The 72089-nt window shown below is 37.0% G+C and overlaps 3 protein-coding genes and 1 long non-coding RNA gene across 6 annotated transcripts; 2 read left to right on the forward strand and 2 right to left on the reverse strand.

Moving 5' to 3' along the window:
* Positions 1–3798: 3798 nt before the first annotated feature.
* LOC147491926 (uncharacterized) lies at positions 3799–37252 on the reverse strand. Of its 2 annotated transcripts, none has more exons than XR_015199042.1 (5): positions 37028–37252; positions 36475–36542; positions 35164–35363; positions 34899–34984; positions 3799–3978 (listed from the first exon to the last, which is right to left on the reverse strand). It is a non-coding gene; the product is annotated as an uncharacterized LOC147491926 (long non-coding RNA). The 2 variants fall into 2 exon arrangements; XR_015199043.1 differs by having other exon boundaries at positions 35164–35312; positions 37028–37251.
* A 21979-nt stretch (positions 37253–59231) lies between these two features.
* LOC147491927 (G2/mitotic-specific cyclin C13-1-like) lies at positions 59232–62018 on the forward strand. The gene is made up of 7 exons (XM_086565072.1): positions 59232–59778; positions 60308–60540; positions 60633–60708; positions 60810–60920; positions 61016–61165; positions 61252–61386; positions 61497–62018. Exons 1-7 carry the CDS (start codon positions 59461–59463, stop codon positions 61566–61568), a joined length of 1095 nt encoding a protein of 364 aa, XP_086421198.1. The 5' UTR covers positions 59232–59460; the 3' UTR covers positions 61569–62018.
* Positions 62019–62190: 172 nt separating this feature from the next.
* On the forward strand, positions 62191–67065 carry LOC147491928 (TIP41-like family protein). Of its 2 annotated transcripts, XM_086565074.1 has the most exons (9): positions 62215–62668; positions 62760–62945; positions 63125–63212; positions 63323–63439; positions 63524–63583; positions 63700–63741; positions 63966–64094; positions 65952–66029; positions 66723–67065. In XM_086565074.1, the coding sequence occupies exons 1-8, from the start codon at positions 62499–62501 to the stop codon at positions 65988–65990; spliced, it is 831 nt and encodes a 276-aa protein (XP_086421200.1). In that variant the 5' UTR covers positions 62215–62498; the 3' UTR covers positions 65991–66029; positions 66723–67065. The 2 variants fall into 2 exon arrangements, with proteins under 2 accessions (XP_086421199.1, XP_086421200.1); XM_086565073.1 differs by lacking the exon at positions 65952–66029 and having other exon boundaries at positions 62191–62668.
* A 1694-nt stretch (positions 67066–68759) lies between these two features.
* Positions 68760–69704, reverse strand: LOC147491929 (zinc finger protein 7-like). The gene has a single exon (XM_086565075.1). The coding sequence runs from the start codon at positions 69569–69571 to the stop codon at positions 68993–68995; it is 579 nt and encodes a 192-aa protein (XP_086421201.1). The 5' UTR covers positions 69572–69704; the 3' UTR covers positions 68760–68992.
* Positions 69705–72089: the final 2385 nt, after the last annotated feature.

Consider the following 72089-nt stretch of genomic DNA (forward strand, 5'->3'; position numbering starts at 1 on the left):
CTTAGAGATTAAATTAACGGGAAATCGGAAATTGGATGCAACTGTATTGAACTAACCTAAAAAAATTAACTATAAATTAGAAACATGATGCAAATGCAAGCGTAGAACTAATCTTAAAAAATAATTAACTGGAAATCGAAAACCAGATGCAACTACAGTACTACACTAAACTAATCTTAAAAAATAAATTAGATACAAATGCATTGAACTAACCTCAAGAAATAATTTACGGAAAATCGGAAATTGGATACAAATTCATTGAACTAACCTCAAACAATAATTAACGAGAAATTATAAACTAGATGCAAATGCAACCTTATCGAATAATAAACGAGAAATCATAAACTTGATGCAAATGTATTAAACTAATCTCAAAGAATAATTAATGGGAAATCAGATGCTGGATGCAAATGCATTGAACTGACCTCAAAGAATAATTAACATAAAATTGGAAATTGGAATGCATTGAACTAATTGCAAAGAATAATTAACAAGAAATCCGAAACTGGATGTAATTGCATTGAAGTAACCTCAAAAAATAAATAACATAAAATCAGAAACTGGATGCAAATGCATTGAACTAATATCAAAATATAGTTGTGTTATATGTTGTGAGAATGTCTCGATAAGTATAGTTTTGCATTTAAAACGGTATTTTTCTTATATTTTTTCGTATGATTAGGAACGCCTTGATATTCAAGTAGCTTATTAGACAATCTCACAAAACTTCAATCAAACTTCCATTATTAAACAACAAATGGTTTTTTTTTTTAATAGAGAGTACGTCGTGGGGTTTTCATATTATAAGAAATTTGGATGAGTGATCAATATAATATTTGTATATAATAGTTTTGCATATATAGTTGCATATATAGTTGCATATATTTTTCAGAATAATTAATATAACATGACTTGTTCGTAGATAATCTTTGAAGATCCCACATAGTGAGTCGGGTATAATTTAAAAAATAATTAACGAAAAATCAAGAACTGGATAATCTTTGATGATCCCATATCGTAAATTAAACATAATTTATTTTATGTCATGTTTGCAAGAACACTACAAGTGGATCAGTAGAAAGTTAGTATTACACACTACAGTGGATAATTAAAAAAAAAATCAAAAACTGGATTCAAATACATTGAACTGAGCTCAAAGAGTAATTAATGGAAAATCGGAAACTTTATGCAAATGCAATAAACTAAACTAAAAAAGTAATTAACTAAAAATCGGAAACTAGATGCAACTACATTAAACTAACGTCAATAACTAACGGAAAATTAGAAATTGGATGCAAATCCTTGAAAAATATTTAACGGGAAATTGGAAACAGTATGCAAATACATCAAACAAACCTCAAATAATAATTAACGGGGAATCGAAAACTGGATACAAATGCATTAAACTAACCTAAAAAAAATAGTTAACATGAAATCAAAAACTGAATGCAACTACATTGAACTAACCTCATAAAATAATTTGTGGGAAATCAGAAACTAGATGCAAATGCATTGAAATAACTTCAAATAATAGTTAACAGGAAATTAGAAACCGGATGAAATTGCATCGAACTAATCTCAAAACATAAATAATCATAAATCATAAACTAGATGCAGATATATTGAACTAACCTCAAAGAGTTATTAATGACAAATCGGAAACTGGATACAAATACAATGAACTAATCTCAAAGACTAATTAACAAAATATCGAAAATTGGATGCAACTGCACTGAACTAACCTCAATGAATAATTAATGGGAAACTGAAAACTTGCTGCAAATGCATTGAACTAACTTAAAAGAACAATTAATGAAAAATCAAAAATTGGATACAACTGCATTGAACTAACCTCAAAGAATAATTAACGGAAAATCGTAAACTGGATGCAACTGTATTAAACTAAAATCATAGATTAACTAACATGCTAGGAAATCATAAATTGGATACAATATCCTTGAAGAATATTTAACGGGAAATCGGAAACTTGATGCAAATGCATTGAAAGAACCTAAGAAAATAATTAACTGGAAATCGAAAACCGGATGTAACTACATCGAACTACCCTCAAAGCATAAATAACCGGAAATTGGAAGCTAGACGCAAATGCATTAAACTAACCTTAAAAAACAATTAATGGGAAATCAGAAACTGGATACAGATGTATTGAACTAACCTCAAAGAGTAATTAACGGAAAATTAAAACATGGATGCGAATGCAATTAACTAATCTCAATGAGTAATTAACGAAACATTGAAAATTATATGCAACTACACTAAATTAACTTTAATGAATAACTAACGGGAAATCGTAAACTTGGTGTAACTACACTGAATTAACCTCAAAAAATAATTAACAGAAAATCAGAAACTTGATACAACTACAATGAATTAACCTCAAAGAATAATTAATGGGAAATTGGAAACTAGATGTAACTACATTGAACTAGCCTCAAAGAATAATTAACGTAAAATCGAAAACTTGATGCAAATGCATTAAACTAACCCCGAAACATAGTTTTACATTAAATTGGAAAGTATAGTTTTACATTTTAAGTAGTGTTTATTGTAATTCTTTTATTATGATTGGGAATGTTTTGTTATTCAAGTAACTTCAATATCATCTTCGCCACATTGGGCATTCTCACAAAACTTCAATCAAACTTCTATTATTAAACCTAACAACAAAATTATGTCGATGGATTTTATTAAGGTTTGGTGTTTTCTTTTTATAGAGAGTGGTGATATAAATTTGAATAAGTGATTAATATAATTTCCATATCTCATAGCTATGCATAGTTACTAATATTTTTTAGAATAATTTAATATAACGACACCCATTCGTAGGACGGGTTTGAAAGCTAGTCTTAATATTAAAACTCCTACAAGGGCTATTTTTCGAGCTCTATTAAAATTCTACGTCATCTCCTATTAAAACTAGAATTTCTCTCCTATTTGAAAAACGGGAATTTTTCTTCTATTATAACGAGAATTCTTCTCATATTAAAATAAATTCTAACACTTTTAATTAAAGCGGGAATCCTTCTCCTATTAAAATGAGAAATCCTCCCTTATTGAAAATTAAGCGAAAATCTAGCGTATCTAATTAAAACGGGAATCATTCTCCTATTAAAACATAATCTCTCTCCCAATTGAAAAAATGGGTTTTTAAAACTTAATTTAAAACAATTTGTTAGAAAATTAAAATAGGTTAGCGACTAAAACGGCAGTCCCAAGTTTTAAAAAAAAAATATAAATGTTTTCAAAAGAGCCTGTGCGTATGCACGGCCTACAAGCTAGTCTATATATATTGCTCATATTCTCTCTCCTCACCATATTGTTTGCGCATATTCTCTCTCCTCACCATATTGCTCTACTTTCCAACCCGAGCAATATTAGTGGTTCCTAAAAAAGAGGAGGTCCTAATAATTAGAAACACCTCCCCAGATTTGTTTAAATCTCCCTAATCTATTCTTAATTTTCTATGGCCTCTTCAAAGAAAACTACCCACGACATTTGTTTCTATTCTTTCCGACTCTTTTTCTTTTCCTTTTTCCTACTCACCAAAAAAAACCATACCACGAGTTCTCCTTCCTCCTATTCATTCCAGGTAATCTTCAAAATTTTCCCTTCACTTTTTTCAACTGTCTCATGTATTATTTAAATGTTTTTGTTTTTTCTAATATTCATAAGATCAAATAAGACTGCCATGACTGCCACAACAATCTAAGACCATGAAAAACAAAACTCTAAGCACAGTGAGTTTCCAAAAAAAAAACAAGTTGTTACCCTGCTTATAAAAGTGTTTGTTCTCAAATCAAACCAGAACTAGCTACTTAAACACAAAACAACAACTGTGAATGAAAACTAAAGTAATAAACAAAAGCTAACAGCTAACAACTCCTGCTAACATTCAATCCTTTCCATGTCCTCATCCATTGTCAAGTCACCCACCCCGTTAAACATGTGAATCTATCTCTGAATCACCCAAAAAAAAAGAGATTAAAACATACTGATATAGAAATCTTTAATTTGCTAAATGGGTCTAGGGTAATTTCCCAAGTAGTAACCCATAATGTCAATTTGTTCCCAAGTAGTAACCCACTTCCAATTTTGACTTTTCAACGCGGCTTTTGATATTTTTGCCCTTCAAATAAAAACAAAACAATGTTCTCTCTCCTCTTACAATCTCTCACCTCTTACACTTTTCTCTCTCCTTGTCCCCATGATGTTGACGTATCTGAGTTTTGTTTTTTTGACAAAAGAGTACTCTTTCTCTTCTTACACTTTTCTCTCTCCTCTTACACTTTTCTCTCTCCTCTTACACTCAATCATTGATTTTTTAGTTTTTTTTTCTTAAGTAATTAAAATGACTAAAAATATAATTGATAAAAATAATTAATAAATAATAAAACAATAAATTTAACACAATCCATCTTCATTCATATAACAAAATTCATATTCCTTGCAAAATAATAAAAGATACCTTATAATAAAATTAACAAAAGATATATTCCATTAAAATAATAAAATTCATATTCTTTTCAAATTTATTACATCAATCCAACAAAACCAAAATTCTAAATCATGAAGTAGTTTCATCAGTAAATGGAATAATTATTAGTCAATGTACAATAGTAAAATTGCTGATATATAATGCACATGAGTTTGTCAGTCCTTCACTTATAAGATGAAAATAGACAGATGAATTTGGTGGGAAAACTGTTAGGCGGGAATAATTGAGCGGGAAAACTGTTAGCGAGAAAACAATTAACAGTAGTAAAGTTGCTGATATATAGTGCATGTGAGTTTATCAGTCTCTCACTTGTAAGGTGGACGGACAATGATGCCATCATAAACCCAAACCCACTGTTCTTTTCCTCTTAATGGCATCCACTTCTCCCTATATGTATCCATCATCGTTTCTTTTGTGTACCAATGAATGCAAAAGGCATATGCACATAGCTTACCGTCATCGATTGCCTTCACAGCATGGCTACAAGGAAGACCAACCTACTGAAAGAAACCGTAAGTGCAAGTCTTCTCCAAAAAGTCTACGGTGTCGAAGACGATCCAATCGATTGCCTGAGTAAACGCGCTGCTCACTTGCCCTACCAATCGCGGAAAGGTCTACTCGTATATTGATAAGTGCTCAAAAAGTGCAATTTAACCCTCGATTATGCCTCTTGTTTAGCCATCTTAGTGGACTAATAGTGTTTATAAGTTATGTTTATGATTTTACAGGTGAAAGAGAGAGTTTTGTGGAATATTAGAGAAAAAGGGGTAAATGGAGCAATTTAGAGCATTAAGGATCACATGGGAAGCCCGTGGACAATCATGGAGAAGGCCAAGGAATTGAAGCTATTAAAAATGCGACTTGGACCTATTTTAAAGCCTATTTGAAAGCCCAAGGCCAAAGGATTCGTTGCTTGGACCAAATCCCACAAAAAAGGATAGAAGGATAGAGCAAAAGAGGGAAAATAGACTTTCGCGTCTGGGACACATGGATCGTGCGTCCAGACGCATGAAACGACACTATAGCCACTTCCTTCTCAGATTTGGAGACGAAGTTGGACTCTGAAAGAAGTTGATTTGTATTAGGAAACAAATGGCGGTTTGGAATGCTTCTAGAACTCATTGTAACCCCTATAAATAGAGGACCTAAGTACCTCATGTAATTTGCCAATTCACTTATACTCTTGTCTCCAGAACTTGAGGCAGAAAGAGATTAATAATAAAATATTCGGTTTTAACTAGTCGAGTCTTAATAAATTAGTCTTTCTAGTCTTATGTTCTTCGACTCTTCTTCTTCTCGTTCTTCGTGTTCTTTCTTCTTTATGAAAGACTAATATTCTCCTTCAAGAGAGGAAATAAAGTCGGTGCTTAGGGTTTGATGATTTTTTTGGTTCATGGTGTTCTTCAATCAGGTTAGTTATTTATGTTTTTAGTTATTAGTTCCATTACCCAGACCAGGGGATGGAAGTATAGATTAAGGTTTTTATTTATTGCAATCGAATATCATGTTAGTTTAGGGTTTTATTTATTGCAATTGAATATTTGCTAGTGACATGTTTTTATTTATTGCAATTGAATATAATGCTAGAATAGAGTTTTATTTATTGTAATTGAATATTATACTATTATTCTTTACTTTTCTTCTAGTTGTGTAGTATTTTAGAGTAAGGGAAGTATTCCTTGTGTTTGCCTTAGATGGTGATTCATTGAATAGTTGCTCAAGCTCACATAAAAGGAAAGAAGATACTAGTAACATGAACATAGGAACAACTTTAAGTAGAGTTAATTGTTAACGATGTTTCGTCCAAAAGGGCATCGGCACTCGCTCGATTGCCTAATTGTAATCTACTTGTGAGAACAACCATAAAGCAGAAGGTCACAGATCAAAAATATTGGTGGATTCTAATCTCTTGAATTCTCTCTCTTGTAAATTCTCAATAGTTTATTTAGTTTAGTTTAGTTTAGCATTAGAATCTACAATATCTATAATAATATTTTTTAATCCCTCAAACCCCCTTTCCAGTCCTGTCCTTCAGATAAACATACACTTAAAAGTGGAACGATACCCTATTCATCTTTTACTTATTAAGGGATAATTAAGTTTTGATACGCTTCTATTTTGTTCAACGACCATCATCTATCTACATCATCCATATACCATCTACACACACAAAAGGAGTGAGTGTCATATATCTCAACGAGATGAGCACATCCTTGGCTGATTTGGTCAGTTTTGTCTTCAACTTTGACTCCATCACCCGGTAGTCATAGAAATGTTTCATTATGTTTAATCAGGTACCATTGACAAAATGAGATGTCACTTGCATAGCTCTCTCTAGAAGTATCATCTTATTCCAGCTCTATGTGATTTGTGTAACAAATGTCATACCTTCTCTTTTTAGCAAAAGCACAGCACCACGACTCTTTTAGAATCTTAACAATCTTTGCGTAACATTTGTTGTCGCAACAATAAATTTGGCTCATTAGTCTTACAAATTATGCCTGTTCGTAAGCTTCAGGTGCTTTCTTCACCTTCCCTTTTGTCTATTGCTTAGTCACACAGTTTGAAATGTGTTGTGCACAAAAGCAATGAACCACATTAGGAAGTATTTTAGGCACGACCTGAAGAATGCTTGCATGCCTATCAGAGAGAAGAACAAAGTTTTGCTCAGTCCCAATAACAAGGTCTCTCAACTTTTCCAAAAACCAATCCTAGTGGTCATTGTTTTCTTTCGGGACTATAGCAAATGCAATTGGAAGCACGTGGCTATCATCATCCGCCGCGATAGCAGTTAGTATGACTGACTTGTACCTACCTGTCATGAAAGTGCCATCAATCATAATCAATGGACAAAGATATCTTTTGTAAGCTCGAACAGTGACGCCGTAGCTAACAAACAAACGTTCAAACTTGTGGTCATGGGCGGACGACGTTAGTAGCTCGGTGAAACAATCTGAATGCACTCTTTTAAGTTCTTTACAATAATTTGACAACATTTGGTATGACTGACTGAAGCATCCCCTTATTTGCAAGAAAAAAAGCCAAACGAACATAGGTTAGTAGTTGCTACTGTTGCGTTCATCACTTGATGATATAGCTAAGGTTGTTATCTTCTGTATTGCAATTTCTTTCACTTTCCAAGCAACATTATACGACACATTTGTCTGGTGTGCGCTCTTCACCTCCAACTGCAAATTTTTTGGAGCCATATCAATATTGTCCCTAAGTTTCGATTTCACAACTTCTAAAACCCATTTTGCAATTGCTTGATGTTGTGAACATATTCCTCAATATGTAGCTCGCTCACAGTTTAACAAATTACAACGTAGAAAAACTTAAAAATAATATAATATAAGAATAAGAATAATAAAATTAACTGAGTTCAGTTCCAAAAACCATAAAAGTTACTGACATATGTTTTAAAAGTAACTACCATATACATATAATAGATCCAAGAGATACTTGACCCAAATTGTACTTAAGAACCACGAGTTCAACATTCAACCAATATCACTTATTATAGGTAAATAAATTACAACTTAGAGAAACTTAATAAAAAGAATAATAACAAAATAATCATCGATATCACTATTTCAGTACCTAAAATATTAAAAGTTCTTGTGGATGATTTGAAAGTAACTACCTAAATATGTGCATTAGATCCAAGAGATACTTAGCACAAAATATACTAAAAAAAACATGAGTTCTGCCTTCAACCAATATCATCGATCACTGGTCAATAAATTACAACTTAGAGAAACTTACTTGAAAAATATAAAAATAAATAACTTACATCATTTGAGTATCCAAAATCATAAAAATTGCTGACAGATGTTTCAAAAGTATAACTACTAAATATGTGCATTATATCCAAGAGATACTTAGCTCAAAATGTACTAAAAAAACACGAGATCAGCATTCAACCAATATCATCAATCACAAATCAATAAATTAAAATTTATAGAAACTTAATTGAAAAAAAATAAAAAATAAATAATCACCACCATTTCAGTATCCAAAATCATAAAAGTTGCTGAAAGATGTTTCGAAAGTAACTACTAAATATGTACACTAAATCCAAAAGATACATACCCAGCCCCAGCCTAAAATGTACTAAAAAAACACGAGTTTAACATTCAACTATTATCATTTAGAGAAACTTAATAAAGAAAAAATAATATAAAATAAAATAATAATTACCATTTCAGTACCCAAAATCATAAAAGTTGTTGAGATATGTTTCAAAAGTAACTATCAGATATATACATAAGGTCCAAAATGTACTTAAATAACACGAGTTAAACATTCAACTATTATTTTCTATATGTGACAAATATATTTATCAGTTTATAACTCGATCACAAATCAATAAATTAAAACTCAGAGATATTTATGCTAAAAAAAACAAGCATTTTAATATATATATATATATATATATATATATATATTATATTTGGTATGTAAGAAGTAATATTTATAAGTGGCAAACAGATTCGTCATTATGTAGCTGATATATTGTTTGAAAGTAACTACCAAATTCGTACATTATAAGCAAGAAAATTTTTACACAAAATGTATTGAAAAAAAACACAAGTTCGTTTTTCAGGTTCTTCTAAAACACCTGCTCCACAATCAAATATCCAACACTCATTGTCAATTCAACTTATCACATTGGAATTTTTTCTCCATTGGATAATTTACCCTTCAATTTTGAACGTCTTCAAACTACTAAATGAAAAAAGAGAGATTGGGAATACCTTTTGACAAAGTTGTTACTTGACAACTTATCTTTCTTACGTCTTGGAACTATGATAAGGTTTTAGCATATCAAAACACACAAAGGTAAAGCCTTTTTCATTTGTTATATAACTTTTAAGTGTAGCTAAACTAAATGATGAGTTTTACATCTTGTTGAACTGATTTTTTCAAATCGCTAACAAAAATGGATTTTTGTAGATTAATGATGAAGATACAAGCAACCAAACTAAAATATGAAGTTGATATTTGTTTATTCCATGTGAATTATATATGAACAAAAACTTTAAAATAGATAATATAATTGGTTGTGAGAGAATAGTTATTCAAATGAAGAAGATAAATGTAGGGATAATGAAAATGGTAAAGGGGAAAAGTGAATAACAAGAGAATTGAAGGATTAAGTTGGAGAAAAGTTGAAGAGTGCATGAATACAACAATGGGGACCATTCTTGTGGCGACCGGCTGTAACATAACTTAAGTTGTGTTTAGATCATGTGTCCCCCCTTCTTACCAAGATTAGGAAAAAAACCCTTCGTCAAGTTTTTCTTATCCTAGTTTAGCGCCTTTTGTTTCTACTTTTGATAAAATCCTTCACTGCCAACAATGAGAGTTCAACAGTGGAAGCAAATCTCTTTCTTTAACCTCTTTCTTTCTTCTGTTGGTAAAATCATCCACTGGCTACAGTGTGAGTTCACAGACGGAAAACAAGGTTCTCGTGTTCTCAGGTCCCTCTGAGATCAATGGCTTCTGTTCCATTTGGACTCAGTAGTGACAGACATCAAGTAAGGTTTACAAGGCCATCAGATGTTGTTGGAGTGGAAACATCAAGACAAGGAGAGCTTAGAAATAGTGCGACGACTAACAAGGACTCGTACGCTGCTATAGCTCGAGGAAGGATGAAACAAACTGTGGACATCACAGCTCTTCCACCTCCTACACACAAAGGAGATAAACCGGCTATTAAACTTCCCCGAGCTGCGGTGGAAAAAGGCATTGAAGCCTGTAGGTTTGCTTTAATCTCTAGGCTGGATGCTAAAACTCTGAACCTAGACACCATCAGATTGGCAGTCAACACTGATTGGGGATTGTCTGCAACTATCAAGCTCTCACCTTTGGGGAAAGGATATGTCTTGTTCAGATTCTCTAATGAGGAAAACTATAATAGGATTTTCTTTGGTGGTCTTTGGTATTTGCAGAGCCAACTGGTTAGATTGACTAAATGGACACCGAATTTTAATATCGAAACTCATCAACAAACATCTGTGTTTGTTTGGATTAAATTCCCAGGGTTACCTTTTGAGTACTGGGAAGTGGAAACACTCATGAATATGGGAAGAGGACTTGGTAGTCCAATTCGTGTTGATCTGAACTCACTGGAAAGGAATAATGGATACTATGCTAGTGTATTGGTTGATATCGACTTAGCCAATCCAATTCCAGACCAGATATTTGTGGAAGTGCCTGAACTAGGGATTGAATTCTGGCAAAAAATTCAATTTGGATCAATTCCTAAGTTCTGTAATCACTGCAAGGTTGTAGGGCATTTAGTTTCTGAGTGTAGGAATGCAGCAAAAGGAAATGTATCAACGGCACAAGCTACTACAGAGAATGTAAACCAAGCAAATGAAAGAGGTAAAGGACCAGTAGAGCAGGAAAATCAGGAGGAAAGGGCAAGAATGTCGAAGAGCCAAAAAAGGAGGTTAAAGAGAAATAAGAGAGCACAGGAGTGGAAACCAAGGTCTACACTAGCCACTAATAGCGATGCACCAGAAATAAGCAATAAGCAGCAACAGGACGTGGAGACTCAGGATGGGCAAGTGGAGGCCACTCAGAATGCACCTGAAGTGAGTGGTGCAGCACTAGGGAATGACACCATGGAGTCCTCCATGACTGAGTATGACGTCCAATGTGAAAGTAGAAGGGATGGGGTGGATCAAGACATAATTAGCCACGAAGCAACTCATATTGAACCACTCTGTTCATTCATGGAAATATAAGATAGAGCTTTATACAATATGGAATCAGGAAGATTCCATCTCTTGACAGATGGGCTAGACTCTGAGGACTCGGAAACTTCTAAAGTCGAGACTAAGCATTTCCTTGATCGTGTTCAGCTTGAGGATGTGGTAGTGGCTGAACCTGTTACACCGAATGTAGAAATACCAACTGGTGTTACAACAAGATCGGGGAAACAATGTGGAAGAAGAGGCCCTGATGTCAATAAACAAAAGGACTCGAATCCAAGGAGTAACAACAGTGGCAAGAAGAATAGGGGCAGACCTCGAGGCTCCAAAAATAGGAATCATCGATGAGGACATCTATGTGCTTCTCGAATGTGAGAGGTGCCAATGAGGTTGCGAAAGCGAGAGAAATAAACAAGGTCAGAGTAGAGAAGAAGCTTAGTGTTTTTTGTTTGCTTGAAACCAAAGTCAGGCAAGATAAGTATGATCTCATTAGGAACACTTGTTGTCCGCTATGGGAGCATATGAATAACTACAATAAGGATCCTTCTGGGCGTATTTGGATATGCTGGGACTCTTTCCTAATGGAAATTAATAAGATATCGGAATCTGACCAGTACATTTATTGCAAGGGGAGATTCAAACCTACTAATGAAGAGTTCCTTTTAACTGCAGTGTATGCTAGAAATTCCAAATATCTCAGACTGAATTTATGGAGAGACTTAATTACCATCAAAAGCTCAGTGAACTTGCCTTGGTGTACAGCAGGAGACTTTAATAACATTACCAAAGCGGAAGAAAGAACGGGTGGTAGTTGATAAAACGCTCTTTACACACATTTTTATTGGCTTTCAGTTACTTATTTTCTTAAGTCCGAGGTCCACAGTCCAAAGTCCGAGGTCCACAGTCCAAGTCCAAAGTCCAAAGTCCAACGTCGGTATAGTCGTACGTTTTAGTCAAGTTACCTTACTCACATGGGATTGGTAGGATAGGTCGAGTAAGGGATCGTCCAAACCTTAGGGCTCGGATAGGTTCACAACTGGAGTTACAACTTTAAGTGAGTAGGATTTTTAGGTTTCTTTTTAGTTGGTTTTTAATTAAAATAACGGTAATGCAAATAAAATAAATTACTACGGCGATTATATGTAGGTAAACAAAATGTAGAGAAACAGGGAGAAAGTTAATCATGCTCATGCAAGAATCATTTATTAACAGTTTTTATTACCAAATCACTACATCTCTAATTGCCTCGTTTAGGAGACGACGACGTCGAGTATTGATCCCTAGTGCATGCCCACATCTCAAGGTCGCATTTCACTAGCATAAGGAGTTTTAATAATACCGCATCTTTGGTATATTATTTCCGCTCCTGGCTCGATTTCACATCAGCTGGACGAATTGGAGAGTCTATCGACACCGCAGAGTCACGTATGAAAACATTTTGGTCGCGACGCCAGACCGTATCTGCAAAGATCGTGATCCAACTTTTGCAGTAGCCTCGATCATTTTGGGACCGGATGTTAATTCTATGCCTAATTCCCCGAAAGTAGTGATTCTAGAATATTAATGAGTCAATCCGATTTTTACACGAAGCAAAGATAACCCTCCCCCGAGGGGGATTAGCTCATCATCATAGAAGGAATAATAAAACTTGCTGTATACATTAAGTAAATAAATGCAGGACAGAAATTAAACTAGAAAAGAAATGATTGTTATTAAGGGTAAAATAACTTACAGTATTAAGCTGCTGAAATGGAAATGGTGGAATGTAAGTACTGAAGAAGAAGAAAAAAAACTAATTGTAGCTAAAGCATTAATATGCTGAAGGAGGATATATGAAGACCCCCCTCACATATATATAGGTTGGGGACCCTTCACGTGGAATCTTAATATCAAATCAGGTTTGGTTTTTAGCTAATTGAAAAGTTCAAAACTTTGAGAATCAAAGTTTTGTTTTAACAAATATTAAATTTTTGTCTTTTGTCGATTTTATGTTTTGTTTGTTAGTTTTCATTTCAATTCAAACTATCTGGTTTGAATTGGTACGTGTCTTCTTTCTTGCCAGGTGGTATCAATTTGAAACCATTCTTTGCCACCTGCCTATGCTGACTCATTATGCCTTCTGGGCCCGCAGAGTGGGTCCACTTAGTGTGTCAATCGATGGCGGGCCGATTTTGGCTTTTTACGACTTTTGTCCTTGCGCAGAGAGTTCGTCGCCTGGTCGCTATGGCGCTTCACTAGCCAACGTCGGCACCTAGATTTATCCGATTTGAGCCGGAAGTTTCCTACTTCTTTATATGTGGGCCGATTACGACCGGTTTCGTTTCTTTTGGAAACTTCGGCTCTAGTGGGGCTTTGTTGGGCTTCACGGGATTGAGTGGGAATTCCAAATATTCAGTATTCCTATACTTGGCACCTTCACTAGCCAATGTCGGCACCTAGATTTATCCGATTTGAGCCGGAAGTTTCCTCGCTTTTTATATGTGGGCCCGTTCCGCGACCGGTTACGTTCTTTTGGAAACTTCGGCTTCGCGGGGTCGAGTGGGAGACTCCAAATATTCCGTATTCTCGTGACTTCGATGCATGTTTTATCACTATATTCATTTTAATTGCGGAAACCCGCAAAAGTACGAAAATATATAATTATTACATGATTATTAAACACATAATCGACCAAAATGCTATGTCTCTCGGGGTTTAATATTACAGTTTTTGGTGCTTATCACACCACCCCAAACAAAGACTTTGCTTGTCCTCAAGCAAAGAAGAGACATTAAAACGATAAGTGGTCAAAAATGTGTTGTCCTAAGCTAAATCTCATTTCGCAGAGCGGTTGCATTGATCAGCAATGCAACAAGGCCTTGAACCACTAGGAATTCCCTAGTAGACGAAGTTATAGCATCGTGAGAGTTTTTTGAGAAGATACTCACAAACTTCATTTTTATACTACAACGACTTCAAGAACAAAGGCTTGTTTCCTTAATTAATCTCAGGTATCTAGACATCCCACTAGCAAGGGAAACAAGGATTTTATTCTTTCGAAATTCAAGTTAATATACATACAATAATTGAAACATCTACGTATGAGCATGCATGCAGTAATCTAATAATGAAATGTACGAGCAGGGCCGTTTCTGGATCCCTTGGATAGCGTCCTTAATTAGGTTCTCACAGGTATGTGTTGAAACACAATTTCTCTCTTATTTTTCCACTCAAGCTTTGCTATCTCCGATTAATACCGATGAGCACACGCGTTTCCTCACATACTCAATGACAGTCAGAGGAGCCGAGGTCGAGAAGTCACAACTACTACTTATTATCACACTATCCTATTCTTAATTGAGCTAGAGGTCTTTATTAGGTGTTATGGGGCTTAGGTGGTAGTGTAGAAGAAAATGGAATGGAAAGTTCAAAAAAAAAAATGATAAGTATGAGAGAATAAGGTCTTCGAGATATTTATACTAGAGAATCCTTATTTTCTTTCCTGCTTCTAATCATGGGTTTCCATACTTGGATTTTTCAAGCTTTTGTATTCCCTTTTGATTTGATTTTTGGCCTTTTGATTTTTGGAAACATATTTCTATTTTTTTCTTTTCTTTTCTTCTAAAACAGGTAACTGATTTTGATTTGTGCACAAGGTTTTTCTCTTCATTTTTCTGCAAGACTTCATCCTATTTCTCATACTCATCATCTAGGTAGGCTTATTTATTTTGTGGTTACTAGATGGGTAATGATTTTTTGGTGAAGTAGAAAGGATTAATGAAAGGTTCATTAGAGGCGACTAGCGTAAAAAAATTTTACAGTCGCGAATTTTTGGCTATATCGATCCAAAGAAGGCCTAAATTCTCGCCTAGGATTTGGGTAGTGATCAAGTAAGTAGGCGTGTGAACTTCTCTATTCGGAAGAACTACTCCTCTCGCGGTCATTACTCATATATCATACATTTGAGGCTTTTGGTTAGATTCTTACGGGATATGGAAACTAAGTTGTCTAACCGTGGGTCTCTTAAACTTATCGGCCGTGTACATTTAATGATAGTCGGTGCATGAATGCTCATGAAAAGATGTAAAAACTATTGCATATGTATTAAATTAAGTTTCTAAGGACAAGTCCCGATTCGATGCTAGGGGAGATTTCTAAATATTTTTCATCATAGAAAGGGAAACGAGAATTTGTCACTAACACGTTTATTTAGACATTAAGTAAACTATATACAACTATGCATGCCTAATTTTTGTAAAAGGTTCTCACCACCCCCAAACAAATGTCGGACAACTTTGTGGTCCTCAAAGTGTTAAGAGGAAGAAAAAGTATACCCGAGAGGCTTTGAGCAAAAAATAAAGTCGACATCTTCCACGAAATTTATTGTAACACACTATATATTATACATCATAAAAGTAGAAGCAATAATTGTTAGAGTAGCACACTGTTAGGTCATTTATTTATTTCACATCAAAACATAAAATAAATATGTACATGCATCAACTCACATTGCCCCAACCTTGAACTGGGGGATAGTCCCTCCTTGCCTCGTCCCTGTAGAAATGTCATTCCTTCGCATCCCGCCAATCTATCATAGCTTTCCAGACTTCACTCCATTTCCTCTTCTTTGCATTGTCTAGATGAGCTATCATTTTTTCATCATTAGGGAAAGAACGAACTTTCTTAAGATACCTTGTAGGGCGTGTCCATGTCCGAAATCGCAAGGAACGAATTATCTTGTTTGTTGGACACATAGAGTCGACCTTTACCCAGTCCTGAAAGGTGGCTGCAAACTCAGGGAAGTATGTCCTCACTATCATGCATCTCAGAATCTGGGCGGGGTGATATAGTGTTGCCGAAAAGACCGAAGCCTTCTTAAGATTCTCAATTACTAGTTACAGAATGTCGAAGGTGGTACGTTCTTTGGGCCAATGCATGGAATGTCTTACACGCCTTTGATGCCGTGGAAAAATGTCAATCTCCCATGATGTTCAGAAGAATAAATAACATGGCAGTTCCAACATTCATGGTCATACTGGCTAGTGGAATAGTGAATTTTGGCCATCGGCCAGCTTCGGCACGTTCTTTGACGTGGGCAAGGCCATCGCCATAGCGGGCAGCAAAATCTTCCCTAGAGTAGTCATTAAGGTCATTCTCTATCATGTATTGGATGGGGAGATCTGGCTGAAGAGGAGGAAGGTCTAGAGCCATAGCCACTGTTGGCTCATAAAAGGCGTGTCGGGTGTTACCAATACGTAGTGTAAACCCATTCAAAGGGAAACCCTGGACAGCTGGTAGATCTTCCATGTTATTATAAAAATAAGTTGTCAAACCTGGGGAGTATGTCTGCTCCGGGTGTAGAATGAGAGAGTTCCATCCAACTTGAGTGATGTAGTCTCTGAAAAGATGTCCATATGCCGGAGAATTTAGCAAAGAATGGAAAGATTGTTCTGGAATCATCTTTGGAGCTTCCATTATGTGAAAAAAAATTGTGACCTGTTTAGACAAGGATAAACAAATATTAGAGCATGATGAGAATAATTAAGTAAAAACAAATTACCATACAAAAATTAAAAACTAAAAAGAAACTGATAAATAATATAAAATTGCAAAATATAAATGGTTTCATTGGCCCAAGTAACGGCGAGGATCCTTTTGTGGGAGGAATCCGTTTATAAGATTCTCTATGTCGTCAATCCGTGCAACAGCCTGTTGCAACATTTTGTTTTCTGTCTGGTAAATCTCGGCGTGGTTCTCCATTATGAGAGTGTGATTTGCCAAGAATTGGTTGTGGTTGTGCAAGAATTGTGCTTGTTCCTCTTCGTTTATTGTCCGCAGGTCCTGAAATTCAAGAAGGCTGGTGATAATAATGTTCTGACGTTTGAATAATGTCATCAGTCCTTGTTGAATTAAGCGAAGCCCTTCCATGGGATTAAATACGTTACATAATGCATTTTCAGTAAAGATGTTGTCGGTGGAACAATCTTCGTTTGGTCCTGTACCGACATGGTTCTTTGCAACGTCGGGGTTCCAGAATCCGTTCCTACATACTGAGTGAATGGTAAGAATGTTGGCTGTTCGAAGAGGTGTATGAGGAGAAGTGCTAGAAAAACCCCAATGTATCATGATAAGTGTCACAATGGTTGGTAAAGGGGCTGCCTTTTTCCTGGCACGTGCGATTGCATTCCAGAGAAATTTAATAATGCAAAAATCATTGCAGTTACTCTGCAAGACCCAGAGTAAATGGAGGAGGGGTTTGGTTATTTTGGAAATCTTAGATGTGCCTAGGACATTATGAGCTACCCATTGGATCACAGATAATTGGTTCTTTTGTAAAGATCTCTGATAAACAATACGGTTTTTCCGGTTGTATTCGCCGTGAAGGATAGTTGCAAACATCAGATGCCGGATATTATCGAAAGGTGAATCCTGAAGGTGAACTCCTTGGTTTGTAATAGGAATTTGAAGTACCTCAGAGATGATTTCCATAGTCAATTCATTTTCGCATCCGTTAGCACGGACAAAGAATTGTCCGTTTTGGAAATAACCGCTTTTATAAAATAACAAGACCAATTCTCTGGAATAAAATGCTTGCTTATGGTGTAAAAGAGGGTACCATCCTCGACGTAATATTTTAGTGTCAAAAAAGGATGAAAAGACCATTTTGGAAATTTTCCATAAAATTTTGCTCGGGCACGAAACTTCGAGTGAGGGCCATTAAAGATGGAGTGGTGAAAGTTATTTTTGAAAGGAAGTTAAATTTTTGAGGTGTCTATCCTTGTTATAAATAGGCACCCATCCGAAATGTAAAAGATACGTTTCGAGGTGTCACAGGTAGTTAGACCACGTGTATCTTCTAGGATATGCGCAAAAGTGGATGTAGTGTGGATGAGAAGAATGGGGCATGTGACAAGGAGTGCCTTCTTTTCTTTTTTTTTTTTTTTTTTAATTAAAACGTAAGTAGAAGGACAAGGAAAATGTAGGTATACGATTACACTAAGATGTAAGAACGTACAATGGTATGAAAACACAACACAATGATACGATGACTTAAATACAAACCTAAATGTTAGATAGAACTATATGCCACATTAACAACATGACTATAATAAAACAACCGAGCATGAAGACTTGAGTAGCATATTCAATCTGCTGCTGCTCAAACTTTTCTAGTGCATCCATTAATCTTGAGCTTGCAGTGGTCCAAAAACGGTTTTTAGAATAAGAAGTGTAGAGGGAAGAATATGAAATGAGTGAATATGGAGGAAGAGTTGAACTTATTTATAGAAAGAAAATTGCCGTTTTCTAGATGTGGTCATGACCGTTTTCTGACCGTTTTTTAGTTGTGGTTCATGACCGTTTTTTAGATGTGGTTCATGACCGTTTTCTGACCGTTTTTTGATGCGTTTTCATTATCGGTTTCTGAACGTGTTAGTTACGTTAAAATTTGTTGTTTAAGTATGACATGTGAAATATATTTATATATATATATATATATGTATATAATTTATTATTACCAATATATGTTCCTACCTATATACTATAATATTATATATAGCTAATATATCAAGATAAAAATATTTAGGAACCATATACTATTAAGCTAGAAAATGCAAACACGTAAATAAAATATCTGATATAAATATTATACAAGACCGGAAAAAAAAAATCTAGCTACTGATGATCCTCTCGTGCCGTGAAAGCGTAATCCTCTGGGCGCAGAAGAAGAACCGGGGAGTCCCCGCGACGTCGCGGCAAGACGAGCTCCCCGTGGAGGCTAACCGCTCCCTGGATATCACCAAGAGTATCCATCACCGATTCAAATCGATCTTTGGCTCGCCATGAACATTCGCTGAAACGGTTCGGGCGAAGTAAGCATCCGTCTGAAATGCGATCATGGAGGCTCTCATTTCCTCTTTGGAATTCACCCATGCCGTCTCGTCATCGACTTCGTGGCAAGTGGTCATATTCGTCCTTAACTCGCCCAAAGTACGCCTCATCGATACCGGCGAAAGTGTATATGTCTCTCCACCAATCGCTCACCGCACGTAGGGCCTCTATGGGTTGGGTGATCTTACTCATGGCAGTCTCATCAAAGTATGGTGGGTGAGAGGATCCTACGCTAGCGTGCTTTCGGCAGCCCTAGGTGCCGTGGGTTCCCAAAGGGTCTTGTATGCATTTCTTAAACACCAAAGATATTCTCATATTGTGGTATAGGGGAGTAGTGGGGTGGCGCATGTAAATCCCAGATTAATCATGACTTGCGTTACTAGAACGGCAAGGGGGCTGACCTAAGAGTGGCATGTGTGATAATATCAAAAAGAAAGGTAACGATCGCAGAAGTTACCCCTTTCGCCCGGAGGATCCGAGAAGGTGGAGGAAGGTCTTGTTGATGTCGGAAGGCTTCGAGGTGCCAATGACGTTGCCCCCAGCCATTGAGTCATCCGCTAGCTAGTTCCGTCACGACCGAGCGCCGATACGCCGCGATTTTCCATCGATGTTGTACTCTCCCTCGATAAGCGTGTCGGTCGAGCATTAGGTCGTAAGTCCGTGGGTACACGGACTGCTGCTGAAGTCGAGATGTGGTCGACCGCTGGAATGCCCGCGGATCCGGAGAGAGCAACACCGGTGTGACTTCGCGGGCGACACCCTCGACGGTGACCCAAAAAAATGGTCGCCATTAAAGCTTCCATTGTCGTAGAATTTCATCACCAAATCCTTGGAATAAAGCCCTCCATTGGCATATAACAAACTCTCCCATCCTCTAGAGTGAATTTCGTGATCAAAGAATGGTGCAAACATCCCGCTTTCAACAAATTCCCAAAATTTTTCAACACAAATCCGCTGTTTCCGGCCATTTCTGGTTGTATAGAGAGGATGGATATTGATTACTGATGAGGGGGAGAATTGGGATGATTTGACGGAAGGGATTCTTGTTCGGAGCTGTGAGGGTCTCGCGCGAGACCTGGTTTTAGTGTTTTGTCGCCTCGCATGCGAGACTGATTCGAGAGGGGGCAAGATCCGGTTTTTTAGGAAGACGAATCGTGGATTTGTGACGCGTGTTATCGGGTTGTTTGGGTTTAAATGGACCGAGAAATCGATATTTTGGTTGGGCCTAAAATTTTCTCGAAGCCCAAATCAAGCTTAAAGCCTGATTTAAACCTAAAAATCTAAATGCATACCCACGACTCGTTTGGACTCCGAATTGGACGAATGAGATATCGAAACGATCGGCACGAAAAATTATATCCAATTGTGTGAGTTATTCTTGAAAGTCACATTTTTTTTTTTTTTTTAAGAGAAGGAAAGTGTAAAGGTTTTATTTACATACAAGGGAGATATACGTGAAAAACACTGGATGTCCAGGGGAGTCACCATCTTAAATCATAGACAATTGTCATGTCGGCTCGAGCTTAACCCAATCCAGCCGACCGTGGCTTCACCTCTATGTATTATGGGGTTAGGGGGCAGGACGGTACCATCCTGGACCGTGCGCGCTACGGTCTAATAAAATTGCCCTTTTTACATACGGCTATCCTCAAACCGCCCCAAGGGACTCAAAGTAACCAATTCTAGGGTTGGTCCGGTGGAATCCATTGCCCGTTTGTGTTCCAAGTATGCAACATCTGAGGTTTGATTACCTAATCCCTTTGTGCAAAACTTAATGCAAAGGGAAAAGGTAACAAAATAATCATATTTACAAGGTGAGTCTTTTAACGCCGATCCTCAAGACAAATCCCAACCTGGGGAGAAACGGCGCGGGCTTAACGAAGATTATCCCGCGGTACCTGGTGTTAGACAAAAGTATACCTTAAACTAGCTAGTATTGGATAGGAAGTCCGAGCCTAGACGAAGGGTGTTTGGCAATGCATACACCAGCCCATCCTTTCAAGACGCCGTTTACGAGCAAAAGAACTACGACCATTTCCTATTCGCGGATGAGTGAGACTTACACCAAATGATTAGCTGAAGAAGCGAGGTAGAGAGTAGAAAAGGGAAGAGAAGGAAGGAGGTGAAATTTTAGGTACCCATCGTTTACCGAAAAGCACGTTTGTTCGTGTTACAGAAGACATTTATACTCAGTTCTGTAAAAGAGTTTTTGTGGACTAAGGTTCCGGCGCTTGCAACCACACACTTCAAAGAACTTTGGAGATCATAAGATAGAAGATGGACCGGCTACCAAAATGGCGTACCCTCTATAGAAACAAGATTGAGTACGCCAAAATGAAACATCTAGTCAGTGTAAACTGGATTCTGAATAAGAGTCTGTTCAACATCTGGTGAGCGTAATTCGTGGTAATGTTTTAGGCATTGTCCATTGACTTGAAATTCGCTGTTATCTTTTGGATTAAGCAAAGAGATTGCCCCATAATGTTTCACGGTGACACAATGAAAGGACCGCACCATCGTGTTTTCAATTTACCGGGAAAGATGTGTAACTGGGTTGTACAAGAAAACTTTTTGGCCAATTTTGAAATCCTTACGCAAAATGTGCTTGTCGTGCACTCTTTTCATATTAGCTTTGTAGGATTTCGAGAGATCATAAGCATCACTCCGAATCTCCCCCAGCTCATTTAATTGCAGTTTTCGCTTCTCGCCTGCCTCGATGATATTGTAATTTGGGCTTTTGATGGCCCAAAAGGCACGGTGCTCAAGTTCAACTGGCAGATGACAAGATTTTCCAAAAACAATGCGGTAAGGAGACATCCCTATAGGTGTCTTAAATGCTGTTCGGTATGCCCACAAGGCATCCGATAAGCGGAGAGACCAGTCCTTTCTTGATGGGTTGACAGTTTTCTCCAGAATAGACTTTATCTCTCTGTTGGAGACTTCCACTTGGCCACTCGTTTGTGGGTGGTATGGAGTAGCAACCTTGTGAGTAACTCCATATTTCTTCATTAAAAACCCAAAAATTTTGTTACAAAAATGCGTACCCCCATCACTGATTATAGCTTTGGGAACACCAAAACGAGAGAAAATGTTTTCTTTTACAAATCTCACGACAGTCTTATGGTCATTTGAGCGGCATGCAAGTGCCTCAATCCATTTGGACACATAGTCTACAGCGACTAAAATGTATAGAAAACCTTGAGAAATAGGGAAGGGTCCCATAAAATCAATGCCCCAAACATCAAAAATTTCCACAATCAAGATAGGATTTAGGGGCATCATATTTCATTTGGTAATTCGACCTAGGTGCTGACAACGAATGCAAGCTATGCAATGTTCGTGTGCATCGCGAAAAAGGGTAGGCCAGTAAAAACCACATTGTAACACCTTGGCCGCAGTTTTATTTCCACTGAAATGACCTCCGCAAGATTGTTCATGGCAAAAGGATAATACGTCGGTGTGTTCCCAGTCTGGAATGCAGCGACGAATGAGTTGGTCGGAACAATACTTAAAGAGGTAGGGTTCATCCTAGAAATAATATTTTACAGTGGATAAGAACTTTTTATGATCAGGACGTGACCAAAAGGAGGGGACTTCCTCAGTAACTAGGTAGTTAACGATATCCGCGTACTATGGAGATGAGAAAATAGAGTACAAGTATTCGTCTGGGAAGGAATCACCGATAGCTTCAGAATCACTATCGATGTCACCAACCAACCTTGATAAATGGTCGGCTACGACATTTTCGGTTCCTTTCTTATCTTTGATTTCCAGGGTGAATTCTTGTAAGAGAAGGATCCAAATGGAACAATCGTTGTTTTTCGCCCTTTTCGCGAAAGTAAGTACCAATCATGCGGCATGGTCAGTATATACGATGGTCGATGTTCCAACTAGGTAGGGGCGAAACTTATCCAAGGCATAGACAACAGCTAGGAACTCTTTCTCAGTTGTGGTATAATTACGTTGAGCGTCGTTAAGAGTTTTACTAGCGTAGTAAATGACAACGGGTTTGTTGTCACGTCGTTGGCCTAGCACGACACCAATAGCAAAGTCGCTAGCATCACACATCAGTTCGAATGGTTGAGACCAATCAGGGGGTTGAATGATAGGAGCGGTAGTTAGAGCGGTTTTTAGAGTATCAAAAGCTTGTTTGCAATTGAAATTGAAGTCGAATACTACATCCTTAAGCAGGAGATTGGTTAAGGGTCGAGCAACTTTAGAAAAATCCTGAATGAATCTCCTGTAAAACCCAGCGTGACCTAAAAAGGCACGGATATCCCGAATGCGACGGGAAGGGTAAATAAGAAATTTTAACAATTTTAGCTTTATCAACCTCTATCTCGTCTTTTGAAACAATATGACCTAGAACAAGTCCTTTGGTAACCATGAAATGACACTTCTCCCAATTGAGTACCAGATTTTTCTCTTCGCAACGCGTTAAAACTTTGGAAAGGTTGGATAAACAGTCGTTAAAGGAATTTCCGTAAATGGAAAAGTCATCCATGAAGACTTCCATATAACGTTCCACCATATCACTAAAAATGTGAAGCATGCAGCGTTGGAAAGTGCTTGGAGCATTACAAAGACCAAAAGGCATTCGATGCGTATGCAAAGGTTCCAAAGGGACATGTGAAAGTTGTCTTTTCTTGATCGGCGGGATCGATGACAATTTGGAAGTATCCGGAATAGCCATCAAGAAAACAGTAGTAAGCATGACCGGCTAAACGTTCTAGCATCTGGTCAATGAATGGGAGAGGGAAGTGATCTTTACGGGTTCCGCATTAAGTTTGCGATAGTCAATGCAAATTCTCCATTTTAAAGGAATGCGAGTGTGGAGATGCACTCACCCTTTTCATTTTGCACAACTTGAATGCCGGACTTTTGGGAACAACGTGGGGGGGACTAACCTGGCCACTATCCGAGATAGGGTATATGATACCCGATCAAGTAAACGTAGAACTTCCTCTCGCACTACTTCCTTCATTCGCGGGATTAAAGGCGGCGTTTGTGGTTCTCGTGATGTCTTTGTGCCGCCATCAAGATGTATAACGACGCGTGCATATGCTAGGTATATTCCCTTGATATCATCTAAAGACCATCCGATAGCGAGCGGTGTTCACGAATGACATGAATCAAACGTGCCTCCTCGTCGTAGTCAAGGAGCAGAAATTATTATAGGGTGACTACCATCGAGATCGAGATGCACGCATTTCAAATCAGGGGGTAGAGGTTTTAAACCGAGTTGGAGAATTGGGGATCAAGGATTCGTGAGGATCATCTCTTCAATGGAAAAGAGCTTAATCCGGTTCTTCAATTAGTTTGCACCGAAGCATTAGGGTCAAATAGTGGTACTGACTCTAATAATGCATGGACATCCCTTACGTACGAGTCATCATCAAACTCCGGATTATCAAAAGAAAGAAATTGGTGTATCTCGTCTGGGGGAAAAGAGTTTGTGAAATAATCATGTTCCAGACTATCAACCAAGCTAATCTCGCCCTCCATTATAGGATCGGGAAACTGTTTCATTAATTTGAACACGTTGAGTTCGACAGAAAGGTTCCCAAAAGACAATGTCATTGAACCGTCCCGACAATTTATGAGAGCGTTGGCAGTTGCAAGGAAAGGACATCCCAAGATGATAGGGATGGAGTCACAGGCTACTTCAGTATCTAGAATGACAAAATCAACTGGATAGTAAAAATCTTGGACCTTTACTATAACGTTCTCTACTATGCCTTTTGGGTACTTAATGGAGCGATCCGCGAGTTGCAGAGTCATATTGGTAGGTTTCAATTCATGAAAACCTAACTGCTTAAATAAGTAGTAGGGAAGTAGGTTAACACTGGCACCTAGGTCTAAAAGCCGCGAAGAAGCGGTATACTTGTCGCCCAACGCATGGCATGCTGGGTTAATTCGGTCCACAGACTTTACCACACCATTGGTAGTGGTAATCGAGGGAAACCGCAAATGAGGAACGCTTGTTGAGGTACATTCAGACGCCGTTTGGTGATGCACATGTCCTTCAAAAATTGGCATGTTTGGGCAAATGCTTTAGCATCTAGGAAAGGTAAGTTTATGGTCAAATTTTTGAAGGTTTCACGGATCTCATCAAAATGTTCGTCATGTTTGTTCTTTACCAAACGGGGTGGGAACGGAGCTTTTGGACGAATCGCACAAGGATCAATGGTATCTTTTCCTAGGGGACGTAGGTGTAGATTTTGATGGCACAACCGGTCCGTTATAGGTTGCGAGGTAGAGTTGGAAGGACGTTAGTCGTGGCTTCCGTCGATTCCTCGTCTGGCATACGTATATTATTGTCGATGGTTCTGCCAGAACGAAGAGTGGTAATGGCATTTACCTCACCCTGGCTTGGATTACTAGGTCCTAGTGCATTGTTGAGTTCAAAGGCAGTGTTTGTAGGCTTAGGGTTTGGAACTGCTTGGCTAGAGAACACGCCCTTTTGACTTTTATCCTGAGCTAACAGCTGAAGAGACTATTGGATAGAAGCTAGGATTTGATTCTGTTGATTCATGTATGTCAGGAAAGTTTCAGCCGTTTTATCGGCTGTGGATTGTACCAAGGGAGCAGCAGGAACTAGTTCACGGTTATTATTCACGGGTTGATTTTGGTAGCCATATCCTTGGTTAGCGGGAACAAGGTTGCGGTTGTTTTGGTATCCCATATTTGTGTTATTGGGAAAATTACTTTGCCCTTGCTGAAATTGTGGAGGATTTCCTTGACGATAGGAATTGTAGTTCGGGTGGTCGACAGAACGCGTTGTTGCCACCGAAGGAGCTTGTTGTTGGGGGTGCCCAAGCTAAATTCGGATGTTGTTGCCAAGGTGCATTAGGGATGTTGAAAGCACAAGCCTCTTCAGAAGGTTGGGGAGGACACTCGTATACCAAAGGACAATAAGAATTGGCGTGCTCGGGACTTAAGCAGAGAGGGCATGGGGAAGCGTTGGCAGCCATGACCTGTTTGGGTTTTTGTTCATTTACTTGTACCGAAAGAGCATCAACCTTTTTATTTAGGGACTCGATTAGAGTTTTTAATTCCGGATCGGGTTTGACCTCAAACATAGACGTAACTTTGGTAGGAGTGTCTTTAGAAGATTTAGAAGAATAAGTGTTTCCCCAATGGGTGCTTCGTGAGGCCTGTTTCTCCATAAAAGTGTATGCTTCAGTAGCGCCCTTGTCCATGAAACAACCGCCGTTCATGATATCTAATGTTTCCTTTTGATGGTCAGAGAGACCATTAAAGAATGAACGGACTAATACAGTGGTGTCGAGTTGATGATGGGGACATTCGAGAAGTATATCAGTAAATATGCTCCACGCTTCCGAGAAGGATTCCTGGGGGTGCTGACGAAAGAATTGAATCTTTTGAAGCATTTCGTAGTTTTTTCTTCGAAAGTATAGAACTTTATCATGAATGCTTGAACAAGTTTGGCCCATGTGTCAATGGATTGCGGGCGCTTTGTCCGGCGAGCCAAACCGAAGCTTTATCGCCTAAGGTGAAGCGGAAACAACCTAAGCAAGACTTGTTCGTTGGTAACGCTCGGATGGCGGAAAGTGGTAACTACTTGTTGCATCCGACGAAGATGATTGTAACGGTTTTTCATGGTCTAACCCATGGTAAACAGGTAACAAACCGAAAATGTTTGGGAATACTTAAAAATCACCTACAATCACATCGAGTTTAATGCGGAAGCGTGTCCTTCCGTAAAGCAAGATAGAACCGAAAAGGGGTTTCTCGACCGCGTGAGATTTTCTTCAGCCATAATTAAAGGAGATAATGGAAACGGAGATGTTTGACGAGGTTGATTTACGGAGGAGGAACTATGCCTAGGAGATAACATAAACAGTTGTTTCTTGTATTTTCGACGGTGATATGTAAGTTCTAATTCCTTATGTTTACCAGACCGTAGTCTCATACAAATATAAATTTTAATTTAGTGCTCATAAGGAACGAATAATGACAGGAGTTTTTTAGAAGTTAGGAAGGAGGGAGTTGAAACACATCTTCCTGAGCTGTTGCTAACTCGAGCAAGGAAGCTAGGATAACGTGTGAATATTCCAGCAGCCAGGTCACCTGAGAGAATTGAGGGAGGTTGTTCGTGCTAGCACGTTCCTTAATTAGGCAACCCCAATTTTTTTTCAAGTTTCCTAGGCACTGATGGAATAGGATGATTTATGATGGTGTATTATGCAGGGTGTTATTAAGATGATTTAGATGAAATTTTTAATTACTATGATTTTTTTTTTATTTTTTTTATTTTAATTTACGTAATTAGTGTATTATGGAGACGTGATTACGAAATATGCAATTAAAAACGATAGATGCCAAAATAAAAACTAACTAACATATACTAGTTTACGCAGAAAGTCTACCCATGCAAATCTATATTACCTATACGTGCAACTATGTGTAAGTTATACGTGAGCTAGGGGAATGTCGAGAACGAACTCATGCAATTGAATACCGCAGACGACGGAATTGATGTAACATACACATACAAAAATATTCTAAGCAGGTGGTTTGGCGCTACGCATATATCAAAATATATTCGAATCATATTAATTGTGTTACGTGAATATGTGATGACGAACCACCTTTACATGCACAGAGTTCTTATGCCAACATACAAATATACGAGGTAAAACAGGTTATAGCAAATAATATCCTCGACAAAGTTTGAGGAGTTTAAGAGTTTGAAACATGGCGTCCCGCAATTCCTCGTATAGCGATCGACTACTCCCGAGCTTATGCTTACTAGTAAAACAGGACCAAAGAGCCCAAAAGAGTACTGAAAAGTAAAGTGGCCTGTACCTGAAAACCGGAGTGTTGATACTCCAGGTTAGTCTCGCGATGCTACTAATTCAGTCTTGTCCGAGACTCTTTTGTCTGTTCAGTACTTCAAATGCCTACGAAGTACTTAGATGTGCTAATGAAAATAAACAAACTTGGTTCACGATATTTGTTAGTAGAAAAGTTAAGGTAAACTATTTCAGAACTTGATAGTATTGTAACAGAAATGGAAATTAAAAAGATGAGGAGGTAAGGGAGGGGTTTTTATGGATGTATTCCAGTTATTACGTTAAGTCCAGAGTCCTTCAGCGTGCAGCGGCGCCATTTGATAAAACGCTCTTTACACACGTTTTTATTGGCTTTCAGTTACTTATTTTCTTAAGTCCGAGGTCCACAGTCCAAAGTCCGAGGTCCACAGTCCAAGTCCAAAGTCCAAAGTCCAACGTCCAACGTCCGTATAGTCGTATATTTTAGTCAAGTTACCTTACTCACGTGGGATTGGTATGATAGGTCGAGTAAGGGATCGTCCAAACCTTAGGGCTCGGATAGGTTCACAACTGGAGTTACAACTTTAAGTGAGTAGGATTTTTAGGTTTCTTTTTAGTTGGTTTTTAATTAAAATAACGGTAATGCAAATAAAATAAATTACTACGGGGATTATATGTAGGTAAACAAAATGTAGAGAAACAGGGAGAGAGTTAATCATGCTCATGCAAGAATCATTTATTAACAGTTTTTATTACCAAATCACTACATCTCTAATTCGCCTCGCTTCGAGACGACGCCGAGTATTGATCCCTAGTGCATGCCCACATCTCTAGGTCGATTTCACTAGCATAAGGAGTTTTAATAATACCGCATCTCGGTATATTATTTCCGCTCTGGCTCGATTTCACATCACCGACAAATTGGAGAGTCGCCGACACTGCAGAGTCGTAGCGAGACGCATTTTGGGTCGCTACAGATCGTCCCGCAAAGCAATCCAACTTTGTACAGTCTCAGTCATTTTGGGACCGGATGTTAATTATATGCCTAATTCCTGAGTAGTGATTCTAGAATATTAACGAGTCAATCCGGATTTTTACACGAGCAGCATAACCCTCCCCCTGAGGGGGGGGATTAGCTCATCATCATAGAAGGAATAATAAAACTTGTTGTATACATTAAGTAAATAAATGCAGGACAAAAATTAAACTAAAAAAGAAATGACTGTTATTAAGGGTAAAATAACTTACAGTATTAAGCTGCTGAAATGGAAATGGCGGAATGTAAGTACTGAAGAAGAAGAAAAAAAATTAATCGTAGCTAAAACATTAATATGTTGAAGGAGGATATATGAAGACCCCCCTCACATATATATAGGCTGGGGACCCTTCACGTGAAATCTTAATATCGAATCAGGTTTGGTTTTTAGCTAATTGAAAAGTTCAAAACTTTGAGAATCAAAGTTTTGTTTTAACCGTATTAAATTTTTGTCTTTTTACTGATTTTATGTTTTGTTTGTTAGCTCATTTCAATTCAAAGCACCTGGTTTGAATTGGTACGTGTCTTCTTTCTTGCCAGGTGGTATCAATTTGAAACCATCCTTTGCCACCTGCCTATGCTGACTCATCATGCCTTCTGGGCCCGCAGAGTGGGTCCACTTAGTGTGTCCAGTGGTGGCTCCGATTTTGGCGTTTTTACGACTTTTTGTCCTTGCGCAGAGTTCGTCGCCCGGGTCGCTATGGCAGCTTCACTAGCCAACGTCGGCACCAAGATTTATCCGATTTGAGCTTCGGAAGTTTCCTCGCTTTATATATGGGCCCGCTCGACCGGTTTCGTTTCTTTGGAAACTTCGGCTCTAGTCAGGCTTTGTTGGGCTTCACGGGGATTGAGTGGGAATTCCAAATATTCCCGTATTCCTGTACTTGGCAGCTTCACTAGCCAACGTCGGCACCTAGATTTATCCGATTTGAGCTTCGAAAGTTTCCTGCTTCTTTATATGTGGGCCCGTTCCGCACTAGTTCTGTTCTTTTGGAAACTTCGGCTTCACGGGGGTCGAGTGGGAGACTCCAAATATTCCCGTATTCCTGTACTTCGATGCATGTTTTATCACTATATTCATTTTAATTGCGGAAACCTGCAAAAGTACGAAAATATAATTATTACATGATTATTAAACACATAATCGACCAAAATGTTATGTCTCTCGGGGTTTAATATTACAGTTTTGGGTGCTTATCAGTAGTCCAATGCACCTAAGAGAAGTAGAGGATTTTGTGGAATGTCTGCACAAAACTGAATTATCCGATCTGAGATTCAATGGGTTTTTTTACACATGGAACAACAAGGTGGAGAGAAAAGGCAGAATCATGACCAAAATTGACCGTTGTATGGTTAATAGTCTCTGGGAAGATGATTTTGCAAATTCCATGGCAGAATTTCTACCCCATGGTGTTTCTGACCACTCGCCGATTTTACTCTTTTGGAATGATTTTGAGAGGAAGGCGGCCCCTTTTAGGTTCAAGAATTTTGGCTTGAACAGCCGCAGTTTCACACCATCCTTCAAGAAGTGTGGACGAGTAATATTTTCTCCAATCCTATGTATGTGCTAATGCAAAAACTAAATCTTCTGAAGAAAAGGTTGAAGCCATGGGCAAGGCATAATTTTTCAAACATCCATGGAAGAGTTCAGCAGGCCAGAGAGAATCTATATGACATCCAAAGGCAGATCCAATCAAAGCCATTGGACCCTTACTTGGGACAGAAGGAACATGAAGCTCTACAGAGGTATAGTGAACTGGCAGGTATTGAAATCTCTAAGATCAAATGCAAGCAAGACAGTGAATGGATGTTAGAAGGAGATAAATGTATAGCTTTCTTTTTTAAATCCTTAGAAGAAAAGAAGGCCAGAACAGGGATATGGGCTCTCCAGAATTCTCAAGGGACTGCTATTACAGGACAAGCAGAGGTGACCAAGACCATCATTAAGTATTACACTGCTCTTCTGGGAACTGAAGCCGAGGAGATAAGCGAAGAGAATTTCTTCAATCAGCTGCAAGTCCGAAATACAATCTCTGACCATATGAAGGCTATTCTGGAAGCGGACGTGACAGTAGATGAAGTTAAAAATGCTCTCTTTGAGATGAAAGAAAATACAGCCCCAGGGCCAGACGGGTTCACCCCTATTTTCTTTAAGAAATGCTGGGAAGTAGTTGGTCATGATTTCTCTCTTGCTATTCTTAATGCATTCAAATACAGCAAATTCCCTAGAGGAGTTAATGCTACTTTCTTATGTCTTATCCCTAAAGTCAACAATCCCACAAAAGTTGAAGACTTTAGACCTACAGCCTTGTGTAATACCATATATAAATATATTTCTAAGGTTATTGCAAATAGGATTAAGATAGTTATTGATGATTTGGTGCAGACTAATCAATCTGCTTTTATCCCTGGCAGATTTCAGGACAATATTCTTCTGTCTCATGAGCTTCTTCGAGGATATGACAGGAAGCACGGCACACCTAGATGTACCATTAAGTTGGACATCCGGAAGGCATATGATATGGTCAGTTGGGAGTCTATCAAGGCAATGATCAGGACCTTCGGATTTCCTGAAAACATGTATCAGTGGATTGACATGTGCATTTCATCTCCTTTTTATTCTGTCATGATAAATGGTGCGCCGGAAGGATATTTTAATGGTGGCAGAGTAGTCAGACAAGGAGACCCCCTATCTCCATATCTCTTTGTACTTGTAATGGAGATTCTCAGTTGTGTGATTCAGGAAAAGCTCAACAATAGATCTATTCAGTATCAGTCCAAATGTAAGAAGGTGAAGCTCTCTCATCTTGCTTTTGTTGATGACGTTCTTATGTTCTGCAAGGGAGAGACTTCATCCATACAAGCCATGAAAGAATGTCTGGATATCTTCGGAAGTGCAACTGGGCTACAGATCAACAAGCACAAGACATCAATCCTAGTGGGAGGACTAAATGATAAAGAAGCAAGTGCTTTGGCTACCATTTTAGAGGTTGACTTGATTAAACCTCCGGTGAAATACCTAGGACTTCCTCTTATCTCTGCTCGACTGGGAATCAAGGAATGTCAACCTTTGGTAGAGAAGATCACTCAGAAGATTACCCACTAGAAAACAAGGGTATTATCGCATGCGGGTAGATTACAGTTAATAAAGTCCATTCTGTTGTCCTTCCACACATATTGGGCAAGAACCTTCATTCTTCCTAAGACAGTGCTCGAGCAAGTGGAAAGTATTTGTGCAAAATTCCTATGGACTGGTACAAATAATAGGAGAGGGCTGCACCAGCAGAAGAGGGTACGCTTTGCCAACCAAAGGAAGAAGGGTGGGAGTTATGAATGTCCATAGATGGAATGTGGGTGCACATTGTGGGCTGATTTTCAAATTAGTCACGAAAGAAGATACCATCTGGGTAGATTGGATTTGGAAGCAACACATCAAATCCAACTACTTTTGGACTATGAAAGTACCAAGAGACTGTTCTGGAACGTGGCGAAGTATTTTGAACAATAGAACCACAGCCAAGAAATTCGTCAAATACTCCATTGCAAAAGGGGAAGAAACGCTATTTTGGCACGACATTTGGTGCTCAAGATCACCTCGATCTGATTGAAGACGTTGAAGCAAAGGCAGAATGGGATTTTCCTTTGAACGCAAAGGTGAGTGTAATCATTTCCAATGGGGAATGGAATGATGCAGTCAACCTGATGCAATCACAAACCTTCAAGGAGGTTATTAGAGCAGTGGATATCAATACCCATCTCGCACAAGATCAGCTAGTGTGGACGCCTCATTCGAGTTTACCTCACACAGTGCATATCAGGCTCTTTCACCAGTGAAGGATAAGAAAAAATGGCATAAGCTCGTCTGGGGAAGTGGGTGTTACCTAGACACTCCTTCACTACATGGTAGTTGTTCTCGCAAAGTCTCCCGACCCAGGACAGACTTATGCAAAGGAGAATCCTACAATCTTCAGCTTGTTGCTTATGTAATAACAGCCGGGAATTCTCAGGGCACCTGTTTTTTGAATGCTCGTACTCCAAGGAAGTCATCTCTAGAGTCAAGCAGATACTTGGTTTTATCACAGATAACAGAACATCAAATAGAGAGTGGTCGTCGATTTTGCGTATATGCAAAGAGGCTGATGTGGGAAAGGTATACAAGGTATTTTTCTGTGTTGTTGTTGCCTATATCTGGAGGGAACAGAACGATCGCAGATTTCAGCATATTGCCAAGTCAGCAAGGAGGATATATGAGAAAATGGTAAGAGATATAAGGAACTATTTGCATGTCCTCAGACCTAAAATCATTGATTCAGATAGAGCTAGAAACCTTTTTCAGAGACTTAATCTTGAACCCAGATACAAGACGCAAAGGCAAATCGAATGTGTTTGGAGAACTCCAAGTGGCAATCGAGTGAAAGCCAATACCGATGGAGCCTTGAGTAGTAATGGAGCTGGACAAGGAGGGGTAATACGAGACAAAGAGGGACAAGTGTTAGCTGGATTCAGTGGCAGTAGAGGCATGGCGTCTGTGCTGTTTCAAGAAATCAAAGCTATCGACATATGCTTGCAAAGATGTCTTGATGAAGGTTACAAGGAAGTGGAGGTTGAGTCTGACTCATTGAGAGCCGTGAACGCAATCAACAAGGTAAAGAAACCTCCTTGGTTTTGTCTTGACATGCTTAAAGCTATAGATACGGAAAGAGATAGGTTCACTTTTATATCCTTCTCTCATGCCTATAGAGAAGTGAACCGAGCTGCGGATTATCTAGCTTCTCTTCATAACGCATCTAGTTTTGTTGTACATTTTGTCCCTCCATTAGATCATAGATTACAATGTATTGTAAATGATGATGTAAGTGGACACACTTATGTACGTAACAGTTGAATCAATACAGGTGGGGGTCTGCCTAATCCTAGCTTAACTTTTTTTTTAAAAAGGATTAAGAAAAAAAGTTGAAAAATAAAATAAAAGAAATTATGTAGAAATGAGCTGAGTAATAAGAAATATAAGAAGAAAATGAGATATCTTGTTGTTTTCCCGCCTAACTATTTTCCCACCCAACCATTTTCCCGCCCAATTCATTATGTCTTTTGTCACTTTAAAAGTGAGAGACTGACAAACTCAAATGCATTGTATATCAGCAACTTTACTACTGTTAATTGTTTTCTCGCTAACAGTTTTCCCGCTCAATTATTCCCGCCTAACAGTTTTCCCACCAAATTTATTTGTCTATTTTCATCTTATAAGGGAGGGACTGACAAACTCAAGTGCATTGTATATCAGCAATTTTACTGTTATACATTGACTAGTAATTATCCCATCTACTGATGAAACTACTTCATGATTTAGAATTTCGGTTTTGTTGGATTGATGTAATAAATTTGAAAAGAATATGAATTTTATCATTTTAATGGAATATATCTTTTGTTAATTTTATTATGAGGTATCTTTTATTATTTTGCAAAGAATATGAATTTTGTTATTTGAATGAAGATGGATTATGTTAAATTTATTGTTTTATTATTTATTAATTATTTGTATCTATTATATTTTTAGTCATTTTAATTACTTAAGAATTTTTTTTTTAAAAAAAAAAACTCAAAAATCAATGATTGAGTGTAAGAGGAGAGAAAGTACTGTTTTGTTAAAAACAAAACTAAAATACGTCAACATCATTGGGACAAAGAGAGAGAAAAGTGTAAGAGGAGAGAGATTGTAGGAGGAGAGAGAAATATTGTTTAGTTTTTATTTGAAGGGCAAAAATGTCAAAAGTCGCGTTGAAAAGTCAAAATTGGAAGTGGGTTACTATTTGGGAACAAATTAACATTATGGGTTACTATTTGGGAAATTACCCTTGCTAAATAGGTGAAGTACACTATCTTAACTTCCCATTGCTAAATGCAACAATAGTACAACATTCAAATCCTAAAAAAATTATTCAAAATCATAAACTTACACAAACTCCAAAGCAGGTAGCAAAACCTAATGAAAAGCAATTGAACCAAGACTAAACCCATTTGCAAAAACTTTCAGAGATTGATCCTACCAAATGATATGCACTCAAATATCAAATGCGTACAAAAAAATAATAATTAGAAATGAAATGGGTAAATCATTGAGTGCTAAATAACAATCAACGTAGGCATCTAAGCTCATTAAAGTAACATTTAACTGCTTCACATTATCACAGACAAATTACATAAATAGTACAATTCACATACCAATAAAACCAATAAGAGCTCTCTACTTCTCAAATATCCCAAATAAATTATAGATGATTATTGCTACACCTAGCAGGCTTCCTTTAGAAGAACATATTGCCTCCATGAATTTTGACATACCTCGATAATCTGCTTCGGTTGATTCCTAACTGATATAACAAAAAAAAAACAAGCAGCTTATTCTTGCAGACCTAATGTCACTGCAGTTTCAAATACAACATCTTCAGCAACAAAATTAGTAAAAACACAAACAAAGAGTCAAGTTAGTGTAAATGCATAAAGTGGCAGATATCAATGCAAAATGATGTGTGTACAGCGTAAAAAATTAAGGGGCATATAGGTGTGAAAGGTGCAATTAGTTGCATAGCGTGCAAGCCAAACAATTAAAAGCATACAATTTCTAGAGCACTTCCATATTAGATCAAGACAACTATATCCAACACCCATTAAGACATCTTACAAGACACAATATATAGACCAAGTTCCTCTCAAAATATCTAGTGTGTAAACACAAAAATATAAGTATATTCTCTCCATGTGTGTCTTGCACGTATAAACATCACAATATGGACGTCAACAGCCACTGTGCTCAAAAGTTCACAGGACTCCCAACAACACCCTAAGGGCATAGAAGGTGCCCCTCCAACCTCCACCACCAACCACACACACGTCACAATCAATTTATTAAACAACCAATTCAAAATATAGAACATTTGTTTAAATTTCAGCTTCAACGTCGACAATTCTAGCTTCAGTATTGTCGTATTACAAAATCTTTTGTTATTAGATGTGGTAACTATGTTAAGATCTTTCTCAGCATCTAGGCATGGTATCTACACATCAGTTTTAGTTTCTTCTACACATAAGAAAATACTAATATAATTAACCGCCAACAATGTTTCTTAAGAATTTTATTGAAATAGTCATCTCTGGATATATTACTCCGTGGAATTGTTCAATCAGTTTTGCGCAAACATTTTGGGAAGGTTTGGGTGGGTCAGACTTTATATGCATTTTCTTTTCTCTATTTAATTATATCCAAAAAATAAAGGGTACTTTTATTGTTTAGAGCAATATACACAATATTGATTAAAAAAATTAGGTTTACATCATGCCCATATATAAAGTTTAAACTAATCAAAACGAAACAACCATATTGATTATGTGACAGTGAATAGTTAATGCAGTTTTAGAGGGTTACATATGTGTGTCAAACTACAAATAGATCTTATAATAAGGTCTCTCAATGACACAATTGATAATTTATAAACAATAGTCAAATAGAGGCTTTAGCGTTGGAATGTAATTTACCTAACAAGAATACAATTGAAGAAGCTTCGGAGGCCACTGAATTCCGAAAGTACCTTTACATTTGCAACCTGCAGTTAAGTTGTAAAGAAACAAATTAATGACTATATGAACATAATAGAACAATGTAAATAATTGGGCAGATGAGACTTCTTCTTCTTCTTTTTTAAAAACAAAACAATAATAATAATAAATTATATGATTGTGTTGGTGAGTCAGAAAAGAAATCATTTGTCTGTTCACCGAATCATTTTTCATTTGTAAAATACTACATATAAGACCATGTTTTATATGTATAACCATACTCCAAAACGTATATATTCAATTTCAAAAATAATTTTAAAACACATCCCTACAACATTTCTTGACAAGTAGTTTCCAGAATATGAAGCTAAACACTCCTGAAAAGACAAAGTTCTTCATTAAGTCCTAAAATTTTAGAATCCTCATTGATCATGGTCTTGTTATTAGTGTTTGTACTCAGATCTTCACTATATCTTAGCTATTGGAAAGGGGTTACAAAGTTTGGAGTATACATTTTCTTTAAGATTCTTACCTCTTTACACAGTTGATCTAACACATACACAAAAGTATCTCACAATCACGAAAATTCTTAGTGGGTTTGCTTCATCTTCCCTGACATGTCCATGAAATACTCTGTAATTTCTCTGACATGTGATAGAACCCGGTCTTCATCTTTCTAGAACTCCTTTATAATATACTCTGCATATTTTAAGAAAGAACTCATGGATTTAACAAAATGACAATTGTGTTCTCTGGACACAAACCCTGACAACCCCCAATATAAAATTTCAAAATCAAGTTTTGCACACAACCATAAGCATGAATGTCTTTTCATTTGTTTTTCTCTTTGTTCACTCAGAGTTCAAGTACAAGATGTTCCATACATCCATATATTTACTAATACTTAGTTGAGCTTAGCAAGGACCACAATCACCACATATACTATATTATCTACTAAAAAAACACCTTCTTATATTGCAATTATCTACTAATAGAAGCCTTCTTATATTGCAAATGGACCATGAGAATTGATTACCTAGTGGAACATGAATCATTTCACTGCAAAACAAATATCAAGTGATTCTTATGATGACGTAGATTCTTAACTTATACGTTGTAGCTTAAACATTCCATCTGATAAATTTTAAATCGAGCTTGCAATGACATCCAAGTCTATAGTTGTTGTCTTATTTACATTGCAGAGCTCTGCACTCAGATCTAAAACAAGATCAAGTCCCAATCTTCTATATACCATTCTTTTGTGTTGTGAGGTCTTAGTTTTAGTTCTTTGAAAAAAAATTAATGGTGATCTCTGATTCTCTAATGTTCTCGAATTGAATAATTTCTTGAACCACAAAATGGAGCAACGGGGTTTTCCCATCTGTTCCTAATGATCTAAAGATGAGTATATTGACATAATAGAACATATACATAGAAGTTATTGTTTCGGCAGTAAACTGCTTCAACACAACGAGAGCAATGGTAAAGAACACACTAAGAAACAAAGGAATTTGATGTTGGGGGAGATGAAACTGAACCAAATAATGGTTGCCTACGTACCCAAGATCTATTCTCTAGGGATCAAGTTTCCACGTAGTTCCTTATGAAAAATAGTTTGGTATTTATAGAGGTAGAGTAGAGAGTCCTTGTAACTCAAGTAATTTTGTAGCTTGAGTAATTGTGATAGACTATAACTCTCAACTGATAATTATCTCTTTGATAAGAAATGAATCTGGACATAAATCAATGTACATTAGTGGCAAACCATGTGGCTAAGGTTCAGCCTTAGACACATGAATTAATAGGCCTATACATCCATGGTATTGCAAATTGGGCTTTAGCCCTGTCGATTAAATGAATAAAATAGAGCCCCCTACTAATGGACGTTTGCCACGTAGGTGGGGGTTGAAACAGTTACTATTTTACAAATTTAGAAAATCATCATAATATATTAATATATACATGTAGTCTCCCCCTGTCTACGCTTAAGCAAGTAAGATATATATATACTCTCTTGCTTATAATAAAATTGAATATGAGTTTAAGGTAAGCTTTGGTCCATGAAGATTATTCAAACCAACATAATCATAAACATATGAAAAAAAATAAAAAATACACCCAATAGAGTTTTAGAAATGGTGGACTCCAATACATACAATAGAGTTTCAACAAAAATAGAGAGTGGACTCCAAGAAAGGGCGGTAGTAAAAGAAAGATTGGCCATGTTTACTATACTCAGCCTACATCAGGAGAGATTTCACTGATGTTGCTTAACATTGTCAAAGGTGCTAGAAGTTTCGAAGAAATCAGAACAGTAAATGGGGCTCTTATCCTACGTTTAAAACAGCGTGTTAGGTAACTTATAAAATGTTATAATATTACTTTTTTTAATTTTTTCATTTTTTAATATATCATTATCATTTCTGCAATAGTGTTTAATTCATTAATATACTTCGAATTAATGCCTTCCAGGGCATGGTAGTGTCACTATAAGTATTTTTTTCTATGACTTAAACTGACGATCATCATGAGTAAGACACAACTTCTTTAACTTCATCTACCAAATATTGTATGTAAGGCTCTCACCAACTTTTTTTTTAGATAAAGAGAATGCTGGAATTTCGTGTACTCTTTTGTGAATTATTATTTTAGACCTGAATGTTGTATACTTCTCTAACTCTCCAAAAATAATGATGAAGATTTCAAAAGAACTTTTTATTTTATCCATAGTAACTGAAAATTCACTTCTTCACTGTTGAATTAAATTATTAGACATTGCATCATCCTAAGTCGTACTATACTAATACGCTTGCTTTAAACCTACTTTTTGACCACCCACCATGTGAACTTTCAACCATGTTGGTATTTATTTACCACGACCAATTTTCACACATGAACAACTATATGAGGCAGTTTCAAGAACAACATCTAGACATGGATTAAAATTTCAAATTAAAATGGAAGACGATGAGCCAAAAGAACATACACATAACATCGTGTATAAAGCGGTTTTTCAGGCAATTTGAGTAAGGTATTGGATTGTACACTCAAATGAGATAGACATTTATAAGTTTACAACAAATTAAAGTTTAATTTATCCTAAAGTTACTTATGCTTATCATTCATGCAGTAAAGGACTTACCCACAAAAAACGTGTGCAAGTTTACAAAGATACTCTGGACGTATGCTGGAATGAGGAACTTATAATACTGCCTGAGACCATGCAAAGTGAAGATAGTGTCTTCATTTCCTGTGATACAGTTAAGAGAGACAATTAGTACTCACACGGTTCTGCAAGTGCCGTAAAGAATGATCTAATTCATTAACTCATCTCATCAATCTCTTCTTGCATGTGTTACCGCTTAAAAAAAATTAGGACTCCAAAAATCAGGGTCATATAATAGTGTTTATTTTGTTATTCCTGCTACGTACAACATTTCTCTCTTCATTTCTCTTAAACAAAACTTCTACAGGACAAACAAAAATATATCTCACATCACGATTGTTTTATTTTATAATGTAAAAGCAAAAACACAACAAATAATTCAATCAATGCTTAAGCAATATTTATTCTCCAAAAACATAAAACATTAACAAATTAAAGCACAAATAAACCATGTCAATAACAAAATATAAAGCAAGGGATACCTGCAATTGAATTCTTCTGAAAACCAAAATGAGATATCACAACCAATTTGACGGTGACTGGGGCTTGACAGGGATACTCGAGTCAATTTTGTTTGGTGACTCAAGTCAATTATAAGAAAATGGGAAGACAGAGATAAATATTTTTACTCAATTCAACAAGTGTCAACATCATCAAACGCGTGCTATTCAAGGATAATATATGGGCTTTTTAATAATAAACAATGGGGCCCAAACATACAAAAGCTCGGGCTTTTCAATAATAAACAATGAGGCCCATTGCATATTTCACTAAATTTTTGGTTTAATAAATAACTTGCTCTCTTAATTTAATTCAATTCAATTCTGAGTTTGTATATATTTTTTAGCCCCAGTCGGCAAAAAAGAATCGGAATACATACAAGATCCCTTTGTATTGCAATTTAATTAACCAAGCAATGGCTAAAAATTTAAATGGCAGTTAATCAATTTTATTATAATACATTAAACAAATTTAAAAGAAAAAACATATAAAAACTACACCCGTTCTTTGAATGCACATCATACACAATAGTTCTACAAACAAAAAAACAGTCTTTTAGTCGATATAGCCCAAAATTTGGACATCATAAGGCCCATTGATACAAAATAATAATAATAATAATAAGCTATCAAAAAACTATATTAAAAAAAAATACAAAAAAAAAACTTTTAGTCTAACAAATTATTGGGCACTGAAAATTTTGGTAAATTAATTTATTGTATGAGTTTCAATATAGTTTGAAAGTAAGATTTTTTATATATAATAAAAAAAAAACTTAAAAAAAATTATATAAAAATGGTCCCCATTCGTTGAACGGGTACAAAAATCTAGTATATATGTGTGTGTGTGTGTGTGTGAGAGGGATCTAGGGACATATCTTATGTTAACACGTAAACAAACTCAAAATCGTTAGGGTATTTATAAGTTTTAGATTAGGCTAATTTTTTGTAGATATGATCCCCACTGATTACGCGTTGTTTGCTCAGCCAACATTCGACTGGGATACATATCAAATACGATGACAGCACAAAACGCTAGTCAATCGTTTGCCACTTTGAAACTGTAATGTAGCACTACCTGTCTACCTCTTTAATTTGTTCAGTTTCTTTGTTTATAAATTTTGGTCATGCTTCTTTTAAGATACTTGTACAGTAGATGCGTATATGCAAGGGAAGTGTGCCTTTTTCTACGACTTTGTTGTGAAACATCATTTCCCAAAACTTAGAAGGACCATTTTTACTTACATGCCTACTAAATTAGAAGGCTTTTCTTTGCACTCATCGCCTCTGATCATCACATCTGATTTTACCACAATAGTTGTAGAGGTAGAATTTGTTCGACTGAACTCGGTTATGTCGAGCTGCCTACGTATCGAGTTCTTTAGTGAACTCGAATTAAGTTGGACGTAGTTCAAGCTTTTGATTGGTTGATTGGATAGTGTTGAATTATACTATGAGATACATATAGTGGTTAGCTGGTTAGGTTAAAGAGATGGAGTAGAGAAGAAGAAGAATGAATGATGGAGGCACAAGAAGAAGGTAGGGTTTAGAGTATGTTTACTCTAACCTACAATTCATATATTTATACTGGATGATAGACTTCACCGAAATAGCAACTACTAAAATAATATACGGTCTCACATTTATAGAATGTGTGAGACTCTACATACTTCAACACCCCCCTCCAAGCTGGAGCATAGATATCGCTCATGCCCAGCTTGTTACCAATATAATTCAAAAGTGGATGAATCACTGGTTTGGTGAATATATCACCTAACTGATCTCGATATGCCACATAAGGAGTACTTATCTCATTTGTTTCAACTTTATATCTGACATAATGACAATCTACCTCTATGTGCTTAGTTCGCTCATGAAATACTGGATTAGAAGTAATATAAATGGCTGTCTGATTGTCACAATAAAGAGGGATCGGTAGCTGTACCTCGAAACCTAACTCATGTAGCAGATTACGAATCCACATTAACTCACCAATCCATTAAGCATAGCTTTATACTCAGTCTCTGCACTAGACTTTGACACAACTGTTTGCTTTTTACTTTTCCATGTCATCAAATTTCCACAAAGGAAGGTACAATACCCAGTGGTTGATCATCTATCTGAAACTGATCCTGCATAATCAGCATCTGAATATCCAACAACATCAAAATTTTCATTAGAACGATATACCAATCCACGACCAGAAGAACCTTTCAAATACCACGCAATACGAATAACTGCCTGGTAGTGAGGAATCTGTGGTGCATGCATATACTGAGAAACTACACTGACTGCAAACGATATATCTGGGCGAGTGATAGTAGCATAGATCAGCTTTCCCACCAGCCTACGATATCCCTCAATGTCGGCATACAACTCTCCAACATCTGACTTGAGTTTTTCATTCGAATCCATAGGAGTCTCTACTAGGCGAGCTCCTAAATTACCTGTCTCACTAAGCAGGTCTAATACATACTTTCTCTGTGAGAGATGAATTTCACCAGGGAACCTTGTAACTTCAATGCCTAAGAAATACTTCAGTTCTCCTAGATCTTTAGTCTGGAACTGTCTTGAGAGATTGACTTTAAGTTGATCAATACCCTGTTTGTCAGACCCTGTGACAATGATATCATCAACATACACAACTAAGACAATAATCTCTTGTTGGGTCTTTCAGTAAAATATGAAATGATCATATTGACCTCACCTCTTTTTGTGTGTAGATGAGATGTGGGATATGGATAGATGATGGTCGTTGAACAAAATAGAAGCATATCAAAACCTAATTATCCCTCAATAAGTAAAGGATGAGTAGGGTATTGTTCCACTTTTAAGTGTATGTTTATATGAAGGATAGGACTAGAAAAGGGGTTTGAGGGATTAAAAACTATTATTATAGATATTGTAAATTCTAATGCTAAATTAAACTAAACTAAACTAAACTAAACTATTAAGAATTTATAAGAAAGGGAATTCAAGAGATTAGAATCCACCAATACTTTTGATTCAATGATCTTTTGCTTCATGGTTGTTCTCACAAGTAGACTACAATTAGGCAATCGAGCGAGTGTCGATGCCCTCTTGAACGAAACATCGTTAACAAATAACTCTATTTAAGGTTGTTCCTATGTTCATGTTACTAGTGTCTTCTTTCCTTTTATGTGAGCTTGGGTAGCTATTCAATGAATCATCATCTAAGGCAAACACAAGAAATACTTCCCTTACTCTAAAACAATACACAACCAGAAGAAAAGTAGAGAATAATAGTATAATATTCAATTACAATAAATAAAACCCTATTCTAGCATTATATTCAATTGCAATAAATAAAAACATGTCACTAGCAAATATTCAATTGCAATAAATAAAACCCTAAACTAACATGATATTCGATTGTAATAAATAAAAACCTTAATCTATACTTCCATCCCCTGGTCTGGGCAATGGAACTAATAACTAAAAACATAAAGAACTAACCTGATTGGAGAATATCATGAACCAAAATAATCAACGAACCCTAAGCACCAACTTCATCTCCTCCCTTGAAGGAGAAGATTAACCTTCCATAAAGAAGAAAGAACACGAAGAACGAAAAAAAGAAGAGTCGAAGAACATAAGACTAGAAAGACTAATTTATTAAGACTCAGCTAGTTAAAACCGATCTTTTATTATTAATCTCTCTCTGCCTCAAGTTATGGAGACAAGAATATAATTGAATTGGCCAAATACATGAGGCACTTAGGTCCTCTATTTATAGAGGTTACAATGAGCTTTAGAAGCATTCCAAACTGTCATTTGTTTCCTAATACAAATAGACTTCTTTCAGAGTCCAACTTCGTCTCCAAAACTGAGAAGAAACCGGGCTACTGATAATGATCGATCCATGCCTCGACGCACTATTTATCGTCTGCCTCGACGAGCGATTAACACGCGTCTGGGCCTTTCGATCCATCGTCCCCAAACGCGTAAGCCTATTTTGTCTCTTCTACTCTATCCTTTTATCCTCTTTTGCGGGCTTTGGTCCAAGCAACGAATCCTTTAGCCTTAGGCTTCCAAATAGGCTTTAAAATAGGTCCAAGTCGCATCTTTAATAGCTCTAATTCCTTGGCCTTCTCCATGATTGTCCACGGGCTTCCCATGTGATCCTTAATGCTCCGAATTGCTCTGTTTCACCCCTTTTTCTCTAATATTCCACAAAACTCTCTCTTTGACTTGTAGAATCATAAAACATAACTTACAAACACTATTAGTCCACTAAGATGGCTAAACAAGAGGCATAATCGAGGGTTAAATAGCACTTTTTGAGCACTTATAACAACTCCCAACTAGCCTTTTGCTAGTCTCTTAACAAATAAGATAAAAAAAATAGATAAGTGATTAAAATCACATCCTAATAACAAAAATAAAATCCTAACTCATTTTTGCAGGCATCGCGATTGCATTTACCATATGCAACAAGGCTTTAAACCTTTAAGTTCCCCAAAAAGGACGAGTTATAGTTTCATGAGGGTTTTCAGGTGAAATACCCACAAAATCAATCAATAGCATGTTCAAGAATGATAGTATTTTTTTGAGAGAGAAATTCCTTACCCACTTAGTGCTTACTCCAACAGATAGTCTCCATTACTAACTACATTGCTGCAAAGACTCATAAATTATGATGGAAGATAGTAAAAATTGACAAAATTCTTAATCAAGGCTTATGTGTGTACTTAGTCAATCTCCTATACTCTCCTATCCAAGAAATGGAATCCTTAGTTTACCATAGGTAGATAATCTTGACTTTCAATCCTCACCGGTCATACTCTCAGAAAAAAATCTCTCAGAAGATGGTCTACTATTTTACCTCATGTTGTGGGGAAAAGAATAATGCATACGAACACCCCACATACTACCTTGAAAAACAAACTTCTGAATAAAAGCAGTCTCATGGAAAGAATGTCAATCACATATGAAGTGTCGGGTCCTTCACTTTAGCATCCTCTCACCTATTTTAAACTTTGTACCATAATGTAGTGATAAGTCATGGGTTGTAACTTGGCTTGGGTATTGGTTTATGAAGGAAAGGTAAAAAGGATTCTAAGGTTGTTTCTGAAAACACTAAGGGTTTTCCTTCATTCTTTGGAAGATTTCTTCAAATTCTATGTTGCAGAGAAAGTTCTTCCTTTGTCTTAGCTTTTCCATCCATTCTGTTCAACTTTTTTTTTTTTTTTTTTTTTAAACTCAGTGGTATATCCTTGATTAGTACTGGATATGCTTGTTTTCCACTAGCTTCTTTCACTTAGAACATAATGATGGTCTTCATTGTATCTCTCTGGTATTTCCTTGTAATCTTCCTTTTGTGCTATTTCTTCCGCTTTGTGCCCCTCGTATTCTTAGAAACATATGGGTATGGCTGATAAAGGTTTTTGGCTATACTCCTTGTCTGGAGTTGGGTAAAGGGTAAAGGGTTTTATAAAAGAAAATGGCTTATTATAAGGCTCAAAAGGGTTTAACATGATGGTCCTACTAGGTGGGATAAAGGCTAAATGGGTTCACTACTTGACTTATCAAGATGATGATACTGCTTTTGAATAGACTACAAGACCTAATGGCTTTCTCCCCAGTTGATGTCATTTCGTGATTAACCAAATCAACGAATAATGAGACTATATTACAACGACATAAAGAACAAAAAGATGTTGAGTCACTAAGACTCGGATTTTTCGTAAGAACTCTCCAAAGAATGGGTATAAAGCTCAAGTCTCATGAGCTAAGTCTAAAAATTCTACTTCCAGTTTACTAGGGGTTTAAATCTCTCTTCTAGCAAAAGTACACAAAACTAACCAAGTATTATGGTGGTGGTGCCTTGATAAAGAATTTTATCAACAAGAACTATGTCTGAGCACAATAAATAGTCTAAGCGATAATGAAATCAACAATATCAACTATCTATCAAACTCAACACTAAGCAGTATAGAATATATATCCCAGACTCATCATTAAAATTCATTTTTCTCATGCTGCTGATATAGAAACAAAAATATTTTTGTTTTTGAAAACTAATTTTCGAAATTCATTTCTCAAGTACTTCTCAAGTACACCCTCCCCCAGCTTGACATATGCATTGTCCTCAATGTATAGAAATTAAGTAAATGAAATGAATGAGAAAAAGAGAAGATGTTACCATTGATGCTGAATATCAAAATTAATTCCAAAAATAAGAACATTTCCTTTTACCAAGATTTTTTCTTTTTAGGTCTTTTTAAGTCAGATCCCTAAGACTATATATCATGCATTATCAATTTGGAGTGTGGAGATCAGATTTTCTTACCCAAATCTGACGAATGTTTGGAGAACGAGGAGGTTTCACCTTGTGGGTTGTCAAAAATACTCCTTGATATGCCGGAAAGATTGCTGGTGAAGTTGCTTCTCTATCTTGAACTATTTCAGGTCCGATGATTGTGTGACCTGAAATAGTTCAAAAATCTTGTGTGCCTTGTGGTTCCTCTGTGTAGAAGATTGACAAAAATCTTTCTTTTTAACAGGACAATAGTATCTGATATGCCCTTTACCACCACAGTGATGATAATGGATGTCTGGCTGACTGCGCTCAAGGTGGGCGGTAGACTGGTTCACATACTTCTCTCGTTTAGACAATGATGGTGTAGAAGAGGCTTCAACAGTGCAATGCTTCTTATCAATATTGTCCACTTTCTGCTTCAGAAGACTCATTTCAGTTTCTAGATTCTGTTGTTTTTCCAAAACTTCTTTAAGCTGATTCTCTAGCAACCATTTTTTTTCGGGGCGTAAGTCTGTTGTTCATTCTGAAATGTAGAGTTCATCTTCTCAAGGTATGATACTCTCTCTGCCAATTTTCCATTCTGATCACTTAAATCTTGAATTTTCTGCAGAGATTGCAAGAACATGGCTAGCAACGGCTCTGTGGTGGGGTTCTCAGGTTCATCACAGTTTTCTGTAGATTGAGCACTCTCAATTGTATCTTCGAATGGGAAGGATTCTTATATCATGCAATCAAGAAAGTACACCTCTCCACCTTCAGTGTCATCACAATCCTTATGTAATAGGTGAAAGATATTTATGTCCATGGACATCTTACCAAAGTTGATCTTCATTTCACCATTGTGACAATTTATCAAAGCTTTTGCGGTAGCAAGGAAAGGTCGCCCTAGAATAATTGGTATTTTTTCAAAGGCTTCCTGGGTGTCTATCACAATGAAATCCACTAGATAGTAGAAATCGGCTACTTGAACAAGAACATCCTCAACTATGCCTCTGGGAATCTTGGTAGAACGGTCAGCTAACTTCAATTTGACTTTTGTAGGCTTTAGGTTCTCCAGGCCCAATGCTTGGTACACATGATATGGCAAGAGATTAACACTAGCACCAAAGTCTAAAAGAGCATTACCCGTGAATTTTTCTCCTATCTTGCATGATATTGTAGGACTTCCTGGATCTTTCAGCTTGACTCGAGCTTGCTGATGGATAACAGATGTTGTTTGTCCAGCTAGAAACGCTCGCTTTGAAATATGAGTCTTCTCTTTATGTTGCATACATCCTTCAAGAATTTGGCATATGATGGCAACTGCTTAATTGCTTTGAGAAAGGGGATATTGATGTTATCTTTCTCAAATGCCTCCTTCATCTCTAAAAATTGCTTGTCCTTTTTGCTTTGAGCAAAAAACATAGGAAAAGGTGCATTTGGTACAAACACATCAGCATGTGTCTGCTCTTCTTCCTCTTCGGCATTCTTGCATATCTTGTCTTGGTCATCTTGACAAATGGGAGTGGAAAGGATTTCCCCCACTTTCTTTTGAACTTCATTTGAAATCTTGACCGATTGCTCTGTAGCAATGTCATCATGAGAAGGTAAGTCAACCTTGTTGTCTATTTTCAATCCTGATCTGATAGTAGTAACTGAGCTGACGTGATCATGGAGGTGATCAGTACTAGCACTTGTCCCAATGTGGCATACATCTTCACTCTTCGATATTAGTTCCAATAAGCTAGGTTTAGTGGCTTGTGTCTTTACAGACAAAACAGTAGTGAGTTGGTCGACCTTAGCCTCTAGAGACTCCATCCTAGAACATTGACTTGCCTGAGATTGCTGGAGATTGAAAGGAGATCAGGCAAGAAGCTCTAGAACACTTTCAAACTTCTGATTTTTCTGTGATAGCAAAGTAATTGCATTCTCCAGGTTGGCAGGTGTGGCATAATTTCTCCTAGGATCTAGCACTAACTCTTCACTTGTATTGGAATTCTGTTGAGAGTAAAATTGTTGTTGAGGAACCAACTGTGAAACTTGACTTGTCTGTGGAATATAACTTTGATCTTGAGAACTTGGGGGTCCAGCATTCTGTCTCCAATAATTACCTTGAAAGTTATTACCACCTTGGTTGGGCCTCTGAAATGAGTTCACATTGTACTCTCCAATTGATGCATGTTGATAGTAACCAGGACATTCTAGAGTTGCATGAGAAGTGTCCGAACAGACTTTGCAGTATTGGCTAGCTTGCATGACTGAGAGAGATTTAGCTTGAGACTTGTTGATCTTGGAGGGATTCATAGAGAACTGGTTGAATTTCTTACTTAGAGTTTCAATGCTGGTGGCCAGGCTGGCCAATGTAGACTTTAGTTCTTGATCTGATTGTTCATGTGCTTGGTAACCAAATTACTTTGGCTCCCCCTCCATGCTAGCGACATCCTCGTTGCTAGTAGTCCATTATTGTGTTTCTTCAGCTAAATTTTCGAGAAAGTTGTAAGCTTCCTCTCCATCCATTGATGTAAACTTGCCTTTGTGCATTGACTGTATCATCTGCTTGTTCATCATTGAGAGTCCTCGATAGAAAAAATGAGCCGAAACAGGTGTGCTTTGTCATATCCATGATGTGGACATGAGACTAGCAGATTATTGAATTTCTCCGGCTTTGATGATATTCTTGATCCACATTTCCTTTGAAATTACCGATAGCTTGTCAGATGACATCGATCTTCTGGGGTGGGTAGAACTTGTTCATAAACTTTGTTCTTAACTTCTCCCAGGAATCAATGGAATTGATCGGTTGTGCAGTTAACCATTCAGATGTTTTACCTTCGAGTGAGAGTGGGAATAGAATTAACTTGATACTCTCATCCCTCGATATTCGGTTCTTGAAAGTTCGAGGATCGATAGAAATTTGTTCATGGACATAATGTCAACATTATTCGAACCATTGAACTTCGAAAGCATAGAGATTACTGATGCTCTAAGTTCAAACTGGTTAGATTCTGTCTCTGGAAAAACAATATTGCTGGGTGGGTCTCCAATGATTGACGAATAGAAATCGCTCAGCTTCTTCCTCTGTTGTGCTTGCATGGGTGGGATAGCTTTAGGATTATTGGTGTCTACAACACCTCCATCATTGCGTGTGGCCATTGTTTCAATCTCGTCTAGTATTCTTGTGAGTCAGTTGTTGAACCTTGTCCACTGTTGTGTTCTTACCAGACGATGATATGGACGACAGGGCATACACTAGAAAATGCTATGCGAAAAACTATCCTACTATGCTTGAATGCAATTAAACTAATATGCAACTATTCTAAATTATACTAAAATGCAAAACTATTTTCCTTCAATTGGGTTAGGCTTTGCAGCTAGTATCTCGCCCGTTGCCTAAAGCTGTCTCTTCTAGGGTTATGGTGAATCACTTAGATTGCTTAAGTACCACGGCCCACAGACGATAGTCTGTTTGTCAAGATTCAGACAAGAAACACTAGAGTTTGATGTTTCACTGTGTTGGCTTACAACTTCAATTGTTGAAAAGGTCTTAAATGCAATTATACTAGAAAGCAATAAAACTAGATGCAACTATACTAAGAAAGCAATAAAAATAAACTATGATGCAACTATACTAAGAATGAAATAAACAGAATGAAGATTCGACTAACTTGGATGGTCGATCTTGTCTTCGAGATGTCCTTCAAGCTTCTCTCTTTCTCAAAAGGATGGATGATGTGGCTAAAATTATCTCAAGATCCAAAATTATAATCTTGAAAGAAAAAGTTAAACATAAACAACTTAAACCGGTAGCGACGCCATTTGACCTACGCTCCTAGGGCTACAATTAATTATATCCCCGGCAGCAGCGCCATTTGACCTCGCCTCTTTTTGTGTGTATATGAGATGTGGGATATTGATAGATGATGGTCGTTGAACAAAATAGAAGCATATTAAAACCTAATTATCCCTCAATACGTAAAAGATGAGTAGGGTATCGTTCCACTTTTAAGTGTATGTTTATATGAAGGACAGGACTGGAAAGGGGGGTTTGAGGGATTAAAAACTATTATTATAGATATTGTAGATTCTAATGCTAAATTAAACTAAACTAAACTAAACTAAACTATTAAGAATTTATAAGAAAGGGAATTCAAGATATTAGAATCCACCAATACTTTTAATTCAATGACCTTTAGTTTCATGGTTGTTCTCACAAGTAAACTACAATTAGGCAATCGAGCGAATGACGATGTCCTCTTGGATGAAACATTGATAACAAATAACTATACTTAAGGTTGTTTCTATGTTCATGTTACTAGTGTCTTATTTCTTTTTATGTGAGCTTGGGTAGCTATTCAATGAATCACCATCTAAGACAAACACAAGGAATACTTCCCTTACTCTAAAACAATACACAACTAGAAGAAAAATAGAGAATAATAGTATAATATTCAATTACAATAAATAAAACCCTATTCTAGCATTATATTCAATTGCAATAAATAAAAGCATGTCACTAGCAAATATTCAATTGCAATAAATAAAACCCTAAACTAGCATGATATTCGATTGTAATAAATAAAAACTTTAATCTATACTTCCATCCCCTGGTCTGGGCAATGGAACTAATAACTAAAAACATAAAGAACTAACCTGATTGGAGAATATCATGAACCAAAAGAATCAATGAACCCTAAGCACCAGCTTCATCTCCTCCCTTGAAAGAGAAGATTAGCCTTCCATAAAGAAGGAAGAACACGAAGAACGAGAAGAGAAGAGTCAAAGAACATAAGACTATAAAGACTAATTTATTAAGACTCGGCTAGTTAAAACCGATCTTTTATTATTAATCTCTCTCTGCCTCAAGTTCTGGAGACAAGAATATAAGTGAATTGGCCAAATACATGACGCACTTAGGTCCTCTATTTATAGAGGTTACAATGAGCTCTAGAAGCATTCCAAACCGTCATTTGTTTTCTAATACAAATAGACTTCTTTCAGAGTCCAACTTCGTCTCCAAAACTGAGAAGAAATTGGCTACAGTGTCGATCCATGCGTCTGGACGCACTATTTATGCGTCTCAAACGCAATCAATGCGTCGACGCTTTCGATCCATCGCCCCGTGACGCCGTAAGCCTATTTTGTCTCTTCTGCTCTATCTTTCTATCCTCTTTTGCAGGCTTTGGTCCAAGCAACGAATTCTTTGGCCTTGGGCTTCCAAATAGGCTTTAAAATAGGTCCAAGTCGCATATTTAATAGCTCCAATTCCTTGGCCTTCTCCATGATTGTCCAAGGGCTTCCCATGTGATCCTTAATGCTCCGAATTGCTCTGTTTCACCCTTTTTTCTCTAATATTCCACAAAACTCTCTTTTTGACATGTAGAATCATAAAACATAACTTACAAACACTATTAGTCCACTAAGATGGCTAAACAAGAGGCATAATCGAGGGTTAAATAGCACTTTTTGAGTATTTATCACATATTCACACCTAGTCATTCCATTAGCCATCAAAACCTAGCTAAACTTCACAAACCAAGCTCTAGGAGACTGCTTGAGCCCATAAAGAGACTTCTTTAATCGACATACTTTCCCCCCCTTGAGCAACAAAACTAGGAGGTTGTACCATATAGATTTCCTCCAAGAGATCTCCATATAAAAAGGCATTCTTCACATCTAACTGAAACAGAGGCCAGTGATGATGAACAACAAGAGAAATAACAATACGCACAGAGGCTAACTTTGCAACAGGAGAAAACGTCTCAGAGTAATCAATACCATAAGTCTGGGTAAAACCTTTTGCAACCACGCGAGCCTTTAATCGAGAAATAGTACCATCCGGATTATGCTTAATAGTGAAAACCCACTTACAAGCAACCGCTTTCTTCCTAGAAGGAATATATGTAAGGACCAAAGTGTCATTATAATACAAGGCACTCAACTCCTTGTCCATTGCTTGCTTCCAGCCAAAATGGGACAGAGCGTCCTTGTAGTCAGAAGGGACAGAGACAGACAACAAGGACGTAGCAAAAGGCTTGACAAATGGTGGTAAATAATGATCAGTGGAAACATACAGAGAAATAGAATACTGGGCATACTTACTAGGAAGACGCATACTGACAGGTGGACGTTCAAGTTTCCGTAGGGCAATAGGAACATCGAGGTCAGACGGAATGGCAATAGGATCCACAGACACAGTGGGAAGAGGTGAGGGCAGCGGAGCAGTTGGACTTTCGACCTCAAACTCTCGAATAGCAGCTGTAGGTAAGAGGCGTGTGCGCGCTTCTGTAAGGCCATTTGTGGGGCGCGCACGCACTCCATCTACTAGATTGCGAACATCAACTATAGGCAAAGGGCACTCGTGCTTCTGTAAAGCCATCTGTAGGGCGCGCACGCGCTCCGTCTGCTTGAGCTCCGACATCATTAGCGGTAACCTGATTATTAGCTCCCTCATTAACACCAATAGTCGTAGGAAGATCAACAACATCGACCAGATGGCAGAACACAATCCTCAAATGGTTCAGAGGACACCTTCCCTTCTGAAAAGTAAAATGAGACATCTTCAAAAAAAATAACATCAGCACAGACAAATGATTTGCGCAGATGAGGACTATAACACTTGTACAATTTCTGTGTACGTGAATACCCAAGGAAAACACACTTAATAGCACAAGAGTCCAACTTATCACGACTCAGGGGTTGAAGATTATGAACAAAGCAGACACAACCAAAAATACAAGGGGGGAGATGGAAAGAAGGTTGACCAGGAAAAAAAATAGAGTGTGGTGTTTTTCCGCCTAACACTGAAGAGGGCATACAATTAATCAAGTATGTGGCAGTAAGGATTGCCTCTGCCCAATAAAATGGGTCTGTTCTTTCTCTCAGCAACCCCATTTTGTTGAAGTGTATCCACATAGGAGGTTTGATGTGTAATGCCATGGTCATCTAAAAAATACTTGAATATTACATAGGTATAATCTTTGGCATTATCAGTTCGAAAAACATGCATGTGTGCAGAATACCGATTAGTAATCTCAGCATAGAATTTTTGGAAAACAGAGAATACTTGAGAATGATTCTCCATAATATATACCCAACAAACACGAGATAAATCATCTATAAATATAATAAAATACTTGGCTCCAAAAAGGCCAGTGGTTTTATAAGGACCCCAGACATCTGAATGAACTAACTGAAAAGGAGCACTAGAACACTTATTTAACCTATTTTTGTAAGTAGCACGACAATGTTTAGCTAACTCACAAATCTCACAACTTAAAGACTGAATACTAAAAGAAATACTGGGAACTAAACTTCGCAAACTAACCAGAGGAAGATGACCAAGACGTCTATGCCACTAAACAGGAGAGACTGAGAATGTGAGAGCCTGCTTGTGGTGAGAGTGCCCATAACCATCTTGAAAGTAATAGATGCCCCCGTGCTCATACCCCCCACCAACTAGTGTCTTTGTCTGTAGATCCTGAAACACAACATGAGTGGAAGAAAACATGACATTACAGTGAAGAGATTGGATGAGATGATGAATAGACAATAGATTAAAGGGGAAATTTTGAATAAGTAAGACAGAGACAAGTGATATATTACGAGTTAACTTAATAGTATCCTGACCAAGAATACTAGCATTAGCCCCATTTGCTAATGTGACATATGATGGTGTGTGAGTATACTAAATATTATAAAACAACTGGGGGTTACCTGTCATATGATCAGAAGCTCCTGAGTCAATGACCCAAGAGTTGTTACCACTTGTATGAAGACATATTTTACCTGAATCGGCTAGGGTTGCAGTGGGTTGGTTGGATGAACTCGATGAACTGACTGGAATAGCTTGTATCCGCTTCATCAGGGCTGCAAGGTCTTCTTGAACTTGTTGAAAATCGGTCACTTTCTGATCAACTACTGTGGCATTATTGGCTTTGTGCAAAGGTGGGCGTCCTGTTATATCCAAACAAAAATCAGAACTATGATTTGTGCGCCCACAATGCTCACAAGGATCAAACCCGCCAATACCACGACCACGGCTCCCTTAATTACGACCACCTCCACGTCTATGACCGGCTCTACCCTTTCTACCTCCATTACCATGACCAGAGGAGGGGTTGTTATTGCTGCTTGGAGGGATCAATAAACCCGCACTGTCATTGTGCCTTGGAGGAGGTGTAGTAATATGAGAAAGACGAAAATAGGCTTCAGACAGAGTAGGGAGCTTAGATTCAGCTTGAACTTGGGCTTTCACATTAGCAAACTCGGGATGTAGCCCAGATAGGAATTTTGAGACTCGAAATTCCTCTCTTTGTTTCTTCAACTAATTTATGTCTATAGTAAGTCGGTGATAAATATTCAATTCTTCCCACTTGCTACTAAGAGAATTATAATACTCATAGATAGACATATTGCCTTGAGTGAGTTCAAAGATGTTCTCATACAACTGAAAGATGCGAGAAGTATTCTGAGATTGAGAGTATGATTCTTGTAGATACTCCCAAATCTTCTTAGATGTTTTGAAAAACCACACAGTATTACAAACATCCTTCTCCATAGTATTCCACATAAAATTCTTAACCAAGGCGTCCTCTTTCATCCAGGTTGTCTTTCTTTTATCATCTGGGGAATCTGTCAGATAATTTTCCTTACCTTTTCCAGTAAGATAAACAGTAATTGCCTCTGCCTATTGAAGATAATTGGCAACACCCTCCAATTTGACAAAGGTCATACCAACAGAGATAACATACGTATTACCGAATTCATCGGATTTTGGAACAACATCAGTCATTGTAAAGAGAAGAAAAACTCACTTGATGGAAAGGAAAAAACTGTGAGATACAGTACTCTGAGCGCGTGCGCGCTTCAAAGACTCTTTAACTGAGCGCGGGCACGCTTGTTCGTAGAAATATAATTGAGATATACAACGAGACGGCGATACCACGCCTTCCCCCTTTCAAAACCTGACGTACTCCTCTTTATCAATACCGAGAGATTGCGGAAGCAAAACAATACTAAGACAGCAACTAATACTAAAACTGGAGCCTTGAAATTGTGGATCTCTTTCCTAGTATTCTCTAAATAGAGTCAGCTCCTGATACCATGTTTAATAGATAGGAGATGGAGATAGATGATCGAGAAGATGGAGAAGATGCCTCCTTTTATAGGCGTAGATCCCATTTTGCGCTGTCTTGATGATTGCTTTTACTCCTTCTGTTACGAAGTAATGATCTCTCATTAATGATGCTGTTGACTAGCTTGCAGCGGTTAAGTTTCCTAGGTCGTTTAGACAACCTGACATTAGGTCGTATGCATGACATGCTTATAGTCTGGACACGTGGTTTGCCACGAGTGTTTGAGAGTGGAGGGTACTGACAGTAGTTATATAACATACTTACTTCTTGTAATTCTGCATCATAATTGGTTTATGCAGTTTGGTGTTGTTTTTGCAAAACAAAACAAAGAAAATGATGTGGGAAGCTGGTGTTATTCCTCCTCCTATGTGTCTTTTATTTTCGCTACAAGCACGGTCGGCCCTAGGCCTATGTTGTCTAAGGCTTTGCATAAGGCCCCAAATATATATATATATATATATATATATATATATATATATATATATATATATATATATATATATATATATATATATATATATATATATATATATATATATATAAAGGGCCCGTGAAGCTCTTAAAAACTCACTATAATGTTACAAACCTAGACAAAAACCCAAATTTTTAGACTTTGCATTGGGCCCTTTGAAACACAGGGCCGACCATGGCTACAAATAGACTATATACCAACTATCAAGTTGCAAATGTGTATTTTGCGTTAGCTTGCTACTAATTTAAAATCTATTACGTTTTAAAAGCAACCAAATTCAGTCAATCTTTGTTGATAGTATAGTTTATTTGTTTTTTTTTTATAAGGCTTATAAGTTTGACAACCTTCTGATTATGATTTACGAGGTATTAACTCAAAGTACATTAGAATTGATAGTGAATATTCGTTCTTCAATAATTTTGCACTATATAAGGTTTAATAATACTTTTGTAACAAAAGTTACAAGGGCACACACACATTGTTTGGCAGGGAGTAAAAACATAACAACATAGTCAAACACACCTCAGATGCCTGTAGCAAGCTTACAATTTGGGCAGTTTTGTGGTCAAATCAGGTTTTTGATAACGAGTATAATATAGACATTCAGCTCTGATGACCAAAAAGATGGTTCAAATCAAGGCCCAAAATATCGAATTCGGTAAATATTTCGATGTACCCAAAAATTGATATATATCAGATATATCAGAGATATTTTTTTTGTTGACCAGTCAAAATTTTGTTTTGTATGTCGATATATCATAAATATCATCAATTATATCGGAAATATCGTCAATATATTTGTCAAAGTCAACAATATTTGGTCAAAGTCAACAATATCGGTCAAAGTCAACAATTTATATCGGATATATCGGTCGATATATATCGTTATATCGGAAATTGCGATATATATTGAAAAAAAATATTCAATATTCGGTTGATATATATCGAATATATTTATGTCGGTATATAAAAAAACGATATATATAAGCAATATATCAGATATATCAACGATATTTTGGGCCTTGGTTCAAATTAATTGAACCTCGTTTCATGGACGTTTTGGTTGATGATTACTTCTTTTAGTGATGAGATTGATTGTGGTACCCTCTTTGAATATTGCTCCCTCCCATTGTTACCACTTACTATACCCTCTTTGACTGACATAATAAACTCGTTAGTTGCATTTACAATCTAAATGAATATCTTGATGTTTTTTCTTCATATGTAATCACCTGGTATACGAAGCAATTTTAATGGTTAACGAGTATTACCCCCACTAGATGAGCCAATTAGGACTTCCCCCTTAGGGTCCCCCATAAATACACAAAAAAAACACGGTCAACCCAAGTTGATTTTTTTTTTTTTTTTTTTTTTTTTTTTTTGTACTTTGGGGAGAGGAGACCCTAATTTCCTCATCTAGCAGGGTGGATCCTAATTGACTCATCTAGTGGGGGTAATACTAGTTGGTTGAGACATTGAGTCCACAATTTTCTTCGGTCATTGTTGGGATTGTGTTTAGTACCAAAATGCCACTCAAACTAGCGTACCGCTTTAGAGCATCTCTAGGTGGTGGAGGCATAAAGTGACAAGTTTAAGGCTATATTTGATGGGGCTGTCAATGGGCCGAGCCAAGCCCGATTGAATCCGAACCGATAAAATAGGGACTTAGAACTTAAATGTTGTCCGATAAGACTATTGGGCTAGTTATGGACATACCCCTGTCCGACACGATAACGGCCCGACCCGAAAACTAAGGTTATTTTTTTAGTTTTTCAAATAAGTACTATTAAATTTGTAACTACTAGTATACATAGAATGTTAAGAGCCTTGATAGATCAGTGTTGTAGTGCCACATATAAGGCTTGGGTTTGAGTCTTACTACACTATTTCAGTTTTTTTTAGAAAAATAATAAAAAATACACTATTTTCATGTTTTTTTAGAGAAATAATAAAAAAATACACAATTTCCATGTAACCTTATTGGACCTAGGCCAGACCCGAATCCGATCATGTCTAACGGGACCTAGATTGGGACTTGGACCTTCTAAATGTAAATATAATTTGGTCGGGGACTTGGACATAGATGAGTCCTGTTCAAGTCCGGCCCATTGACAACCCTAATATTTGAGGCAAGAATCTGCAAACAATGACCAACTCCAAGTGGAAAAAAAAACACAGTCGCAAATTTGGAGTAGGATTTATCACACGCGACATTGATAATGTCGTGCAACATTACCACTGTTTGGAGTAGCGATAGATTTTCTCAAACAATTCCAACATATTTGGAGTAGGACCTACCACACGGAACATTGACAATGGCGTGTGACATTTTTACTGTTGCGCCGCATCTATATCGAAAACAACAAATTTGCCTCCACAGATGCGGTTATGAATGCTTCCACCTAGAATTGAAATCCACTGAAATTCCAAATGGTGGAGGCAAATATACCCTTGATGCCTCCAGCTAGAGATGCTTTTGGATTAGAAAATAGAAACCATTCTCTCCTCCCATAGCTATGTTTTCACGTCAATTATTAAGCCTAAGATTGAAATTTTCAACAATAATACTTTTAAATCGGGTCCAATAAAACGCTTAACGGTAAAAAATACGATATATCGTGTTTTAAATGGGTATAATCTTAATATATTTCTTTAAAATTAGCCTATATATTTTACATTTAAAATTTTGATATATAAGTATATACGTTTTTATTTTTATTTTTACAATTTTATTCATTTACAAATGTCATTTTATTCGCTTTAAACCTTATAATTCGTGAATAATTCGCGAATAATTAGGCAATTATAAACCCGACCAAAATTAGCGAATTAAACCCGTATCATTCAAAAATTCGCCGAATTATACGTTTTATTCGCCAAACCTTATAATTCGCGAATAATTCGTGAATAATTCGGCGAATTACTAGCTATTGTCTCCTCCCCATGTTTTAGATTGCTAGTGCAACACTTTTACGTCAACATGAAATAACAAGTTTTCTTTCGGCCTGCCTGTCATCTCAATCAGACACCTTTTAGCCAGGACTGGACTTTTGGAATTGGTCACATTTGAAATGTCAGGCGAAATCCCGTTTCTTGGAGACATACTGACATACCGCAAAACTTAAATGCTAAGCGGAAACGTTTTCACAACCCGCCTATTCAGTAATCTTCAAAAAATTCAAACCCGAAACTCTGAAATCCCGAAACTAAAAATTAAAACAAACAAACCCAAAACAAATCGCGCTAAAAACTCAAACCAAAATTCCGAAAATAACCAAAATTTGAGCATTTGAATTAAAACAAGTAAACCAAAAACCCCGCTTTTTTCTCCTCCATTCTCTCACTCTAAAAACCCTCACACCCCTCTCCACATTTCCACATCCCTTCATTCCTTCACTCTATTTTTTCTAAATCCCCAAAATACCCAAACAATGGAGAACAGTGCAAGAATGACAAGAGCAGCAAAGAAACGAGCCGCATCCGAAACATCTCTTCAACAACAGCCACTGAATAAGAAGAGAGTTGTGTTGGGTGAAATAACAAACTGTTGTACTAATGTTGGGGGAGTAGATTTGAGGAAAAGGAAGAGTAGTAGTATTGGAGGAGTTTTTAAGAAGAAAAAAGAGGAGAAGCCTGTTAGTAGTGTTGTTGTTGTGATTGATGAAGATGAGGAGGAGGTTCATTCTGATGACCCACAGATGTGTGTTGCTTATGCTTCTGATATCTATGCATATTTACACTCCATGGAGGTATAATTACTAATTTTTAGGGCTTAAATGTTGTATCTTTTTGTAAATTGGGATTTGTTAGGGCTTTTGTTATTTAGGTTGTTTTGTTGAATTTAAGCTGCTTAATTGTTGGTTTTCAGTGTAGGTTTAGATCTGGGAATTTGTTTGATTATGGTGTAATTTTGGGTTTTATTTAGAATTTGGGGGTTGAAAGATTGAATCTTTATTGATTTAGGGACTGTTTGTGATTTTTTTAAGGTCTTTTACTCATAATTTAGCTCAGTCATATCTATTTAGATTCATTTGTTCTTTAGTATAGGATTGGGGATCTAACTTGAATGAAATGTGGATTTTGATATTTGGGGGTTTAGCTGCCCTAGTCAACTTGGTTCTGGTTAGGACTGCTGCATATCTTGGTTGTTATTGTTGTTGGTTTTTAGGGATATGTTTGATTTATTTTTGATTTTGAAGTCTAGTTTGGTTTTATTTGTGTAAGTGAGGTACTTGAGTCTGAAGCTTGATATAATTTTTTATTGTTATTTATGAATAGACTGAGGAGAAGAGGAGACCAAAGGTTGATTATGTTGAGAAGGTTCAGAAAGACATTACTTCTCATATGAGGAGTATTCTGGTTGATTGGCTAGTTGAAGTTGCCGAGGAATACAAACTTGTGTCTGATACCCTTTATCTTGCCATCTCCTACCTGGATAGATATCTCTCTTCGAATGCTCTTAACCGGCAGAAACTTCAGCTTCTTGGTGTTTCTTGCATGCTTATTGCTTCGTAAGAATGATAAACTCGCTCTTTTATTGTTCTCTAGATTGTGCTATTGATTGAATTGTATTGTAATTTTATTGTTGTTATTTTTAATACAGAAAATATGAAGAGATCAGTCCCCCTCATGTTGAAGATTTTGTCTATATAACAGACAATACTTACACCAAGCAAGAGGTAAATACTTTTGCTCTTGTGAGCCTCAACCTTATCTGTTCACTTGTTATTTTTGTTTCAATGTCATCTAAATTTGCAAATGTTTTATGTTTTGTTCACAGGTAGTAAAGATGGAGACAGACATACTTAAGTTTTTAAACTTTGAGATGGGAAATCCCACGATAAAGACTTTCCTGCGGAGGTTTACAAGAACTGCTCAAGGGGATTGTGAAGTAAGTTGCTCATCCTTTTGAATTTCTACTTTTTATGCTCCCTTGTAGTTGTCATGGATATTTGAATTAATAAGTGAGTTGTGTGGATTTTGCAGTCTCCCAATTTGCAATTAGAGTTCCTAGGTTGTTACCTTGCAGAGCTAAGTTTATTGGACTATGGTTGCCTACGGTTCCTGCCCTCACTGGTTGCTTGTTCAGTGATTTTTCTTACCAACTTCACACTTCAACCGAAGATGCTCCCTTGGGTAAGTAATTAATTTCACCTTGATACTTTAAATAGTTTTTATGTTTAAATATAGAGTAATAAGTAACATTTTTCAACACTTTGCAGAACGTGATCCTGCAACTCCAATCAGGTTATAGACCGTCTGATCTGAAGGACTGTGTCCTTGCGATTCATGACTTGCAGTTGAGTAGAAAAGGAAGCACACTGGCATCAATAAGAGATAAATACAAGCAGCATAAGGTGTGTATTTCTGGGTGTGCATTTTTTCTATTTTATTTGCTAATTCTTTTCGTTGCATGATGCCCAATAAGAACTCAATCCAGTTCTAACTGAGTTCTTTCTGAAAACAGTTCAAATGTGTGGCAACAATGACATCCCCTTCAGAAATCCCTAAGGAGTACTTCGAAGATATTAAAAGATGACTGAGCTATGGTTTTCGGCTTTGCTATAACTGGAGATCTCTTGTTGATTTTTAAGGAAACAAAAGAACCTAGGAGTTAAGAGGAAGTTCTTGGAGTACCATTCTTCTGTCAGTAGATTTTGGGAATGTAGAAGAGTGTTTTGCACTGGCTAACTAATGTAACTAATCTGCTGATGGATGTAAGATTGGTAGCGTCTTGAGATACCGTTGGTATGTTGCATGGATATGCTTCACTGGGAGTCTGGAACAACTGACAAATGTTACCTATGGATATTGTCTACTTGTGCAGACACTGAATGGAAGGTTGTGGTGCTAGATTAGTTGGTAGATGTAGAAACATGAATTTGCAAGTTCATAATTGTAATCTCTTCACAGTTTAAAATGTTGATGAACAAGATCAGTAACTGATGCAGTTTTTTTTTCTTATCTTTCTCCTTTTCTCCTCTTCAAACCAATGCTTACATTCCAAGTGCTTTACAGTTCCTGCATAGCATTATCTTGAGGGAAACAATCATATAACATAGGCGTTGGCACTTGGCAGGTTATCTTATATATTTGACCCATTCAAATATGAGCTTTACTAACTCATCATTGAAAGTCAATGAAATGTTTGTTATAATATCATCACTTACATTATCTAATGCAGTAATGCTTGTCCAAGAACACCTCAAACAACGTCACAACATAGAAATTACAAAATCCATTGAAACATTTTTGACTTAAAATCAAATGGGGATAGCACTTGAAACCTTAGGATACAGAACAGTAGCTGGATGAGCCATGATTCTGTCAAGGGTTGCTATTGAATGCAAATAGGAACACCAAAAGTGTGATACTGCTAGAATCAAATGGGCCTGAAAAGTAATGGATTACCCAAAGCCCAAGCAAGAATGTTAAAAAAGCAAAGAAGAAAAAGAAAGTGAAGCGAAAGATGGCGAAAGAAGGAAGTGATGAAATGGAAAAAGAGGAGAGAGAATATAAACAAGCACTAAAAGGCGCAGGAGGCGAATTACTTCCCGATGGAAAAAACGGTTTGAGAATCAACGGTTGGGAAATTGAGTCAACCAACCGATCCATTCTCGACTCACTTGAATACCAACAGTAAATTTTTCATCATTTTTTTTTTTCTTTTTTAAACTTTGAAATAGTAAATTGAGCTAAAGTAAAAAAAAAAAAAAAATTATTTATACAGATGGGAAGAAAAGCTGAGAACGTCACATTTACCTGAAATGGTATTTGGGAAAAGTAGTTTAACTCTATTGCATGTTAAGAGTGGGCTGAAAATTCATTTTAACGCGTTTGACGCTTTGAGTGGATGGAAAGAAGAAGCTTTGCCACCTGTTCAAGTTCCTGCTGCTGCTCAGTGGAAATTCAGAAGGTATATTTACATGCCCCTCCTTTTTTTTTTTTTTTTTTTTTATTGTACATTGTGCATTTTAGTCGTGGGGTGTAAATTGAGAATATTGAATAGAATAGCTTTAAGGATATAATTGTTTGATCGATATACGTGTACACTCCAAGGGAGGATGTTTAACGTTTTATTTGTGGATTTTGCAGCAAATTGTTTCAGCAAATAATACTTGATTATGACTACACCTTCACCACTCCGTATTGTGGGAGCAAAACAGTCGAGACAAATACAGAGGTTTGTGAATTTGAGCTTCTCATTAGTTCTGGGTTATTGCAAAAGCTTTGTTGTCTGCAGTAATTGCGACCATTCTTTGTTGTTTTTCTTCTTGTTTTCTGTTATCACAGCATCAAATAGGGGGTTCCCCAGGGGAAGGAAGCTGTAGTGTGCAGTGGGAGGATACCACAGACCAAATTGATGTGGCTGCTCTGTCATCGAAGGAGCCAATTCTCTTCTATGACGAGGTAGACATTGACCACAGAGACCATTTAAAGCTCATCTAATTTTGGGACCTGAATATTATAAGTACAATCGTTACATCTTGACAGGTGGTTTTGTATGAAGACGAGTTGGCTGATAATGGAGTGTCACTCTTAACTGTAAAAGTGGTAAGCTTTACCAATAAGACAATAACCATCAGTTGTGGCACATATTGGTAATTTTCTGTGCTAAGTGCCTAGGTGATCAGGCAATACGTTATACCTTGTGTTATTTGATCTTGCAGAGAGTCATGCCAAGTGGTTGGTTTCTCTTACTACGTTTCTGGGTGAGTTAGTCTCCTTAATTTATTATAGTTTTCTGTAAGTATTCAGAATTTATCTCATCCATTTTGGGTAAGCAATTACTCTATACGCAACAAATCCTGGATTCCCTAATTTAGGATTATCCATACAAGAATTAATCGTACTTGAAAAGAAATATGCATTTACTAGGAAATGAGTTTCACCCGGTTTATTCATTTCAATGACTTCATTGCAATTCTTTTCACAGCTTAGAGTTGATGGAGTACTAATGAGATTAAGGGACACTAGAATGTATTGTTCTTTTAAGAACAACGCCGATCCGATTGTTCTTCGAGAGAGCTGCTGGAGAGAAGCTACTTTTCAGTCTTTATCTGGTGTAAGTCTATGAGCTCCTGTAACCGTTTTACATGAGTGTGTGATGCTTTCTTATCAAAATCAGCAACATACTTTATTTATTCTACATCGTTTTTGCTCTGTCTCAAAAGAAATGCTTGTGTTATGAGGATAACTGAAAAAGAAGTTTAAGTCTATGTTTGCAATGTCGATTCCGCTCAAAGAAATGATAGTTTGTATACATGTTTCATACAATCGTACCTTTGTTCATTTTGTTTGTAGATTAAGTGTGACCTGACTTTTCCTTTTCAAGAAACAACACCGTCATCTTTTTTAGTGAAAAGTCAAACACTTTCAGGAATTGAGGCCATCACATATAGTCTAAAGTAGTTATTTCTTAGGGTTTTTGGGACTATTAGTAAATCCTTCTCCTAATTGGAACTCTGGAATGACCAGGTGTTGGACTATGACATCTTTGTTGGTGTCGATTGTACTATAATTGGCCAGATTCAAAATTTTATTTTCGTGTGTAACACACTTAAATATTCTAAACTAGCACAAATTGCTAGTGATGTCGATACCTTATTTAGATATTCAACCAAGCATATTAAAACCCTAGAACAAGGAGAGACCTACAGGGAATCCAAATCAATTATGCTCAAATGGAAAATGAGAGAGAATATAGTGGTAAATTCTTTCCCCTTTACATACTTAAATGTACATAACGACCCACAGAAATTACCACTACACAAAAATAAATGTTGTCTCTGGGACTCGGATCTTCCCTTGGACTCACCATTGCTTGCAGTAGCCATCAATGTCAGATTCGGGGTGCGATATACAGAACTACCTTTCACTTTTTTTGGTTGTATCATGATCCATCAATGATATTCTCCATCGCGTACCTTCTTAGACCTTGAGTAAACAGTGTCATTGTATTAGACCGTTGGACACATTTGTGGGCTGGGTACAAAACAAATGTTAAGTAGTTGCAAATTAGCAACTGACAATTCTAATATGATGTTCATGGCTAATAAGGTCAAGCAGTCCTTTGGCTATCTCCAACATTTTCCCCTAAAATCTGCTGCATCTGCATCTAAAGAGTGATAGGGATGAGGATAGAATCTCCAATGGATAGAACAATGACATGCCAGTTTGACTTGCGCCCAAGACCAACTTGTACCACCTGTTTATCAACTTAACACAAACCACAAATATGGGGTGAGATATGCTTACCACCTGTTTGTTTGTTTTTGTGTGTGTGTGGGTGGGGGTGGGTGGGTGGGTTGAGGGGGTAGACCTATAGACTTGATAAATATCTTAGCATTGCGTAAAAAGCATAGGTATATCGTAGCAATGATCTAACTGCATCTCTAACAATGTATAGCCCATGAAGTGGTACAAGGTCGAATACCTTGATTATAGAGGATGCTCCAAAACTCATTAAATTTCTAATTGTTGGGTACATAAAAAATTAAAGATATAGGTAGATTGTGCCAAGGTTCTTCTGCATCTTTCACAAAGTATAGGCCATGAAGAGGTACAAGGTTGAATACCTTGATTATAGAGGATGCCCCAACACTCATTAAATTTCTGATTGTTGGATACATCACGAATAACGAGAAATAAGTCAGAGAAGCATATTAGCTCCTTCCTTTCATGATTTTCTTAGTAGTGACATTTTTAAGCTGAAAATATGATACCAATCCTTAATTATGCAGAAATTGTAAACACGTTTTATTGTCTGAAAACATTCATACTGTGTTTTTCTCCATCACATTGATTCTGTTAGACTTTTATTTTCCTCCTTAAAGGCTTAAATAAAGATATATCTGTGCATGCATACATCAATACACGTGTTTGAGTGTGTTGTAAACTTGTAATTGCCCTGTATTAATAGTTCAAGTGGAAGTATGCTATTGAAGTGCCATGCTACTGATGCATTCAGATGAGATTATCAGAAAAGTTCGATCAAACAGTAAGTCCATCTGTTTACATGAATTGACTGTTAGGGAACTGCCTTACTTATTAATTTATTATCACATTGATGAGGACTTGAGATTGATGGATGGTTAGACTGGGGAAGGCAAAGTAAGAAATTAACACAATCTTGGAGGATGAGTGGTTTGGTCTTGTGCAGTCTAGAGTCGTAAGAAGCCTATTATAAAAGAATGACAGGACAAAGGTTAAGGGAATATTTGAGGTGTCTTTCTTACCCAATGTTAGGGGTTTGAAATTGGAGATCTTATATTTAGATGGGATGCTTTGGTTGAGGCTTAGCCTGTGTATGTATGTTTGTAGTTCTGGTAGTCTGAATCTCTCACACTGCATCATCATTATTAAAATAATATATTGTTTTGCTGATTAAAAGAAAAAACAAAAATTTGAGGACCCTTTTTTCTTCAAGTTCAAAAACATGGCTTTTGAATTGTACTGGAAAGTAATATTAGAATTTAGTTCAGCCACCCAATGTTTTGTATAATATATTGTTAATAACAATGACGCTGATTACATTCATCAGTTATCACAATGTTTTGTAGTCCTTTTAAGCGATATGCTATTGCATTTTATTGAGCGTTCAAACTTACTTCTTGGGATTATAGTTGTTTCATGGGAAAATGGCCTCTATATTTTGTCTACTGATCCATTGGTGTCTTGTTGACTTCCGCAGAAAGGATATCCTTCTGACTCTGCAGCGTACAGTGATCCAAACTTAATTAGCCAGAGACTTCCCGTTGTCATGCATAAGTCACAGAAGCTGCAAATTCCTGGTAATTTGTAATTAATTTCTTTGCCTACTCCATCGTTGTACCAATTGTTGGGTTATCTTTGTGGGAGAGGAAGTCAAATTCTCTTGTTTGTTCTTGAAATTCAAATCTTCTTAAGCTGCATGTTCTACAAAATTTGCAAGTAAAAATATATGCGAATGAAATGAGAAGGGTACAATCGACCTTTGGATGTATTTCGTTACGATAAGATTAAGAAACAAGATAAAGTGATTCACCGTGTGAAAAGTTGCTACTAGTACATTTTTTCCTTAGAAAAGTTATTGGGGTTAAGGTAGACCCCCACCTCCATAGTAACTCAAGAAAGTCTTAGCTGCTAATACTACATTTGCTCATTTAGTCATTGTTGTGTTTCACTTTTTGAGCAATTTTCGTTCGCTGCTTCCTCGCATTTTTGTTTTACCTTTTGATATCACTAACAGTCACCTGTGGCTATTCCCACATTGCATAACGGCTTGCCTTCGCCACACCTCGTCTCATCCACGAAGGCGATGCCTTTGGCTCATGTGATTGCCTCTATGACAACTCATAATATAAGGTTGGGCAGGCCTAATGTGTGGATAAGGCATGCCTATGAAGGTGAGTTCTTCGACATGTTTTTCTGTGCGATGCATCAATGAAGATTTGTGACATAATGCAACATCGCAAGTGCTCCCACAAAGTTGATGCCACCTATGAAGCACAAAGAAATTATTTACATTTTTTTGGTAATTTGGTGTTCATGACTTGTCTTATATGAAATGTCTTGTTGAGTGTGTATCAAAAAGATTAGGTTCACCGAAAATCAACTTACTGACGAAAAGTCGTGACATCATCAAATTTTCAAATTCAGAAAGTACAACAAATTCCCTTGGCCACATGTGCACCTTTACCCTCTTACACAAGCACTTAATTTGTTTTGCCTCCTTTGTCTTTGCCTCCATCTCAAACCAATTTGTTGCTTTGATCGATAGAGACTCCACCCTCTAAGCTGTTGAATGGGCCTCCACAAGTGCATCACAAATTTAGCGTTTGATGCCACAATTCCCACAAGTGCATCACAAAGTTGTGGTTTCCCGCTCTAAAACCGTCCTTTATTTTTCCATGCCATATATATTAGCAGCATAAAACTACACAATGGTTTCTGGTTGATGGAAGGAAGATTGCAGATTTGAATGACGACAACCAGAATTCTAGAGAAATGCAAACTGATATACGATTTTTTGGTCGTCAACATTTTCTGTGCATCAAACATGATATCAAATGGAACTGTCAATTTGTCCATGGTTGATATAGCTGGACTATTGAGCCTTGACTATGAGTCTATGACAAGGGAAATGATCCATTATATATCTAGTCTACAGTTCTATATATTCCAAATTAGTTTGCCGAGTTTTCTTGTTCACAGATTAATCATTCAGGCTCTGAACAAAGTGAGATGATCATATGAAATGAGTCATAAGGGTTGGAAAGAGCAAGGGAAATGCCGAATGGAAATCAAAGAAAGGGACCTTTTATCTGAAAGGACTTCATTTAGGGTAAGTGATATGGCTAGATCCCCATTGCTCTTTTCGTGTCTATAATTGTCATCATTTAACCAAGAAATATGGAACTCAAGTTCTGAGAACAAATGTGACGAGATTCAAATCATCAGGACATCATTAAGGACAGAATTGGATGGACAATTGGACATGATTAGTTTAGGAATTACATTCTTTTTAATGATGATTTTTCTTCAGTATCTTGTGAAGTCTCTAATTAATGATTATATCAACTTCTACTAGCAGTTCTAGTATTATTATGATCAGATTAGCTGTACTCAAAAGGCCTGGAAAGAAGTTTGAAGATGATGCTATTAGTTTGAAATCTACTTCTAAAACATGGTGGCATCCCAAACCCTTGTTACAGTCTTACAGATATAACATTCTGTTTTAAGATGGAGATTTAAGAACCAAAAGTAAGAGCGGATTTCATGTTCTCTAGTAAAGCATGCATAAAAACTCATCCTTCCTTTTAGGTTTAGTAGGACAAGCTGCCTTCAATAGGTGTTGGATCTCCATTGTTGTTCCATAGCTAAGTGACTGCTTTAGTTGATCGGTAGACAAAACAAAAATCATTTAAAAGACATCACATAGAAAGGACTCAAAATGGGAGGTATTGAACAGATGGTTGTGGATCAGAGTCTGAGATTTAAGTCGAGCTCAAGTAGTTCAGGTTGTTGCTTGGATTCTTGGGGGTTAACATGAAAGCTTCCTGGCCACATCATATCCATTGCTTCCTCAATTGTGAAGGGCGACCATGCTGTCCCAAACCTGGAATTTGAATCATCAAACCGTGCAACCATTCCTGTCCCTTCTTTACTTGGCTTGTGAATGAGGGAGTGTGCTTGGATACCAAGTGATCGCACAATTGGAGTATTTAGGGGTAAGCCCATCATGGCCACCATCCTCTGAGACTGATACCTTCTAACTGCTCCTCTCTCCCTTTTATGGGCATTTTGATGCCCTCCCAACGCTTGTGAGCTGAAGAACTTCCTCATGCAGAAGTTGCAAGAGAAGATCTTGTTCGAAGTGGGCTTCGATGCGGAGTCGGAGTCCCCAGCTATCAGTGGATCATTCCTGCCTAAACTCAAATCCAACCATTCTTCCGAATTGTTTTCACTTACTCTCATGTCATCGCTATCACCAGATTTTGATCCAGTATGAAAACTGTTGACTGAAATCTTGTTTGGTTCTTCCTCCTTCTGGAAAATCATCAGGAGCGCCACTCTTTTCAATCAGAACAAAGTGTTTGAAAGGAAAATATGGAGATTGAGGCTCTAAGAGATACTGCTCTTAAGAATGTGTGATAGAAGGAAAGAAAGGGGAATAAATGGAGAGGAGAGGTATCCCAAGGGAAAGGAGTGTCAGTGGATAGTTTTTAATTTTATCTCATCTACATCAAATGGACCCACGTAGTGATGCTTGGTATTCCAGGAGCATTGGTTATGTCATTTTTACTGTTTATCTTACTTTTTATCTTTTCCTCATTCTTTTCTCAAATCATACCTACTTTGTAGATGGTTCCCTTTAGATCAACTAAAGATACAAGGTTGACAATCCAACAAAAATTCTATCAACAATCAAATCATATCTTGGAATTTATATCAGCTGCCTGCCTTTGAGTGCTGTTCCTTCTTAGATGAACAGTTTCTGATAACCAAGTACTGTAATTTGATTAGATTGCATGGTGGTTCTGACATATAAGTACCAGAGGTTCTGCTACTGCGTACAGCCCACACTGTACATGTGACTTACCTTTGCACTAACCAGGGCTGTTTAGTTGGTGGCTCCCACCCCTTGAACTAGTAGCCTGGGTAGCCTGGATTCTTTTATCTGAACATTTAAGGAGTGTTTGATACTTGACTGATGGTAAAATCTTAATTAGAAAATATGTTTTCATTTGAAATTTAGCTCGATCAACTATTGGGAAAAACATATACTTTTACCTGATGTTTTCCATTATCAGTTGGACATTTACAGTCGCACTCTTAATGAAGAACTTTATAGTTGTCTGCTATAGTGAAATAGCCGTTGCTAGCTACTGGAAGGTCTTCCAGGTAGGTTAAGGTAGTTTAAACTATGCTACGTAGACTGAATTTTATCCAAGATGTTAACAGTCCTTTCTGATGCAGAGGTGGGCCGTCTGTGTAATATGGGTTGTACGTCTAAGGGCAGAGCCAGCCTCTCTGCGCTACAATAAAAATGCTTATCCTGTTGTATTTTTCCTTTCTAGCAAACCAGTGGTATTATTTAGCTTTATATGTGAGTAAAGATGACAAACAAGTAACCACCAGGGAAAATAAGTTTTTTTCCTCTGTATGTGCCTATAGGGTAGAAGAGGCCCTCTTTTTAGCCATGAGTGAGTGAATAATAAGCTTCCACTGCAGATATTGAAGTGAGTGGATGCTATTGTTTTTTAGTTATGCCTTCAATGAGTGAATAATTAGCTTCATTAAATGACATTGAAATGAGTGGAGATGTTATTATTTATTAATATGTAGTGAATTATATGTGTTTTGAGGAGTGGTGGGAGCCAAAGAACTGACAATAATGGTGATAAAAGTAGGCAGAGAGCTGGTTCAATTATATAGTTTTTGTTTGTGGGTGCTTTATAGTTCAAAGAAAAGGATCTAAGAGAGTGTCTTCATCGTGGTCTTCCCCAAAGTAGTGGTCATTGCATATGTACAGTAGGAGAAGTGCATTGAGAGCCACTTGTGCAAATTCTCCTAATCTTGTGACAGAATTCTGAGAAGACTGTAGGCTCAGTCTCCCATGCAGTGGTTTTGTTTGTTGCATCTCTTCTCTATCACTTCGCTCATTATGGAAAATGATATAATGGAAGATTTGATGCTGAAGTTCTTTAAGATAAAATAATGGGTTAACGAACATTATCTCTCCTCTCACTAGATGAGCCAATTAGGATTTTTCCCCGCTAGATGGCCAATTAGGCTCTTTTCTCTAAATACACACTAAAAAAACACAGTCAATCCAATTGTCTTATCTAGTAGGTGGTAATATTCGTTAATCCTAAAATAATTGGAGTGTTGGATTGATTGACTCAATAGTTTCAACTCGAGACTTGTCTCTCCCATAGTCCCACTGATCTCACAATATTGAGAAGAATAAAGAAGGGTTTCAGGAACAGTTAATAGTAAGTGGATAGGTTGAATAAGGATTTTTATAAATTTTTAATTAAATATGTCTTTTCTGTGTTATATGATGGTCCCACCTGGGAGAGGACCGTTGTACTGGTTTACTCATGTTTTCGGGTTATTTTGTAGTCATTAAGATGAACACTTATTATTCTCTAATAGCCTATGTTTTTTCGTGTTTTTAGAGCATTTTTAAGTGAGACACTATTTTAGCATCAAATACCAAATTTTCAATAATTTGGTGTTTTTTCATCTTCAGAAAAGACACGTGTTGATGAAAATACTAAAAAAACACCAAATCGGCCAAAATTTGGTGTTTGCTTTGGTGCTGTATCAAATCTCTATCGCAGTTTTTCTGCGGTTTTTTTATCACTGCATGGGCTTAGGCTAGAGTGTGGGCTTCAATCACACGGTTTTGCAAAAATCGCACGAAAGATTTGAGAAGAGAATAAAAAAGAAAGTTGATGTGCAACACATCGCTTAGTTTTTGGAAAACTGCGTGGGCTTGGGCTTGGGCTTCTGTGGTGCGGTTTGCGAAAGCTTCGTGGGCTATACAGTGCAGTTTATCTAAAACCACGTA

The sequence above is a fragment of the Coptis chinensis genome, chromosome 6, assembly GCF_015680905.1.
Source record: "Coptis chinensis isolate HL-2020 chromosome 6, ASM1568090v1, whole genome shotgun sequence".
Classification (NCBI taxonomy): Eukaryota; Viridiplantae; Streptophyta; class Magnoliopsida; order Ranunculales; family Ranunculaceae; genus Coptis; species Coptis chinensis.

Bases quoted from the DNA above. Each gene is read 5' to 3' on its own strand.
- LOC147491927 (XM_086565072.1), top strand. From the start codon at position 59,461: ATGGAGAACAGTGCAAGAATGACAAGAGCAGCAAAGAAACGAGCCGCA. The intron at 59,779-60,307 runs GTATAATTACTA...ATTTATGAATAG, and splicing joins CATATTTACACTCCATGGAG to ACTGAGGAGAAGAGGAGACC. The intron at 60,541-60,632 runs GTAAGAATGATA...TTTTTAATACAG, and splicing joins TCTTGCATGCTTATTGCTTC to AAAATATGAAGAGATCAGTC.
- LOC147491929 (XM_086565075.1), bottom strand. From the start codon at position 69,571: ATGATTTTCCAGAAGGAGGAAGAACCAAACAAGATTTCAGTCAACAGT.
- LOC147491928 (XM_086565073.1), top strand. From the start codon at position 62,499: ATGGCGAAAGAAGGAAGTGATGAAATGGAAAAAGAGGAGAGAGAATAT. The intron at 62,946-63,124 runs GTATATTTACAT...TGGATTTTGCAG, and splicing joins GCTCAGTGGAAATTCAGAAG to CAAATTGTTTCAGCAAATAA. The intron at 63,213-63,322 runs GTTTGTGAATTT...CTGTTATCACAG, and splicing joins CAGTCGAGACAAATACAGAG to CATCAAATAGGGGGTTCCCC.